The sequence below is a fragment of the Camellia sinensis genome, chromosome 14 (genome assembly GCF_055761805.1).
Source record: "Camellia sinensis isolate YWXY chromosome 14, ASM5576180v1, whole genome shotgun sequence".
NCBI classification, from domain to species: Eukaryota; Viridiplantae; Streptophyta; class Magnoliopsida; order Ericales; family Theaceae; genus Camellia; species Camellia sinensis.
The window spans coordinates 99,989,265-100,061,076 of record NC_138974.1 but is presented as its reverse complement, the minus strand read 5'-3'; the positions used below and the strand labels follow the sequence as shown (position 1 = coordinate 100,061,076).

Genomic DNA, 71,812 nt, shown 5'->3' with positions numbered 1-71,812 from the left:
ATGGTTAAGCTACAATTACTCATAAAATCCTCTTTCTTAGACGATATGCATGGTTAGTTTGAGTTAAACCTGGCCACTTAAGCTAATGAAACAATTATTGGCCAAAGCTAATTAGTTCGTAGGACAAAATCGAGAAGGATGGAGAAAGTTTTGGAGAAACATTCTTCTTGACAGGTAGATGAGAAGTTGGAGAAAAGAAAGAGAAATAGGAAGAAAATCAAAGGGATTTCAAATTCTTCCTTGCGGACTTGCGAATTGAACACGTAGGTGATTTGGAAATCCTTAAATGAGGTTCTTAACTTAAACTAACATCGTTAAACTAAAATTACTTAGAAAATTCTTTTTCTTACAAGCTAAGCAAGGATAGTTTCAGTTAAACCTGGCCGCTTAAGCTAATAAAACAATTAGTGGGCTAAGCTAATTAGTTCGTAGAACAAAACAGAGGAAGACGGAGAAGCATAGAGGGAAACGTTCTTCTTGAGATGTTGAAGAGAAAGTTAGAGAAAAAGAAAGAGAAATAGGAAGAAAATCAAAGAGAATTCAAATTCATCCATTTGGACTCGAGAACTGAACACGTAGGCGATTTAGAAAACCCTAAATAGGGTGCTTAAGTTAAACTAACATAGTTAAGCTACAATTACTCATAAAATTCTCTTTCTTGGAGGCTAAGCAAGGTTAGTTTGAGTTAAACTTGTCCCCTTAAGCTAATGAAACAATTAGTGGCTTATTAGTTCCTAGAACAAAATAGAGAATGATGGAGAAGCACGGAGATAGTTAGAGACAAACGTTCTTTTTTTTGGGTGAATAAGTCATAAATAAAACAGAAGAATAAACGAGATTACAAGGGGCATGCCCCACGCCCTACAAAGCTATACACGAGACAAAGAAAAGCCTGAATAACCAGACGCAAGATGTTCAAACACTACATCAAAGAGAAATATAGCTATTGAACATCAGCGGAAGAACTAACTAAAATCAATAATGAAACAAAGTAATAGCAATGAGCCACCCATCCAAAAATGTCGAACGCCAATAATGAAAGTAGCAACCAAAGTAAGCCATCCAGAAATCACCGAAATCTGAATCGGCATAGTCTTGAAGCGTAACCCACACGGAGTGTAACAGTATTCCTAAAGTGCGCTGGAGGAGAAACCCGCAATCTGATGTATGCATCCAGCAAATAGCTATGAGCAACAAAACACAGTCCCTAGTACATCCCACTAGAGTAGGCAAAATATGTATGTAGTTATGGTAGGTGTAGAACGCAAAGAAAATAAAGGACAGCTTTTGAACATTCTGAATTCTTCTTGAGAGGCGGTAGAGAAAGGTTAGAGAAAAGAAAGAGAAACAGGAAGAAAATCAAAGAGAATTGAAATTCATCCTTTTCGATTTGAGAATTGAACACGTAGGAGATTTAGAAAACCTTAAATGACGTGTTTAAGTTAAACTAATATCATTAAGCTACAATTACTCATAAAATTCTCTTTCTTACAGGCTTGTTTGAGTTAAACCGGGCCATTTAAGCTAATGAAAGAATTATTGGCCCAAGCTAATTAGTTCGTAGGATAAAAATAGAGAAGGATGGAGAAGGCCGGAGAAACTTGGGGAGAAACATTCTTCTTGACTGGTAGATGAGAAGTCGGAGAAAAGAAAAAGGAAAATAGAAAGAAATTCAAAGGGATTTCAAATTCTTCCTTTTGGAATTGAGAATTGAACACTTAGGTGATTTAGAAATCCTTAAACAAGGTTCTTAAGTTAAACTAATATCGTTAAGCTGCAATTGCTCTTAAAATTCTCTTTTTTAGGGGCTAAGTTAGGTTAGTTTGAGCTAAACTTGGCCATTTAAGCTAATCAAACGATTAGTGGCCTAAGCTAATTAGTTCCTAGAACAAGATAGAGAAAGATGCGGAAGGACGGGAAAAGTTATGGAGAAACATTCTTAAGTGGATAGAGCATCTTGTTGCCGCTGACAGGCGTTGATGAGCCGGATTAATGTTAAGTGGATACTAGAGTCAAACATGGCCACTTAAGCTGATGAAATAATTAGTGGCCTAAGCTAATTAGTTCGTAGAACAAAATAGAGAAGGCCGGAGAAAGTTAGACAGAAACATTCTTATTGAGAGCCTAGAAGAGTGAGTTAGAGAAAATAAAGAGAAATAGGAAGAAAGTCAAAGGGCATTCAAATTCATCGTTTTGGACTTGAGAATTGAACACTTACGTGATTTTGAAAACATTAAATGAGGTGCCTGAGCTCAACTAATATCGTTATGCTACAATCACTCAGAAAATTCTCTTTCCTAGAGGCTAAGCAAGGTGAGTTTGAGTTAAACTTGGCCACATAAGCTAATGAAAGAATTAGTGGCCTGCGCTAATTAGTTCCAAGAACCAAATGGAAAAGGATGGAGAAGGACGGAGAAAGAGAGAAACATTTTGCTTTAGAGCTAGAAGAGAAAGCTGGAGAAAAGAAAGGGATTTTAGAAAGATAATCAAAGGGCATTCAAATTCATCGTTTTGGACTTGAGAATTGAACCCTTCAGCGATTTTGAAAACCTTAAATGAGGTGCCTAAGTTAAACTAATATCGTTATGCTACAATTACTCAGAAAATTCTCTTTCTTAGAGGCTAAGCAAGGTTAATTTGAGTTAACACATGGCCACTTAAGCTAATGAAACAATTAGTGGCCTATGCTAATTAGTTCGTAGAATAAAACAGAAAAGATGAAGAAGCACGGAGAAACTTTGGGAGAAACGTTCTTCTTGAGATGTAGAAGAGAAAGTTGGAGAAAAGGAAGAGAAATATAGGAAGAAAATCGGAGAGAAATCAAATCCATCCATTTGGACTTGAGAATCGAACACGTAGGAGACTTAGAAAACCTTAAATAGGGTGCTCAAATTAAACTAGTATGGTTAAGCTACAATTACTCATAAAATCCTCTTTCTTAGACGATATGCATGGTTAGTTTGAGTTAAACCTGGCCACTTAAGCTAATGAAACAATTATTGGCCAAAGCTAATTAGTTCGTAGGACAAAATCGAGAAGGATGGAGAAAGTTTTGGAGAAACATTCTTCTTGACAGGTAGATGAGAAGTTGGAGAAAAGAAAGAGAAATAGGAAGAAAATCAAAGGGATTTCAAATTCTTCCTTGCGGACTTGCGAATTGAACACGTAGGTGATTTGGAAATCCTTAAATGAGGTTCTTAACTTAAACTAACATCGTTAAACTAAAATTACTTAGAAAATTCTTTTTCTTACAAGCTAAGCAAGGATAGTTTCAGTTAAACCTGGCCACTTAAGCTAATAAAACAATTAGTGGGCTAAGCTAATTAGTTCGTAGAACAAAACAGAGGAAGACGGAGAAGCATAGAGGGAAACGTTCTTCTTGAGATGTTGAAGAGAAAGTTAGAGAAAAAGAAAGAGAAATAGGAAGAAAATCAAAGAGAATTCAAATTCATCCATTTGGACTCGAGAACTGAACACGTAGGCGATTTAGAAAACCCTAAATAGGGTGCTTAAGTTAAACTAACATAGTTAAGCTACAATTACTCATAAAATTCTCTTTCTTGGAGGCTAAGCAAGGTTAGTTTGAGTTAAACTTGTCCCCTTAAGCTAATGAAACAATTAGTGGCTTATTAGTTCCTAGAACAAAATAGAGAATGATGGAGAAGCACGGAGATAGTTAGAGACAAACGTTCTTTTTTTTGGGTGAATAAGTCATAAATAAAACAGAAGAATAAACGAGATTACAAGGGGCATGCCCCACGCCCTACAAAGCTATACACGAGACAAAGAAAAGCCTGAATAACCAGACGCAAGATGTTCAAACACTACATCAAAGAGAAATATAGCTATTGAACATCAGCGGAAGAACTAACTAAAATCAATAATGAAACAAAGTAATAGCAATGAGCCACCCATCCAAAAATGTCGAACGCCAATAATGAAAGTAGCAACCAAAGTAAGCCATCCAGAAATCACCGAAATCTGAATCGGCATAGTCTTGAAGCGTAACCCACACGGAGTGTAACAGTATTCCTAAAGTGCGCTGGAGGAGAAACCCGCAATCTGATGTATGCATCCAGCAAATAGCTATGAGCAACAAAACACAGTCCCTAGTACATCCCACTAGAGTAGGCAAAATATGTATGTAGTTATGGTAGGTGTAGAACGCAAAGAAAATAAAGGACAGCTTTTGAACATTCTGAATTCTTCTTGAGAGGCGGTAGAGAAAGGTTAGAGAAAAGAAAGAGAAACAGGAAGAAAATCAAAGAGAATTGTAATTCATCCTTTTCGATTTGAGAATTGAACACGTAGGAGATTTAGAAAACCTTAAATGACGTGTTTAAGTTAAACTAATATCATTAAGCTACAATTACTCATAAAATTCTCTTTCTTACAGGCTTGTTTGAGTTAAACCGGGCCATTTAAGCTAATGAAAGAATTATTGGCCCAAGCTAATTAGTTCGTAGGATAAAAATAGAGAAGGATGGAGAAGGCCGGAGAAACATTCTTCTTGACTGGTAGATGAGAAGTCGGAGAAAAGAAAAAGGAAAATAGAAAGAAATTCAAAGGGATTTCAAATTCTTCCTTTTGGAATTGAGAATTGAACACTTAGGTGATTTAGAAATCCTTAAACAAGGTTCTTAAGTTAAACTAATATCGTTAAGCTGCAATTGCTCTTAAAATTCTCTTTTTTAGGGGCTAAGTTAGGTTAGTTTGAGCTAAACTTGGCCATTTAAGCTAATCAAACGATTAGTGGCCTAAGCTAATTAGTTCCTAGAACAAGATAGAGAAAGATGCGGAAGGACGGGAAAAGTTATGGAGAAACATTCTTAAGTGGATAGAGCATCTTGTTGCCGCTGACAGGCGTTGATGAGCCGGATTAATGTTAAGTGGATACTAGAGTCAAACATGGCCACTTAAGCTGATGAAATAATTAGTGGCCTAAGCTAATTAGTTCGTAGAACAAAATAGAGAAGGCCGGAGAAAGTTAGACAGAAACATTCTTATTGAGAGCCTAGAAGAGAGAGTTAGAGAAAATAAAGAGAAATAGGAAGAAAGTCAAAGGGCATTCAAATTCATCGTTTTGGACTTGAGAATTGAACACTTACGTGATTTTGAAAACATTAAATGAGGTGCCTGAGCTCAACTAATATCGTTATGCTACAATCACTCAGAAAATTCTCTTTCCTAGAGGCTAAGCAAGGTGAGTTTGAGTTAAACTTGGCCACATAAGCTAATGAAAGAATTAGTGGCCTGCGCTAATTAGTTCCAAGAACCAAATGGAAAAGGATGGAGAAGGACGGAGAAAGAGAGAAACATTTTGCTTTAGAGCTAGAAGAGAAAGCTGGAGAAAAGAAAGGGATTTTAGAAAGATAATCAAAGGGCATTCAAATTCATCGTTTTGGACTTGAGAATTGAACCCTTCAGCGATTTTGAAAACCTTAAATGAGGTGCCTAAGTTAAACTAATATCGTTATGCTACAATTACTCAGAAAATTCTCTTTCTTAGAGGCTAAGCAAGGTTAATTTGAGTTAACACATGGCCACTTAAGCTAATGAAACAATTAGTGGCCTATGCTAATTAGTTCGTAGAATAAAACAGAAAAGATGAGGAAGCACGGAGAAACTTTGGGAGAAACGTTCTTCTTGAGATGTAGAAGAGAAAGTTGGAGAAAAGGAAGAGAAATATAGGAAGAAAATCGGAGAGAAATCAAATCCATCCATTTGGACTTGAGAATCGAACACGTAGGAGACTTAGAAAACCTTAAATAGGGTGCTCAAATTAAACTAGTATGGTTAAGCTACAATTACTCATAAAATCCTCTTTCTTAGACGATATGCATGGTTAGTTTGAGTTAAACCTGGCCACTTAAGCTAATGAAACAATTATTGGCCAAAGCTAATTAGTTCGTAGGACAAAATCGAGAAGGATGGAGAAAGTTTTGGAGAAACATTCTTCTTGACAGGTAGATGAGAAGTTGGAGAAAAGAAAGAGAAATAGGAAGAAAATCAAAGGGATTTCAAATTCTTCCTTGCGGACTTGCGAATTGAACACGTAGGTGATTTGGAAATCCTTAAATGAGGTTCTTAACTTAAACTAACATCGTTAAACTAAAATTACTTAGAAAATTCTTTTTCTTACAAGCTAAGCAAGGATAGTTTCAGTTAAACCTGGCCGCTTAAGCTAATAAAACAATTAGTGGGCTAAGCTAATTAGTTCGTAGAACAAAACAGAGGAAGACGGAGAAGCATAGAGGGAAACGTTCTTCTTGAGATGTTGAAGAGAAAGTTAGAGAAAAAGAAAGAGAAATAGGAAGAAAATCAAAGAGAATTCAAATTCATCCATTTGGACTCGAGAACTGAACACGTAGGCGATTTAGAAAACCCTAAATAGGGTGCTTAAGTTAAACTAACATAGTTAAGCTACAATTACTCATAAAATTCTCTTTCTTGGAGGCTAAGCAAGGTTAGTTTGAGTTAAACTTGTCCCCTTAAGCTAATGAAACAATTAGTGGCTTATTAGTTCCTAGAACAAAATAGAGAATGATGGAGAAGCACGGAGATAGTTAGAGACAAACGTTCTTTTTTTTGGGTGAATAAGTCATAAATAAAACAGAAGAATAAACGAGATTACAAGGGGCATGCCCCACGCCCTACAAAGCTATACACGAGACAAAGAAAAGCCTGAATAACCAGACGCAAGATGTTCAAACACTACATCAAAGAGAAATATAGCTATTGAACATCAGCGGAAGAACTAACTAAAATCAATAATGAAACAAAGTAATAGCAATGAGCCACCCATCCAAAAATGTCGAACGCCAATAATGAAAGTAGCAACCAAAGTAAGCCATCCAGAAATCACCGAAATCTGAATCGGCATAGTCTTGAAGCGTAACCCACACGGAGTGTAACAGTATTCCTAAAGTGCGCTGGAGGAGAAACCCGCAATCTGATGTATGCATCCAGCAAATAGCTATGAGCAACAAAACACAGTCCCTAGTACATCCCACTAGAGTAGGCAAAATATGTATGTAGTTATGGTAGGTGTAGAACGCAAAGAAAATAAAGGACAGCTTTTGAACATTCTGAATTCTTCTTGAGAGGCGGTAGAGAAAGGTTAGAGAAAAGAAAGAGAAACAGGAAGAAAATCAAAGAGAATTGAAATTCATCCTTTTCGATTTGAGAATTGAACACGTAGGAGATTTAGAAAACCTTAAATGACGTGTTTAAGTTAAACTAATATCATTAAGCTACAATTACTCATAAAATTCTCTTTCTTACAGGCTTGTTTGAGTTAAACCGGGCCATTTAAGCTAATGAAAGAATTATTGGCCCAAGCTAATTAGTTCGTAGGATAAAAATAGAGAAGGATGGAGAAGGCCGGAGAAACATTCTTCTTGACTGGTAGATGAGAAGTCGGAGAAAAGAAAAAGGAAAATAGAAAGAAATTCAAAGGGATTTCAAATTCTTCCTTTTGGAATTGAGAATTGAACACTTAGGTGATTTAGAAATCCTTAAACAAGGTTCTTAAGTTAAACTAATATCGTTAAGCTGCAATTGCTCTTAAAATTCTCTTTTTTAGGGGCTAAGTTAGGTTAGTTTGAGCTAAACTTGGCCATTTAAGCTAATCAAACGATTAGTGGCCTAAGCTAATTAGTTCCTAGAACAAGATAGAGAAAGATGCGGAAGGACGGGAAAAGTTATGGAGAAACATTCTTAAGTGGATAGAGCATCTTGTTGCCGCTGACAGGCGTTGATGAGCCGGATTAATGTTAAGTGGATACTAGAGTCAAACATGGCCACTTAAGCTGATGAAATAATTAGTGGCCTAAGCTAATTAGTTCGTAGAACAAAATAGAGAAGGCCGGAGAAAGTTAGACAGAAACATTCTTATTGAGAGCCTAGAAGAGAGAGTTAGAGAAAATAAAGAGAAATAGGAAGAAAGTCAAAGGGCATTCAAATTCATCGTTTTGGACTTGAGAATTGAACACTTACGTGATTTTGAAAACATTAAATGAGGTGCCTGAGCTCAACTAATATCGTTATGCTACAATCACTCAGAAAATTCTCTTTCCTAGAGGCTAAGCAAGGTGAGTTTGAGTTAAACTTGGCCACATAAGCTAATGAAAGAATTAGTGGCCTGCGCTAATTAGTTCCAAGAACCAAATGGAAAAGGATGGAGAAGGACGGAGAAAGAGAGAAACATTTTGCTTTAGAGCTAGAAGAGAAAGCTGGAGAAAAGAAAGGGATTTTAGAAAGATAATCAAAGGGCATTCAAATTCATCGTTTTGGGCTTGAGAATTGAACCCTTCAGCGATTTTGAAAACCTTAAATGAGGTGCCTAAGTTAAACTAATATCGTTATGCTACAATTACTCAGAAAATTCTCTTTCTTAGAGGCTAAGCAAGGTTAATTTGAGTTAACACATGGCCACTTAAGCTAATGAAACAATTAGTGGCCTATGCTAATTAGTTCGTAGAATAAAACAGAAAAGATGAGGAAGCACGGAGAAACTTTGGGAGAAACGTTCTTCTTGAGATGTAGAAGAGAAAGTTGGAGAAAAGGAAGAGAAATATAGGAAGAAAATCGGAGAGAAATCAAATCCATCCATTTGAACTTGAGAATCGAACACGTAGGAGACTTAGAAAACCTTAAATAGGGTGCTCAAATTAAACTAGTATGGTTAAGCTACAATTACTCATAAAATCCTCTTTCTTAGACGATATGCATGGTTAGTTTGAGTTAAACCTGGCCACTTAAGCTAATGAAACAATTATTGGCCAAAGCTAATTAGTTCGTAGGACAAAATCGAGAAGGATGGAGAAAGTTTTGGAGAAACATTCTTCTTGACAGGTAGATGAGAAGTTGGAGAAAAGAAAGAGAAATAGGAAGAAAATCAAAGGGATTTCAAATTCTTCCTTGCGGACTTGCGAATTGAACACGTAGGTGATTTGGAAATCCTTAAATGAGGTTCTTAACTTAAACTAACATCGTTAAACTAAAATTACTTAGAAAATTCTTTTTCTTACAAGCTAAGCAAGGATAGTTTCAGTTAAACCTGGCCGCTTAAGCTAATAAAACAATTAGTGGGCTAAGCTAATTAGTTCGTAGAACAAAACAGAGGAAGACGGAGAAGCATAGAGGGAAACGTTCTTCTTGAGATGTTGAAGAGAAAGTTAGAGAAAAAGAAAGAGAAATAGGAAGAAAATCAAAGAGAATTCAAATTCATCCATTTGGACTCGAGAACTGAACACGTAGGCGATTTAGAAAACCCTAAATAGGGTGCTTAAGTTAAACTAACATAGTTAAGCTACAATTACTCATAAAATTCTCTTTCTTGGAGGCTAAGCAAGGTTAGTTTGAGTTAAACTTGTCCCCTTAAGCTAATGAAACAATTAGTGGCTTATTAGTTCCTAGAACAAAATAGAGAATGATGGAGAAGCACGGAGATAGTTAGAGACAAACGTTCTTTTTTTTGGGTGAATAAGTCATAAATAAAACAGAAGAATAAACGAGATTACAAGGGGCATGCCCCACGCCCTACAAAGCTATACACGAGACAAAGAAAAGCCTGAATAACCAGACGCAAGATGTTCAAACACTACATCAAAGAGAAATATAGCTATTGAACATCAGCGGAAGAACTAACTAAAATCAATAATGAAACAAAGTAATAGCAATGAGCCACCCATCCAAAAATGTCGAACGCCAATAATGAAAGTAGCAACCAAAGTAAGCCATCCAGAAATCACCGAAATCTGAATCGGCATAGTCTTGAAGCGTAACCCACACGGAGTGTAACAGTATTCCTAAAGTGCGCTGGAGGAGAAACCCGCAATCTGATGTATGCATCCAGCAAATAGCTATGAGCAACAAAACACAGTCCCTAGTACATCCCACTAGAGTAGGCAAAATATGTATGTAGTTATGGTTGGTGTAGAACGCAAAGAAAATAAAGGACAGCTTTTGAACATTCTGAATTCTTCTTGAGAGGCGGTAGAGAAAGGTTAGAGAAAAGAAAGAGAAACAGGAAGAAAATCAAAGAGAATTGAAATTCATCCTTTTCGATTTGAGAATTGAACACGTAGGAGATTTAGAAAACCTTAAATGACGTGTTTAAGTTAAACTAATATCATTAAGCTACAATTACTCATAAAATTCTCTTTCTTACAGGCTTGTTTGAGTTAAACCGGGCCATTTAAGCTAATGAAAGAATTATTGGCCCAAGCTAATTAGTTCGTAGGATAAAAATAGAGAAGGATGGAGAAGGCCGGAGAAACTTGGGGAGAAACATTCTTCTTGACTGGTAGATGAGAGAAGTCGGAGAAAAGAAAAAGGAAAATAGAAAGAAATTCAAAGGGATTTCAAATTCTTCCTTTTGGAATTGAGAATTGAACACTTAGGTGATTTAGAAATCCTTAAACAAGGTTCTTAAGTTAAACTAATATCGTTAAGCTGCAATTGCTCTTAAAATTCTCTTTTTTAGGGGCTAAGTTAGGTTAGTTTGAGCTAAACTTGGCCATTTAAGCTAATCAAACGATTAGTGGCCTAAGCTAATTAGTTCCTAGAACAAGATAGAGAAAGATGCGGAAGGACGGGAAAAGTTATGGAGAAACATTCTTAAGTGGATAGAGCATCTTGTTGCCGCTGACAGGCGTTGATGAGCCGGATTAATGTTAAGTGGATACTAGAGTCAAACATGGCCACTTAAGCTGATGAAATAATTAGTGGCCTAAGCTAATTAGTTCGTAGAACAAAATAGAGAAGGCCGGAGAAAGTTAGACAGAAACATTCTTATTGAGAGCCTAGAAGAGAGAGTTAGAGAAAATAAAGAGAAATAGGAAGAAAGTCAAAGGGCATTCAAATTCATCGTTTTGGACTTGAGAATTGAACACTTACGTGATTTTGAAAACATTAAATGAGGTGCCTGAGCTCAACTAATATCGTTATGCTACAATCACTCAGAAAATTCTCTTTCCTAGAGGCTAAGCAAGGTGAGTTTGAGTTAAACTTGGCCACATAAGCTAATGAAAGAATTAGTGGCCTGCGCTAATTAGTTCCAAGAACCAAATGGAAAAGGATGGAGAAGGACGGAGAAAGAGAGAAACATTTTGCTTTAGAGCTAGAAGAGAAAGCTGGAGAAAAGAAAGGGATTTTAGAAAGATAATCAAAGGGCATTCAAATTCATCGTTTTGGGCTTGAGAATTGAACCCTTCAGCGATTTTGAAAACCTTAAATGAGGTGCCTAAGTTAAACTAATATCGTTATGCTACAATTACTCAGAAAATTCTCTTTCTTAGAGGCTAAGCAAGGTTAATTTGAGTTAACACATGGCCACTTAAGCTAATGAAACAATTAGTGGCCTATGCTAATTAGTTCGTAGAATAAAACAGAAAAGATGAGGAAGCACGGAGAAACTTTGGGAGAAACGTTCTTCTTGAGATGTAGAAGAGAAAGTTGGAGAAAAGGAAGAGAAATATAGGAAGAAAATCGGAGAGAAATCAAATCCATCCATTTGAACTTGAGAATCGAACACGTAGGAGACTTAGAAAACCTTAAATAGGGTGCTCAAATTAAACTAGTATGGTTAAGCTACAATTACTCATAAAATCCTCTTTCTTAGACGATATGCATGGTTAGTTTGAGTTAAACCTGGCCACTTAAGCTAATGAAACAATTATTGGCCAAAGCTAATTAGTTCGTAGGACAAAATCGAGAAGGATGGAGAAAGTTTTGGAGAAACATTCTTCTTGACAGGTAGATGAGAAGTTGGAGAAAAGAAAGAGAAATAGGAAGAAAATCAAAGGGATTTCAAATTCTTCCTTGCGGACTTGCGAATTGAACACGTAGGTGATTTGGAAATCCTTAAATGAGGTTCTTAACTTAAACTAACATCGTTAAACTAAAATTACTTAGAAAATTCTTTTTCTTACAAGCTAAGCAAGGATAGTTTCAGTTAAACCTGGCCGCTTAAGCTAATAAAACAATTAGTGGGCTAAGCTAATTAGTTCGTAGAACAAAACAGAGGAAGACGGAGAAGCATAGAGGGAAACGTTCTTCTTGAGATGTTGAAGAGAAAGTTAGAGAAAAAGAAAGAGAAATAGGAAGAAAATCAAAGAGAATTCAAATTCATCCATTTGGACTCGAGAACTGAACACGTAGGCGATTTAGAAAACCCTAAATAGGGTGCTTAAGTTAAACTAACATAGTTAAGCTACAATTACTCATAAAATTCTCTTTCTTGGAGGCTAAGCAAGGTTAGTTTGAGTTAAACTTGTCCCCTTAAGCTAATGAAACAATTAGTGGCTTATTAGTTCCTAGAACAAAATAGAGAATGATGGAGAAGCACGGAGATAGTTAGAGACAAACGTTCTTTTTTTTGGGTGAATAAGTCATAAATAAAACAGAAGAATAAACGAGATTACAAGGGGCATGCCCCACGCCCTACAAAGCTATACACGAGACAAAGAAAAGCCTGAATAACCAGACGCAAGATGTTCAAACACTACATCAAAGAGAAATATAGCTATTGAACATCAGCGGAAGAACTAACTAAAATCAATAATGAAACAAAGTAATAGCAATGAGCCACCCATCCAAAAATGTCGAACGCCAATAATGAAAGTAGCAACCAAAGTAAGCCATCCAGAAATCACCGAAATCTGAATCGGCATAGTCTTGAAGCGTAACCCACACGGAGTGTAACAGTATTCCTAAAGTGCGCTGGAGGAGAAACCTGCAATCTGATGTATGCATCCAGCAAATAGCTATGAGCAACAAAACACAGTCCCTAGTACATCCCACTAGAGTAGGCAAAATATGTATGTAGTTATGGTAGGTGTAGAACGCAAAGAAAATAAAGGACAGCTTTTGAACATTCTGAATTCTTCTTGAGAGGCGGTAGAGAAAGGTTAGAGAAAAGAAAGAGAAACAGGAAGAAAATCAAAGAGAATTGAAATTCATCCTTTTCGATTTGAGAATTGAACACGTAGGAGATTTAGAAAACCTTAAATGACGTGTTTAAGTTAAACTAATATCATTAAGCTACAATTACTCATAAAATTCTCTTTCTTACAGGCTTGTTTGAGTTAAACCGGGCCATTTAAGCTAATGAAAGAATTATTGGCCCAAGCTAATTAGTTCGTAGGATAAAAATAGAGAAGGATGGAGAAGGCCGGAGAAACTTGGGGAGAAACATTCTTCTTGACTGGTAGATGAGAAGTCGGAGAAAAGAAAAAGGAAAATAGAAAGAAATTCAAAGGGATTTCAAATTCTTCCTTTTGGAATTGAGAATTGAACACTTAGGTGATTTAGAAATCCTTAAACAAGGTTCTTAAGTTAAACTAATATCGTTAAGCTGCAATTGCTCTTAAAATTCTCTTTTTTAGGGGCTAAGTTAGGTTAGTTTGAGCTAAACTTGGCCATTTAAGCTAATCAAACGATTAGTGGCCTAAGCTAATTAGTTCCTAGAACAAGATAGAGAAAGATGCGGAAGGACGGGAAAAGTTATGGAGAAACATTCTTAAGTGGATAGAGCATCTTGTTGCCGCTGACAGGCGTTGATGAGCCGGATTAATGTTAAGTGGATACTAGAGTCAAACATGGCCACTTAAGCTGATGAAATAATTAGTGGCCTAAGCTAATTAGTTCGTAGAACAAAATAGAGAAGGCCGGAGAAAGTTAGACAGAAACATTCTTATTGAGAGCCTAGAAGAGAGAGTTAGAGAAAATAAAGAGAAATAGGAAGAAAGTCAAAGGGCATTCAAATTCATCGTTTTGGACTTGAGAATTGAACACTTACGTGATTTTGAAAACATTAAATGAGGTGCCTGAGCTCAACTAATATCGTTATGCTACAATCACTCAGAAAATTCTCTTTCCTAGAGGCTAAGCAAGGTGAGTTTGAGTTAAACTTGGCCACATAAGCTAATGAAAGAATTAGTGGCCTGCGCTAATTAGTTCCAAGAACCAAATGGAAAAGGATGGAGAAGGACGGAGAAAGAGAGAAACATTTTGCTTTAGAGCTAGAAGAGAAAGCTGGAGAAAAGAAAGGGATTTTAGAAAGATAATCAAAGGGCATTCAAATTCATCGTTTTGGACTTGAGAATTGAACCCTTCAGCGATTTTGAAAACCTTAAATGAGGTGCCTAAGTTAAACTAATATCGTTATGCTACAATTACTCAGAAAATTCTCTTTCTTAGAGGCTAAGCAAGGTTAATTTGAGTTAACACATGGCCACTTAAGCTAATGAAACAATTAGTGGCCTATGCTAATTAGTTCGTAGAATAAAACAGAAAAGATGAGGAAGCACGGAGAAACTTTGGGAGAAACGTTCTTCTTGAGATGTAGAAGAGAAAGTTGGAGAAAAGGAAGAGAAATATAGGAAGAAAATCGGAGAGAAATCAAATCCATCCATTTGGACTTGAGAATCGAACACGTAGGAGACTTAGAAAACCTTAAATAGGGTGCTCAAATTAAAGTAGTATGGTTAAGCTACAATTACTCATAAAATCCTCTTTCTTAGACGATATGCATGGTTAGTTTGAGTTAAACCTGGCCACTTAAGCTAATGAAACAATTATTGGCCAAAGCTAATTAGTTCGTAGGACAAAATCGAGAAGGATGGAGAAAGTTTTGGAGAAACATTCTTCTTGACAGGTAGATGAGAAGTTGGAGAAAAGAAAGAGAAATAGGAAGAAAATCAAAGGGATTTCAAATTCTTCCTTGCGGACTTGCGAATTGAACACGTAGGTGATTTGGAAATCCTTAAATGAGGTTCTTAACTTAAACTAACATCGTTAAACTAAAATTACTTAGAAAATTCTTTTTCTTACAAGCTAAGCAAGGATAGTTTCAGTTAAACCTGGCCGCTTAAGCTAATAAAACAATTAGTGGGCTAAGCTAATTAGTTCGTAGAACAAAACAGAGGAAGACGGAGAAGCATAGAGGGAAACGTTCTTCTTGAGATGTTGAAGAGAAAGTTAGAGAAAAAGAAAGAGAAATAGGAAGAAAATCAAAGAGAATTCAAATTCATCCATTTGGACTCGAGAACTGAACACGTAGGCGATTTAGAAAACCCTAAATAGGGTGCTTAAGTTAAACTAACATAGTTAAGCTACAATTACTCATAAAATTCTCTTTCTTGGAGGCTAAGCAAGGTTAGTTTGAGTTAAACTTGTCCCCTTAAGCTAATGAAACAATTAGTGGCTTATTAGTTCCTAGAACAAAATAGAGAATGATGGAGAAGCACGGAGATAGTTAGAGACAAACGTTCTTTTTTTTGGGTGAATAAGTCATAAATAAAACAGAAGAATAAACGAGATTACAAGGGGCATGCCCCACGCCCTACAAAGCTATACACGAGACAAAGAAAAGCCTGAATAACCAGACGCAAGATGTTCAAACACTACATCAAAGAGAAATATAGCTATTGAACATCAGCGGAAGAACTAACTAAAATCAATAATGAAACAAAGTAATAGCAATGAGCCACCCATCCAAAAATGTCGAACGCCAATAATGAAAGTAGCAACCAAAGTAAGCCATCCAGAAATCACCGAAATCTGAATCGGCATAGTCTTGAAGCGTAACCCACACGGAGTGTAACAGTATTCCTAAAGTGCGCTGGAGGAGAAACCCGCAATCTGATGTATGCATCCAGCAAATAGCTATGAGCAACAAAACACAGTCCCTAGTACATCCCACTAGAGTAGGCAAAATATGTATGTAGTTATGGTAGGTGTAGAACGCAAAGAAAATAAAGGACAGCTTTTGAACATTCTGAATTCTTCTTGAGAGGCGGTAGAGAAAGGTTAGAGAAAAGAAAGAGAAACAGGAAGAAAATCAAAGAGAATTGAAATTCATCCTTTTCGATTTGAGAATTGAACACGTAGGAGATTTAGAAAACCTTAAATGACGTGTTTAAGTTAAACTAATATCATTAAGCTACAATTACTCATAAAATTCTCTTTCTTACAGGCTTGTTTGAGTTAAACCGGGCCATTTAAGCTAATGAAAGAATTATTGGCCCAAGCTAATTAGTTCGTAGGATAAAAATAGAGAAGGATGGAGAAGGCCGGAGAAACATTCTTCTTGACTGGTAGATGAGAAGTCGGAGAAAAGAAAAAGGAAAATAGAAAGAAATTCAAAGGGATTTCAAATTCTTCCTTTTGGAATTGAGAATTGAACACTTAGGTGATTTAGAAATCCTTAAACAAGGTTCTTAAGTTAAACTAATATCGTTAAGCTGCAATTGCTCTTAAAATTCTCTTTTTTAGGGGCTAAGTTAGGTTAGTTTGAGCTAAACTTGGCCATTTAAGCTAATCAAACGATTAGTGGCCTAAGCTAATTAGTTCCTAGAACAAGATAGAGAAAGATGCGGAAGGACGGGAAAAGTTATGGAGAAACATTCTTAAGTGGATAGAGCATCTTGTTGCCGCTGACAGGCGTTGATGAGCCGGATTAATGTTAAGTGGATACTAGAGTCAAACATGGCCACTTAAGCTGATGAAATAATTAGTGGCCTAAGCTAATTAGTTCGTAGAACAAAATAGAGAAGGCCGGAGAAAGTTAGACAGAAACATTCTTATTGAGAGCCTAGAAGAGAGAGTTAGAGAAAATAAAGAGAAATAGGAAGAAAGTCAAAGGGCATTCAAATTCATCGTTTTGGACTTGAGAATTGAACACTTACGTGATTTTGAAAACATTAAATGAGGTGCCTGAGCTCAACTAATATCGTTATGCTACAATCACTCAGAAAATTCTCTTTCCTAGAGGCTAAGCAAGGTGAGTTTGAGTTAAACTTGGCCACATAAGCTAATGAAAGAATTAGTGGCCTGCGCTAATTAGTTCCAAGAACCAAATGGAAAAGGATGGAGAAGGACGGAGAAAGAGAGAAACATTTTGCTTTAGAGCTAGAAGAGAAAGCTGGAGAAAAGAAAGGGATTTTAGAAAGATAATCAAAGGGCATTCAAATTCATCGTTTTGGACTTGAGAATTGAACCCTTCAGCGATTTTGAAAACCTTAAATGAGGTGCCTAAGTTAAACTAATATCGTTATGCTACAATTACTCAGAAAATTCTCTTTCTTAGAGGCTAAGCAAGGTTAATTTGAGTTAACACATGGCCACTTAAGCTAATGAAACAATTAGTGGCCTATGCTAATTAGTTCGTAGAATAAAACAGAAAAGATGAGGAAGCACGGAGAAACTTTGGGAGAAACGTTCTTCTTGAGATGTAGAAGAGAAAGTTGGAGAAAAGGAAGAGAAATATAGGAAGAAAATCGGAGAGAAATCAAATCCATCCATTTGGACTTGAGAATCGAACACGTAGGAGACTTAGAAAACCTTAAATAGGGTGCTCAAATTAAAGTAGTATGGTTAAGCTACAATTACTCATAAAATCCTCTTTCTTAGACGATATGCATGGTTAGTTTGAGTTAGGGGAAGAAAGCAGAGCTTCTCTCTCTAGATTCTAGAGAGAGAAAGCTCCCCCCGGTGGTTGTGGTTTCCTGGTGCTGTTCTGGCCAGTTGTTTAGCTCCTTATACTCAACTTTTTGAGTGTGAGTGAGCATGGTTCAAGGTGTGTTATCCCCGGCTGTGAGGTGCGCAGTTTTCTTGCTCTGCACTTTTGTATCAATGTTCGGTTTTTCATGGAAGTTTTAACATTTCTGGATTCCTAGATCGGCTATTTTCGTGGCTGGTTTGGGGTGTTTCCTTAAGCCTGGTGTTATACTTGGGTGACTTGTGGGTGTCCATGTCATTGCATTATGTTCTGGGTTAGGTCACCACCAATGTGGTCGTCTATGGTTCGGCTAGGTGGGTTGGCTAACAGTTCAGCAAGGCTGGGTCTCTACTTGATTCACCGGTGTTATCCATGGTTTTGGGTCGCTGGAGATTTTGGGGTTTCCATGTCCGAGTGATGCTCTGTTTTTTCAATAAGCTCAGGTGACCTCTGTCCATATGCTGGTTTCTGTTTCAGTCCATGTTTAGGCTGGACTGTCTCTCCGGTGGGTGACAGGTCATATTGAGATTTGTTTATATGCTTTACGTGATGTTTGTAGGTGGTTTGGGCTCTTCTCCGGCGTTGGTATGGGCTCTGTTCCAGCTCTGGTTGGTTCGGTTTGCTAGTATCGTTGCTACAGAGAAATGTTCCAGCCTCGTGGCTTTGGATTTATCACCTTTGGCGGTGAGTGTGTTCCTGGCCCGTGGTCATGCATCTCGGCCATGGTCTAGTGGTTTCTGGCGCCATTTTTTTTTGGGGTGTCACCAGCGCTGGGTGTCTATCCAAGTGTGCTGGGTCTGTTTCAGAGATGGCCTGGTTGTTCTTCACCAGGCAACGGGTTTTCCGGTGGATCTGTGGTGTGTTTCTTCTCCGGCGATAACTGTTTTCTTTTCTGAGGAGGTGATGCTACAGGTCTGGTTGTTGTTGATTCTTGTTTCCCAGCTACATCTGTTGTCCAGTTCCGGTTTAGCCGCCGTCATTGGGGCTGCGGTGTAAGCTGGGCGTGATTTATTTTTTGTTTTATATGTTTGGATGCTCCGGCAATGGCTCTCGCCGGTCGTCTTTGATTTGGAGCGTGGCTGCACGATTTTTGGATGTACCGCGTCGTAGCAGAGTGCTTCCCAAATTCAAATCTTTTAGGTGTGCAGCATGGGTCTCTTTTCCCACCTACGCTAGCTGGCTTGACGGCTTGGTACATGGGGAAGGGTAATGCACGTGGGTGGTTCATCAGCCCCACTGTTTTTGGTAGCGTGTTTGGGACGCTGGGTTATTGGTTGTCAACTTCTATATATATATATATATAAATAGTTGATTTGATTATTTATATATATATATATTTGGTAGTGGTTTATTTTTGTAAATTTGCTTAGTGGTGGTCTTCATTTTCAGGTGGGGCCCCCGTCTTTTGTTGTTCAGCCAGGGGCTTTTTTTTGGGCTGAAGTGATTAGTTCTTGTATTTGCCCATATATTTTTCAATTTCCATCTACTATCTGGATGGTAGGGGTTATTTGGAAATATATGGGCAATTGCTTTATTTACTGAGTACCCCTGTTGTTTTGGGTTGTGTTTAGTAGTTTTTGTTTTGTTTTATTTATTTTTTAATAGTTCTCCCCCTCCATTGGGAGGGCAGTGTGAGATTCTTTGTATTACCTGGGGTATGCCCCTTGTAAATGTGTAAATTTTTGTCTTTAATTTATGACTTACCCACCCAAAAAAAAAAAAAAAAAAAAAAACCTGGCCACTTAAGCTAATGAAACAATTATTGGCCAAAGCTAATTAGTTCGTAGGACAAAATCGAGAAGGATGGAGAAAGTTTTGGAGAAACATTCTTCTTGACAGGTAGATGAGAAGTTGGAGAAAAGAAAGAGAAATAGGAAGAAAATCAAAGGGATTTCAAATTCTTCCTTGCGGACTTGCAAATTGAACACGTAGGTGATTTGGAAATCCTTAAATGAGGTTCTTAACTTAAACTAACATCGTTAAACTAAAATTACTTAGAAAATTCTTTTTCTTACAAGCTAAGCAAGGATAGTTTCAGTTAAACCTGGCCGCTTAAGCTAATAAAACAATTAGTGGGCTAAGCTAATTAGTTCGTAGAACAAAACAGAGGAAGACGGAGAAGCATAGAGGGAAACGTTCTTCTTGAGATGTTGAAGAGAAAGTTAGAGAAAAAGAAAGAGAAATAGGAAGAAAATCAAAGAGAATTCAAATTCATCCATTTGGACTCGAGAACTGAACACGTAGGCGATTTAGAAAACCCTAAATAGGGTGCTTAAGTTAAACTAACATAGTTAAGCTACAATTACTCATAAAATTCTCTTTCTTGGAGGCTAAGCAAGGTTAGTTTGAGTTAAACTTGTCCCCTTAAGCTAATGAAACAATTAGTGGCTTATTAGTTCCTAGAACAAAATAGAGAATGATGGAGAAGCACGGAGATAGTTAGAGACAAACGTTCTTTTTTTTGGGTGAATAAGTCATAAATAAAACAGAAGAATAAACGAGATTACAAGGGGCATGCCCCACGCCCTACAAAGCTATACACGAGACAAAGAAAAGCCTGAATAACCAGACGCAAGATGTTCAAACACTACATCAAAGAGAAATATAGCTATTGAACATCAGCAGAAGAACTAACTAAAATCAATAATGAAACAAAGTAATAGCAATGAGCCACCCATCCAAAAATGTCGAACGCCAATAATGAAAGTAGCAACCAAAGTAAGCCATCCAGAAATCACCGAAATCTGAATCGGCATAGTCTTGAAGCGTAACCCACACGGAGTGTAACAGTATTCCTAAAGGTCATGTTTGATTCACAATACTAATAGTGAGGTATTAATAATCCAATCAAATTAGTGTGGTATTAACTATCCCACCCCTACCCCATTACTAATAATCCTACAAATTTGTTGGATTAATTATCCATTGGATTAATAGTCCTAAACCAAAATGTCAAAACAAACATAGGATGATTGGGCCCACGGATTAATAATCCTAATCCCATGCTTTAATCCTTCCAATCAAACATGCTCAAAGTGCGCTGGAGGAGAAACCCGCAATCTGATGTATGCATCCAGCAAATAGCTATGAGCAACAAAACACAGTCCCTAGTACATCCCACTAGAGTAGGCAAAATATGTATGTAGTTATGGTAGGTGTAGAACGCAAAGAAAATAAAGGACAGCTTTTGAACATTCTGAATTCTTCTTGAGAGGCGGTAGAGAAAGGTTAGAGAAAAGAAAGAGAAACAGGAAGAAAATCAAAGAGAATTGAAATTCATCCTTTTCGATTTGAGAATTGAACACGTAGGAGATTTAGAAAACCTTAAATGACGTGTTTAAGTTAAACTAATATCATTAAGCTACAATTACTCATAAAATTCTCTTTCTTACAGGCTAAGCATGGTTTTGTTTGAGTTAAACCGGGCCATTTAAGCTAATGAAAGAATTATTGGCCCAAGCTAATTAGTTCGTAGGATAAAAATAGAGAAGGATGGAGAAGGCCGGAGAAACTTGGGGAGAAACATTCTTCTTGACTGGTAGATGAGAAGTCGGAGAAAAGAAAAAGGAAAATAGAAAGAAATTCAAAGGGATTTCAAATTCTTCCTTTTGGAATTGAGAATTGAACACTTAGGTGATTTAGAAATCCTTAAACAAGGTTCTTAAGTTAAACTAATATCGCTAAGCTGCAATTGCTCTTAAAATTCTCTTTTTTAGGGGCTAAGTTAGGTTAGTTTGAGCTAAACTTGGCCATTTAAGCTAATCAAACGATTAGTGGCCTAAGCTAATTAGTTCCTAGAACAAGATAGAGAAAGATGCGGAAGGACGGGAAAAGTTATGGAGAAACATTCTTAAGTGGATAGAGCATCTTGTTGCCGCTGACAGGCGTTGATGATCCGGATTAATGTTAAGTGGATACTAGAGTCAAACATGGCCACTTAAGCTGATGAAATAATTAGTGGCCTAAGCTAATTAGTTCGTAGAACAAAATAGAGAAGGCCGGAGAAAGTTAGACAGAAACATTCTTATTGAGAGCCTAGAAGAGAGAGTTAGAGAAAATAAAGAGAAATAGGAAGAAAGTCAAAGGGCATTCAAATTCATCGTTTTGGACTTGAGAATTGAACACTTACGTGATTTTGAAAACATTAAATGAGGTGCCTGAGCTCAACTAATATCGTTATGCTACAATCACTCAGAAAATTCTCTTTCCTAGAGGCTAAGCAAGGTGAGTTTGAGTTAAACTTGGCCACATAAGCTAATGAAAGAATTAGTGGCCTGCGCTAATTAGTTCCAAGAACCAAATGGAAAAGGATGGAGAAGGACGGAGAAAGAGAGAAACATTTTGCTTTAGAGCTAGAAGAGAAAGCTGGAGAAAAGAAAGGGATTTTAGAAAGATAATCAAAGGGCATTCAAATTCATCGTTTTGGACTTGAGAATTGAACCCTTCAGCGATTTTGAAAACCTTAAATGAGGTGCCTAAGTTAAACTAATATCGTTATGCTACAATTAAATCCATCAAATTAACCCTAAGCAAGGTTAATTTGAGTTAACACATGGCCACTTAAGCTAATGAAACAATTAGTGGCCTTTGCTAATTAGTTCGTAGAATAAAACAGAAAAGATGAGGAAGCACGGAGAAACTTTGGGAGAAACGTTCTTCTTGAGATGTAGAAGAGAAAGTTGGAGAAAAGGAAGAGAAATATAGGAAGAAAATCGGAGAGAAATCAAATCCATCCATTTGGACTTGAGAATCGAACACGTAGGAGACTTAGAAAACCTTAAATAGGGTGCTCAAATTAAAGTAGTATGGTTAAGCTCCAATTACTCATAAAATCCTCTTTCTTAGACGATATGCATGGTTAGTTTGAGTTAAACCTGGCCACTTAAGCTAATGAAACAATTATTGGCCAAAGCTAATTAGTTCGTAGGACAAAATCGAGAAGGATGGAGAAAGTTTTGGAGAAACATTCTTCTTGACAGGTAGATGAGAAGTTGGAGAAAAGAAAGAGAAATAGGAAGAAAATCAAAGGGATTTCAAATTCTTCCTTGCGGACTTGCGAATTGAACACGTAGGTGATTTGGAAATCCTTAAATGAGGTTCTTAACTTAAACTAACATCGTTAAACTAAAATTACTTAGAAAATTCTTTTTCTTACAAGCTAAGCAAGGATAGTTTCAGTTAAACCTGGCCGCTTAAGCTAATAAAACAATTAGTGGGCTAAGCTAATTAGTTCGTAGAACAAAACAGAGGAAGACGGAGAAGCATAGAGGGAAACGTTCTTCTTGAGATGTTGAAGAGAAAGTTAGAGAAAAAGAAAGAGAAATAGGAAGAAAATCAAAGAGAATTCAAATTCATCCATTTGGACTCGAGAACTGAACACGTAGGCGATTTAGAAAACCCTAAATAGGGTGCTTAAGTTAAACTAACATAGTTAAGCTACAATTACTCATAAAATTCTCTTTCTTGGAGGCTAAGCAAGGTTAGTTTGAGTTAAACTTGTCCCCTTAAGCTAATGAAACAATTAGTGGCTTATTAGTTCCTAGAACAAAATAGAGAATGATGGAGAAGCACGGAGATAGTTAGAGACAAACGTTCTTTTTTTTGGGTGAATAAGTCATAAATAAAACAGAAGAATAAACGAGATTACAAGGGGCATGCCCCACGCCCTACAAAGCTATACACGAGACAAAGAAAAGCCTGAATAACCAGACGCAAGATGTTCAAACACTACATCAAAGAGAAATATAGCTATTGAACATCAGCGGAAGAACTAACTAAAATCAATAATGAAACAAAGTAATAGCAATGAGCCACCCATCCAAAAATGTCGAACGCCAATAATGAAAGTAGCAACCAAAGTAAGCCATCCAGAAATCACCGAAATCTGAATCGGCATAGTCTTGAAGCGTAACCCACACGGAGTGTAACAGTATTCCTAAAGTGCGCTGGAGGAGAAACCCGCAATCTGATGTATGCATCCAGCAAATAGCTATGAGCAACAAAACACAGTCCCTAGTACATCCCACTAGAGTAGGCAAAATATGTATGTAGTTATGGTAGGTGTAGAACGCAAAGAAAATAAAGGACAGCTTTTGAACATTCTGAATTCTTCTTGAGAGGCGGTAGAGAAAGGTTAGAGAAAAGAAAGAGAAACAGGAAGAAAATCAAAGAGAATTGAAATTCATCCTTTTCGATTTGAGAATTGAACACGTAGGAGATTTAGAAAACCTTAAATGACGTGTTTAAGTTAAACTAATATCATTAAGCTACAATTACTCATAAAATTCTCTTTCTTACAGGCTAAGCATGGTTTTGTTTGAGTTAAACCGGGCCATTTAAGCTAATGAAAGAATTATTGGCCCAAGCTAATTAGTTCGTAGGATAAAAATAGAGAAGGATGGAGAAGGCCGGAGAAACTTGGGGAGAAACATTCTTCTTGACTGGTAGATGAGAAGTCGGAGAAAAGAAAAAGGAAAATAGAAAGAAATTCAAAGGGATTTCAAATTCTTCCTTTTGGAATTGAGAATTGAACACTTAGGTGATTTAGAAATCCTTAAACAAGGTTCTTAAGTTAAACTAATATCGCTAAGCTGCAATTGCTCTTAAAATTCTCTTTTTTAGGGGCTAAGTTAGGTTAGTTTGAGCTAAACTTGGCCATTTAAGCTAATCAAACGATTAGTGGCCTAAGCTAATTAGTTCCTAGAACAAGATAGAGAAAGATGCGGAAGGACGGGAAAAGTTATGGAGAAACATTCTTAAGTGGATAGAGCATCTTGTTGCCGCTGACAGGCGTTGATGAGCCGGATTAATGTTAAGTGGATACTAGAGTCAAACATGGCCACTTAAGCTGATGAAATAATTAGTGGCCTAAGCTAATTAGTTCGTAGAACAAAATAGAGAAGGCCGGAGAAAGTTAGACAGAAACATTCTTATTGAGAGCCTAGAAGAGAGAGTTAGAGAAAATAAAGAGAAATAGGAAGAAAGTCAAAGGGCATTCAAATTCATCGTTTTGGACTTGAGAATTGAACACTTACGTGATTTTGAAAACATTAAATGAGGTGCCTGAGCTCAACTAATATCGTTATGCTACAATCACTCAGAAAATTCTCTTTCCTAGAGGCTAAGCAAGGTGAGTTTGAGTTAAACTTGGCCACATAAGCTAATGAAAGAATTAGTAGCCTGCGCTAATTAGTTCCAAGAACCAAATGGAAAAGGATGGAGAAGGACGGAGAAAGAGAGAAACATTTTGCTTTAGAGCTAGAAGAGAAAGCTGGAGAAAAGAAAGGGATTTTAGAAAGATAATCAAAGGGCATTCAAATTCATCGTTTTGGACTTGAGAATTGAACCCTTCAGCGATTTTGAAAACCTTAAATGAGGTGCCTAAGTTAAACTAATATCGTTATGCTACAATTAAATCCATCAAATTAACCCTAAGCAAGGTTAATTTGAGTTAACACATGGCCACTTAAGCTAATGAAACAATTAGTGGCCTTTGCTAATTAGTTCGTAGAATAAAACAGAAAAGATGAGGAAGCACGGAGAAACTTTGGGAGAAACGTTCTTCTTGAGATGTAGAAGAGAAAGTTGGAGAAAAGGAAGAGAAATATAGGAAGAAAATCGGAGAGAAATCAAATCCATCCATTTGGACTTGAGAATCGAACACGTAGGAGACTTAGAAAACCTTAAATAGGGTGCTCAAATTAAAGTAGTATGGTTAAGCTCCAATTACTCATAAAATCCTCTTTCTTAGACGATATGCATGGTTAGTTTGAGTTAAACCTGGCCACTTAAGCTAATGAAACAATTATTGGCCAAAGCTAATTAGTTCGTAGGACAAAATCGAGAAGGATGGAGAAAGTTTTGGAGAAACATTCTTCTTGACAGGTAGATGAGAAGTTGGAGAAAAGAAAGAGAAATAGGAAGAAAATCAAAGGGATTTCAAATTCTTCCTTGCGGACTTGCGAATTGAACACGTAGGTGATTTGGAAATCCTTAAATGAGGTTCTTAACTTAAACTAACATCGTTAAACTAAAATTACTTAGAAAATTCTTTTTCTTACAAGCTAAGCAAGGATAGTTTCAGTTAAACCTGGCCGCTTAAGCTAATAAAACAATTAGTGGGCTAAGCTAATTAGTTCGTAGAACAAAACAGAGGAAGACGGAGAAGCATAGAGGGAAACGTTCTTCTTGAGATGTTGAAGAGAAAGTTAGAGAAAAAGAAAGAGAAATAGGAAGAAAATCAAAGAGAATTCAAATTCATCCATTTGGACTCGAGAACTGAACACGTAGGCGATTTAGAAAACCCTAAATAGGGTGCTTAAGTTAAACTAACATAGTTAAGCTACAATTACTCATAAAATTCTCTTTCTTGGAGGCTAAGCAAGGTTAGTTTGAGTTAAACTTGTCCCCTTAAGCTAATGAAACAATTAGTGGCTTATTAGTTCCTAGAACAAAATAGAGAATGATGGAGAAGCACGGAGATAGTTAGAGACAAACGTTCTTTTTTTTGGGTGAATAAGTCATAAATAAAACAGAAGAATAAACGAGATTACAAGGGGCATGCCCCACGCCCTACAAAGCTATACACGAGACAAAGAAAAGCCTGAATAACCAGACGCAAGATGTTCAAACACTACATCAAAGAGAAATATAGCTATTGAACATCAGCGGAAGAACTAACTAAAATCAATAATGAAACAAAGTAATAGCAATGAGCCACCCATCCAAAAATGTCGAACGCCAATAATGAAAGTAGCAACCAAAGTAAGCCATCCAGAAATCACCGAAATCTGAATCGGCATAGTCTTGAAGCGTAACCCACACGGAGTGTAACAGTATTCCTAAAGTGCGCTGGAGGAGAAACCCGCAATCTGATGTATGCATCCAGCAAATAGCTATGAGCAACAAAACACAGTCCCTAGTACATCCCACTAGAGTAGGCAAAATATGTATGTAGTTATGGTAGGTGTAGAACGCAAAGAAAATAAAGGACAGCTTTTGAACATTCTGAATTCTTCTTGAGAGGCGGTAGAGAAAGGTTAGAGAAAAGAAAGAGAAACAGGAAGAAAATCAAAGAGAATTGAAATTCATCCTTTTCGATTTGAGAATTGAACACGTAGGAGATTTAGAAAACCTTAAATGACGTGTTTAAGTTAAACTAATATCATTAAGCTACAATTACTCATAAAATTCTCTTTCTTACAGGCTAAGCATGGTTTTGTTTGAGTTAAACCGGGCCATTTAAGCTAATGAAAGAATTATTGGCCCAAGCTAATTAGTTCGTAGGATAAAAATAGAGAAGGATGGAGAAGGCCAGAGAAACTTGGGGAGAAACATTCTTCTTGACTGGTAGATGAGAAGTCGGAGAAAAGAAAAAGGAAAATAGAAAGAAATTCAAAGGGATTTCAAATTCTTCCTTTTGGAATTGAGAATTGAACACTTGGGTGATTTAGAAATCCTTAAACAAGGTTCTTAAGTTAAACTAATATCGCTAAGCTGCAATTGCTCTTAAAATTCTCTTTTTTAGGGGCTAAGTTAGGTTAGTTTGAGCTAAACTTGGCCATTTAAGCTAATCAAACGATTAGTGGCCTAAGCTAATTAGTTCCTAGAACAAGATAGAGAAAGATGCGGAAGGACGGGAAAAGTTATGGAGAAACATTCTTAAGTGGATAGAGCATCTTGTTGCCGCTGACAGGCGTTGATGAGCCGGATTAATGTTAAGTGGATACTAGAGTCAAACATGGCCACTTAAGCTGATGAAATAATTAGTGGCCTAAGCTAATTAGTTCGTAGAACAAAATAGAGAAGGCCGGAGAAAGTTAGACAGAAACATTCTTATTGAGAGCCTAGAAGAGAGAGTTAGAGAAAATAAAGAGAAATAGGAAGAAAGTCAAAGGGCATTCAAATTCATCGTTTTGGACTTGAGAATTGAACACTTACGTGATTTTGAAAACATTAAATGAGGTGCCTGAGCTCAACTAATATCGTTATGCTACAATCACTCAGAAAATTCTCTTTCCTAGAGGCTAAGCAAGGTGAGTTTGAGTTAAACTTGGCCACATAAGCTAATGAAAGAATTAGTGGCCTGCGCTAATTAGTTCCAAGAACCAAATGGAAAAGGATGGAGAAGGACGGAGAAAGAGAGAAACATTTTGCTTTAGAGCTAGAAGAGAAAGCTGGAGAAAAGAAAGGGATTTTAGAAAGATAATCAAAGGGCATTCAAATTCATCGTTTTGGACTTGAGAATTGAACCCTTCAGCGATTTTGAAAACCTTAAATGAGGTGCCTAAGTTAAACTAATATCGTTATGCTACAATTAAATCCATCAAATTAACCCTAAGCAAGGTTAATTTGAGTTAACACATGGCATCTTAAGCTAATGAAACAATTAGTGGCCTTTGCTAATTAGTTCGTAGAATAAAACAGAAAAGATGAGGAAGCACGGAGAAACTTTGGGAGAAACGTTCTTCTTGAGATGTAGAAGAGAAAGTTGGAGAAAAGGAAGAGAAATATAGGAAGAAAATCGGAGAGAAATCAAATCCATCCATTTGGACTTGAGAATCGAACACGTAGGAGACTTAGAAAACCTTAAATAGGGTGCTCAAATTAAAGTAGTATGGTTAAGCTACAATTACTCATAAAATCCTCTTTCTTAGACGATATGCATGGTTAGTTTGAGTTAAACCTGGCCACTTAAGCTAATGAAACAATTATTGGCCAAAGCTAATTAGTTCGTAGGACAAAATCGAGAAGGATGGAGAAAGTTTTGGAGAAACATTCTTCTTGACAGGTAGATGAGAAGTTGGAGAAAAGAAAGAGAAATAGGAAGAAAATCAAAGGGATTTCAAATTCTTCCTTGCGGACTTGCGAATTGAACACGTAGGTGATTTGGAAATCCTTAAATGAGGTTCTTAACTTAAACTAACATCGTTAAACTAAAATTACTTAGAAAATTCTTTTTCTTACAAGCTAAGCAAGGATAGTTTCAGTTAAACCTGGCCGCTTAAGCTAATAAAACAATTAGTGGGCTAAGCTAATTAGTTCGTAGAACAAAACAGAGGAAGACGGAGAAGCATAGAGGGAAACGTTCTTCTTGAGATGTTGAAGAGAAAGTTAGAGAAAAAGAAAGAGAAATAGGAAGAAAATCAAAGAGAATTCAAATTCATCCATTTGGACTCGAGAACTGAACACGTAGGCGATTTAGAAAACCCTAAATAGGGTGCTTAAGTTAAACTAACATAGTTAAGCTACAATTACTCATAAAATTCTCTTTCTTGGAGGCTAAGCAAGGTTAGTTTGAGTTAAACTTGTCCCCTTAAGCTAATGAAACAATTAGTGGCTTATTAGTTCCTAGAACAAAATAGAGAATGATGGAGAAGCACGGAGATAGTTAGAGACAAATGTTCTTTTTTTTGGGTGAATAAGTCATAAATAAAACAGAAGAATAAACGAGATTACAAGGGGCATGCCCCACGCCCTACAAAGCTATACACGAGACAAAGAAAAGCCTGAATAACCAGACGCAAGATGTTCAAACACTACATCAAAGAGAAATATAGCTATTGAACATCAGCGGAAGAACTAACTAAAATCAATAATGAAACAAAGTAATAGCAATGAGCCACCCATCCAAAAATGTCGAACGCCAATAATGAAAGTAGCAACCAAAGTAAGCCATCCAGAAATCACCGAAATCTGAATCGGCATAGTCTTGAAGCGTAACCCACACGGAGTGTAACAGTATTCCTAAAGTGCGCTGGAGGAGAAACCCGCAATCTGATGTATGCATCCAGCAAATAGCTATGAGCAACAAAACACAGTCCCTAGTACATCCCACTAGAGTAGGCAAAATATGTATGTAGTTATGGTAGGTGTAGAACGCAAAGAAAATAAAGGACAGCTTTTGAACATTCTGAATTCTTCTTGAGAGGCGGTAGAGAAAGGTTAGAGAAAAGAAAGAGAAACAGGAAGAAAATCAAAGAGAATTGAAATTCATCCTTTTCGATTTGAGAATTGAACACGTAGGAGATTTAGAAAACCTTAAATGACGTGTTTAAGTTAAACTAATATCATTAAGCTACAATTACTCATAAAATTCTCTTTCTTACAGGCTAAGCATGGTTTTGTTTGAGTTAAACCGGGCCATTTAAGCTAATGAAAGAATTATTGGCCCAAGCTAATTAGTTCGTAGGATAAAAATAGAGAAGGATGGAGAAGGCCGGAGAAACTTGGGGAGAAACATTCTTCTTGACTGGTAGATGAGAAGTCGGAGAAAAGAAAAAGGAAAATAGAAAGAAATTCAAAGGGATTTCAAATTCTTCCTTTTGGAATTGAGAATTGAACACTTAGGTGATTTAGAAATCCTTAAACAAGGTTCTTAAGTTAAACTAATATCGCTAAGCTGCAATTGCTCTTAAAATTCTCTTTTTTAGGGTCTAAGTTAGGTTAGTTTGAGCTAAACTTGGCCATTTAAGCTAATCAAACGATTAGTGGCCTAAGCTAATTAGTTCCTAGAACAAGATAGAGAAAGATGCGGAAGGACGGGAAAAGTTATGGAGAAACATTCTTAAGTGGATAGAGCATCTTGTTGCCGCTGACAGGCGTTGATGAGCCGGATTAATGTTAAGTGGATACTAGAGTCAAACATGGCCACTTAAGCTGATGAAATAATTAGTGGCCTAAGCTAATTAGTTCGTAGAACAAAATAGAGAAGGCCGGAGAAAGTTAGACAGAAACATTCTTATTGAGAGCCTAGAAGAGAGAGTTAGAGAAAATAAAGAGAAATAGGAAGAAAGTCAAAGGGCATTCAAATTCATCGTTTTGGACTTGAGAATTGAACACTTACGTGATTTTGAAAACATTAAATGAGGTGCCTGAGCTCAACTAATATCGTTATGCTACAATCACTCAGAAAATTCTCTTTCCTAGAGGCTAAGCAAGGTGAGTTTGAGTTAAACTTGGCCACATAAGCTAATGAAAGAATTAGTGGCCTGCGCTAATTAGTTCCAAGAACCAAATGGAAAAGGATGGAGAAGGACGGAGAAAGAGAGAAACATTTTGCTTTAGAGCTAGAAGAGAAAGCTGGAGAAAAGAAAGGGATTTTAGAAAGATAATCAAAGGGCATTCAAATTCATCGTTTTGGACTTGAGAATTGAACCCTTCAGCGATTTTGAAAACCTTAAATGAGGTGCCTAAGTTAAACTAATATCGTTATGCTACAATTACTCAGAAAATTCTCTTTCTTAGAGGCTAAGCAAGGTTAATTTGAGTTAACACATGGCCACTTAAGCTAATGAAACAATTAGTGGCCTATGCTAATTAGTTCGTAGAATAAAACAGAAAAGATGAGGAAGCACGGAGAAACTTTGGGAGAAACGTTCTTCTTGAGATGTAGAAGAGAAAGTTGGAGAAAAGGAAGAGAAATATAGGAAGAAAATCGGAGAGAAATCAAATCCATCCATTTGGACTTGAGAATCGAACACGTAGGAGACTTAGAAAACCTTAAATAGGGTGCTCAAATTAAAGTAGTATGGTTAAGCTACAATTACTCATAAAATCCTCTTTCTTAGACGATATGCATGGTTAGTTTGAGTTAAACCTGGCCACTTAAGCTAATGAAACAATTATTGGCCAAAGCTAATTAGTTCGTAGGACAAAATCGAGAAGGATGGAGAAAGTTTTGGAGAAACATTCTTCTTGACAGGTAGATGAGAAGTTGGAGAAAAGAAAGAGAAATAGGAAGAAAATCAAAGGGATTTCAAATTCTTCCTTGCGGACTTGCGAATTGAACACGTAGGTGATTTGGAAATCCTTAAATGAGGTTCTTAACTTAAACTAACATCGTTAAACTAAAATTACTTAGAAAATTCTTTTTCTTACAAGCTAAGCAAGGATAGTTTCAGTTAAACCTGGCCGCTTAAGCTAATAAAACAATTAGTGGGCTAAGCTAATTAGTTCGTAGAACAAAACAGAGGAAGACGGAGAAGCATAGAGGGAAACGTTCTTCTTGAGATGTTGAAGAGAAAGTTAGAGAAAAAGAAAGAGAAATAGGAAGAAAATCAAAGAGAATTCAAATTCATCCATTTGGACTCGAGAACTGAACACGTAGGCGATTTAGAAAACCCTAAATAGGGTGCTTAAGTTAAACTAACATAGTTAAGCTACAATTACTCATAAAATTCTCTTTCTTGGAGGCTAAGCAAGGTTAGTTTGAGTTATACTTGTCCCCTTAAGCTAATGAAACAATTAGTGGCTTATTAGTTCCTAGAACAAAATAGAGAATGATGGAGAAGCACGGAGATAGTTAGAGACAAACGTTCTTTTTTTTGGGTGAATAAGTCATAAATAAAACAGAAGAATAAACGAGATTACAAGGGGCATCCCCACGCCCTACAAAGCTATACACGAGACAAAGAAAAGCCTGAATAACCAGACGCAAGATGTTCAAACACTACATCAAAGAGAAATATAGCTATTGAACATCAGCGGAAGAACTAACTAAAATCAATAATGAAACAAAGTAATAGCAATGAGCCACCCATCCAAAAATGTCGAACGCCAATAATGAAAGTAGCAACCAAAGTAAGCCATCCAGAAATCACCGAAATCTGAATCGGCATAGTCTTGAAGTACCACACGGAGTGTAACAGTATTCCTAAAGTGCGCTGGAGGAGAAACCCGCAATCTGATGTATGCATCCAGCAAATAGCTATGAGCAACAAAACACAGTCCCTAGTACATCCCACTAGAGTAGGCAAAATATGTATGTAGTTATGGTAGGTGTAGAACGCAAAGAAAATAAAGGACAGCTTTTGAACATTCTGAATTCTTCTTGAGAGGCGGTAGAGAAAGGTTAGAGAAAAGAAAGAGAAACAGGAAGAAAATCAAAGAGAATTGAAATTCATCCTTTTCGATTTGAGAATTGAACACGTAGGAGATTTAGAAAACCTTAAATGACGTGTTTAAGTTAAACTAATATCATTAAGCTACAATTACTCATAAAATTCTCTTTCTTACAGGCTAAGCATGGTTTTGTTTGAGTTAAACCGGGCCATTTAAGCTAATGAAAGAATTATTGGCCCAAGCTAATTAGTTCGTAGGATAAAAATAGAGAAGGATGGAGAAGGCCGGAGAAACTTGGGGAGAAACATTCTTCTTGACTGGTAGATGAGAAGTCGGAGAAAAGAAAAAGGAAAATAGAAAGAAATTCAAAGGGATTTCAAATTCTTCCTTTTGGAATTGAGAATTGAACACTTAGGTGATTTAGAAATCCTTAAACTAGTGCTTCTCCATCCTTCTCTCATTCGTTAATGGGTTAGTGAGAGAAGCTCTGACATCTCTCTAGAAAACTTTGTTTTCTAGGGTTCAATATCTCATTGATTGCCGATGTCTGGAGTTAATGCTACCATTACTGAGCGTATCGAGGGAGTAAATGCTACGGTCGAGAGAGTAAAGTCATCAGGTGGTGACTTAGGGTTCACCAAAAATAGTTTTGCGATTCAGACTGGAAGATCGATGGCCTCTGAAGCAGATGCTACAAACCCTAATGGCGAGAGTCTCTCTATAGCTAATCCTTCCATCATGGAGGGTAACCGAGGTGTGGATATCCAGATCGTGGATCCTTGTGGTGTGGAGTTCCAATCGCAGGTTGCCGATTATGAGGCAGAGTGTTTGGGAATCGAGGTTGTTTCGGTAACAGAGGGTTTTGATTCAGATCCTCCAAGAGACTCAAGCAACGTTCTGGGCAAGAGATCTGTGTCAACATCGGAGAAACTTAAAGGTCCGATGTTTCCAGCTACGATTGACGAGCCATCGACGCCGACTGAGAATGCTATCAGTACGAGTTGGTCTGATATGGTGGAGGAAGAGTACAATAGCTTCCTAAATCTACCAGATAGTGTAGTTCTAGCGCGTAATAGAGGGGAACACAAGAATATCGTTGAAGCCTCAGTTCCAGTTAGGGCTTCTGATTCTGATATACAGATTCCGATTAGGGATGCTCCATCCTTCCAACGAGGAGGCGTCAGGGGGGGTGGAAGTTACCGTGGGGGAAGAGGAGGTCGAGGAGATGTAGGTGGTAGGAGATCTAACGAGTCTGAGGGCCAAGAACATCGCTCGTGGGCAAACATCACTGCTGCATCAACCCGGTCAAACATCAAACTCAGGTATATCCCTCCTTCTTCTTTTGAGGATAGTGTTGTGGTAAATATGCCCCCAAGGACTGATCCGCTAGAGAAATGGGACTCCTGCCTAGTGGGCTATTTTGTGGATAAGGGAGTGGGATACAATTATTTGCGTAACAGTGCTTTTGGGATGTGGAAAACTCAGGGGCTCAAGGAGGTTCTTACTAATGGGGATGGGTTTATGTTCTTTATATTTGACACCCCTGATAGTTGCAGAGAAGTTCTTGAAGGAGGTCCATGGTACATAGGAGGTTATCTACTTATTCTAAAACAATGGAAAAGGATGATGAAGCTATCTAAAGATAAATCCACAAAAATTCCAGTATGGGTGAAGTTCTTTAACATCCCCTTGGAATATTGGGATCCTGATGGATTAAGTAGGGTTGCAAGTGCAATTGGACATCCCCTCTTTATGGACCAGCTTACGGCTCGGGGTAGTAGGGTGGCTTTTGCTAGAATCTGTGTGGAAATTGAGGCTACCTCAAAACTGCCCACTTATTTTCAAATTAGACATGATGATGAAGCTGTTCTAATCCGAGTTGAATATCAGGGGCTGCCGTCAAGGTGTCAACATTGCCAAATATTTGGACATAGTACTCAAAAGTGTGTGTCTCAACAGGTGGCTAAGTTGATTTCTATGCAGAAGACATCTGAGGAAAATGTAAGTGCTCAAGACGAAGGTTGGACCACTGTCGCAGCTAAGGGGAAGAGGAAGGTGGGTGATCCTGTGCTGGAAACTATCCCAGAAGTGGTGGAACTCCCAGCTCCAGCTTCTACAGCAGACCCAGTTCCAGCTCCAGCTCCTGAAACTGCTCCCATTGAGGTGGACTCATCTGATCAATCCTTTGACACTCAGGAGACTTCTGTGACCAAGAGCTTATCCGGGGAGGAGCAAAGCTCTGAAAGCAGTGATGTGGATAGGTTCCAAAAGAAGGTGTTCGAGATTGCAAAGCTGGTGGTCCCCAATGCTGCTGAAATGCTGGACACTGCGATTAAAGAAGTTAAGGCTGAAAAGGCGATCCATAGTTCTGCTACCCCATCCCAGCAGGTGAAGAACAGACCCTCTGGCAAAGGCAGCAGCAGCCAGAGGAAGAAAAAGAGGTAATCAAAGTTTCAGTTGGTTGTGGGTTTGTCTTTTTTTGTGGGTTTTGTCTTTACCTCCGTTTTGTGTCCCTATGAATGTAAAAATTGCTTCATGGAATGTTAGAGGTTTGAATGATCCCTCTAAACATAAAGAAGTTAAAAAGTTTGTGCTTAAAGAGAATATTCATGTCATGGGGGTTTTGGAAACCAAAATAAAACAGTCTAAAGAGAGTAGTATCTGCGTTAAATGTTTTGATCAATGGTCTATGCTCTCTAACTCACAACCAACTGAAACTGGTAGAGTCTGGGTGTGCTGGAACAATGTTTTTTGTGATGTTCAAATGATTTCTATGTCTAATCAGCATATTTTGTGTAAAATTATTGAATTGGCTTCCAATGAAATCTTTTATGCAACTTTTGTTTATGCTGAAAATAAGCACACATTGAGAAAGGTTTTTTTTGAATCTATGCTTGATATCTCCCGTGTTAAATCCAAAGTTCCTTGTGTTTTTCTGGGTGATTTTAATGCTATTAGACACCAGCAGGAAAAAATTGGGGGGACTTCAAATTGGACTAATGATAATGAGGAATTTAATTCTTATATTAATGCTTCTGAGCTGGCTGATTTGTCTTACGGTGGTTGCCAATTTACCTGGGCTAACAATAGGAGGGAGGGGACCTATATAGCTACCAAAATTGATAGAGTTCTGGTTAACGAGGCTTGGTTGGACAAATTTCCTGAGGCTACTGCCCAGTTTCTCCCCTCTGGTATTTCTGACCACTCCCCTGCAGTGGTCAATATCAGTGCCACCAAGTGCTCTTTCAAAAAACCTTTCAAATACTTTGATTTCTGGTCTCAACATCCAGATTTTCTGGGTACTGTTTCTAACACCTGGGGGCAGTACATTCAAGGGGTTCCTATGTTCAGGGTCTGTCAAAAACTCAGAAAGCTTAAAGCTAGTCTCAAGCTTCTGAATAAGAAAGACTTTAGTGACATATCTACTCGTGTCCAAATTGCAAAAACTAATCTGGATCTTATTCAATATAAACTTGACAAAGACCCTTTGAATAGTGTTTTGCAAGCCCAAGAGAGAGAGGATCTGAATAAGTATATTGAGCTTAGCAAAGTTGAAGAGAGCCTTGCTCTTCAAAAATCCAGAGTGCAGTGGCTTGGTCTTGGGGATAGAAATAGCAAATTCTTCTTTAGGTCTGTGAAAAGTAATATCAATAGAGGGAAGATTTTGAGTGTTGTCATGAGTGATGGTTCTAGGTCTACTCATAGTACTGATGTTCACACCTCCTTTATTAATTTTTATACCAACTTGTTTGGTACCCCTTCTGTGGATCAGTACCAGGGCCTTGAGAGGATTCAATCTTTGGTGGATAAGAAAGTCTCTCTCTCTCAATCTGTTTCAATGTCCAAGCCTGTGTCTGAAAATGAAATCAAGGAGGTTTTTTGGTCCTTAAAGTCCAATAAAGCCCCTGGCCCGGATGGGTATTCCGCTGGTTTTTTTAAGAGCTCTTGGGATATTGTTGGTAAGGATGTCATTCTAGCTATTAAGTCTTTCTTTGACTCTGGTAAACTTCTTTCTGAGGTTAACAGTACCATTATAGCTCTTATTCCTAAGGTTCCTAATCCTACTCATGTTGGTGACTATAGACCCATCTCTTGTTGTAATACCATCTACAAATGCATTGCCAAGATCATAGCTAATAGAATCAAATTGGCCCTCCCTGATTTGATTGATCCTGTGCAGTCTGCGTTTGTTCAAGGTAGAAGGATCTCGGACAACATTTTCTTGTCCCAAGAGATTATGAGAGGTTACCATAGGAGTTCCCACTCCCCTAAGTGTGCCATGAAAGTTGATATCATGAAAGCTTATGATACTGTGAGATGGGACTTTATCATTGATATCCTCAAAGCTATGGCTTTCCCTCCTTGTATGATTACCTGGATAAAGGCTTGCATTACGAGTCCTTCTTTCTCGATTTGTATTAATGGGAGCCTTCAGGGGTATTTTAAAGGGGCGAGGGGTTTAAGACAAGGGGACCCTATGTCCCCGTATCTCTTTGTGTTGGCCATGGAAATTCTTGCCAGAATTCTTGCTGAGAAATCTAGGAGCCCTTTGTTCAAATTCCACTGGAGGTGTGAGAAAACTAAAATTGTTAACCTTTGCTTTGCTGATGATTTGATGATTTTCAGTAAAGGTGACCCTGGTACTGTTTCTCTTATCATGCAGGGATTGGATGAATTTAGGAATCTGTCTGGTCTTACCCCTAATTCTAGTAAGAGTAACATTTTTTTCTCGGGGTGTAGTAGTGAGCTTAAAGAGAATATTCTTCGGATAGCCAATTTTACTGAGGGCTCCCTCCCAGTGAAATACCTTGGTGTGCCTCTTATCACTACCAAGCTTAAAGCATCTGATTGTCATACTCTGGTTGAGAGAATTACTATGAGGATTAAAAGTTGGACCAATAAACTGCTTTCTTATGCTGGTAGAGCTCAACTCATCCAGTCTATTCTATTTTCTATGCAAGTGTACTGGTCCTCTCTTTTTATCCTCCCTAAGAAAATCATTGGTGACATTGAGAGCCTCCTTAGATCTTTTCTTTGGTCTGGGGTTGAGTTGAAGAAACATAGTGCTAAGATTGCTTGGAGATATATCTGCAGGAAAAAAAATGAGGGTGGCCTTGGTTTCAAAGACTTAGCTACCTGGAACAAGGCTGCTATAGCCAAACATGTTTGGTACTTGTTTTCTGGGGGTGATTGTTCCATGTGGTGCCAATGGGTCAAGGCTTACTTGCTTAAAGGGAGGAGCTTTTGGGCTGTTAGAACTCCTAGTGATCCCTCATGGGTTTGGAGGAAAATCCTGTCTCTTAGGCATTTAATCTATCCTCACATCAAGTTTAAAATTGGTAATGGGGAAAATGTGTTCCTGTGGTATGACAATTGGCATCCGCTTGGTTCGTTGTGGCATAGGTTTGGTCCTAGAATTCTTTATGACACTAATCTTCCTGACAGCACCAAGGTTAGCTCTATAGTCTCTAATGGTTCTTGGAAGTGGCCTGTTTCTAATTCTTGGGAGATAAAGGAGTGGATCTCTTCTACCCCTTTATCCTTCCTACCTTCCCTTGGCTCTTTTGATACTCCGTTTTGGAATTTGGCTGCTGATGGTGACTTCTCTATCCAGTCAGCTTGGGATTGTTGGAGGGACAAGGGCCCCAAAGTCACTTGGTCCAAACTTATCTGGGGCCCCCCTTCAATCCCTAGGGTTAGTTTTATTGTTTGGTTAGCCATCAATGAGAGACTTAACACTGGTGATAGACTCAAAACCTGTGGTCTTGTTACTAATCCTTGCTGCCCTTTCTGTCAAGAGCCTGAGGAGACACATTCTCATCTCTTCTTTAGATGCATATTTTCTTCTAGGATTTGGGGTGGTATCCTTGCCAAGAGTAAATCTAACTGGCCTTCTTTGCCTTGGTTGGAAACTGTTGATTTTGCTGTTAGATCTATCAGTGGCACCTCCTTGAAAATGGTGATTCTTAAGCTATCATTTCTGTGCACTGTCTACCACATCTGGATAGAGAGGAATAGTAGGATCTTCAATAAGGTCCAAAAGCCCGAAGAGGTTGTTACTAACTCTATTATCCAAATGGTTAGGGGTAGGCTTCTTTCTTTGGAAAATGTTAAAATTTCTGCAGGTGATAATTGGCTTTTGGAGGAATGGAGTCTTCCTCTCAAACTCTTGCAGCAGCACCATACTATTGCAGCTGGCCGGAGAATGAGTGATGTGAGGTTACATACATTGAGGGTTGAGTGATGGTGAGCAACTACTGTGGGGTTTACTAACTGGGTGCTCCTTTGCAGGTTATCATGAATCCTAAATCTTCTCCTACATTGATGGGTCCGTATGGAGGGTTGAGTGCTGTGAGCCACATATATATTTCCAGACATTGTGGGTCGAGTGATGAGAGACAATACACATACTTTATGCTAACTTTTATTATATCTTATATATGGTTTGTGCAGGTTCTTGGAGCTTTCAAGTATAATGCCCTTCTGATCCTTTCGAGGTATCATGTGAGTTGTGGGCCTAGTGTTGTGAGATCATATATGGAGTGGAGAGACATACTGTGTTGTGGGTCGAGTGAGGAGAGCTCCTATATTGTGTGTCTGTTATTTCTTCTCCTTTATGATTTACGACAGGTTCACTTGTTGGTGAGGAGGTGTGGTGCTGCGTACAGTGCAGTTGCAGGGAAGTGCTGCTGGCACCCTTGGTTTTTGGCGTGGAAGGGTGCTGGATACATGCTGCACAGAATCGGGTGGCAGTATGAAGGTTGTGTCTGTACCATGGTGATGGCTGCTGCTAGCGCCTTGCTGTGCTACAGGAGGGGGAAAATCAGTTGTTCTTCATTGCTTTTTTTGCATAATTTTGCAGTGTGTTTAGCTTATTCCTACGGGCTGTGTAGGAGTATTTTTGTGCTTCTTTGTATTCCTAATAGCTGTCCTAGTAACCATGTTTCGGCTTGCACACATTTTAACAGTTTAGTTTTGTTGTTGTTTCTCATTCCTAGCCCTACGGGATGTGTAGGGAATGTTGTTGTGTTGTTTTTTGTTTTGGCTCGTGCCTTTTGTGGATACAGTTGTCCAGATTCTCTTACTTGGTGCTACAGTAGCAGGAGGTTCTCTTCAAGACCATAGCCTCCTGGATCTATGCTTCAGTTTGCTCTCTTCGCCTAGGTTGTTATAATTGTTTATATTTCTTGTTCTCTCTTCCTATTGCTAGATTATAGGAATGGTGAACAGGTTGTTGGCTTTTGTTTTGTCCTCTGTATAGCTGTGTTAGGTCCTGGGGTATGCCCCTTGTAGCTGTGTAAATTTTCTTGTTTTATTTTATCTCTTATTCACCCAAAAAAAAAAAATCCTTAAACAAGGTTCTTAAGTTAAACTAATATCGCTAAGCTGCAATTGCTCTTAAAATTCTCTTTTTTAGGGGCTAAGTTAGGTTAGTTTGAGCTAAACTTGGCCATTTAAGCTAATCAAACGATTAGTGGCCTAAGCTAATTAGTTCCTAGAACAAGATAGAGAAAGATGCGGAAGGACGGGAAAAGTTATGGAGAAACATTCTTAAGTGGATAGAGCATCTTGTTGCCGCTGACAGGCGTTGATGAGCCGGATTAATGTTAAGTGGATACTAGAGTCAAACATGGCCACTTAAGCTGATGAAATAATTAGTGGCCTAAGCTAATTAGTTCGTAGAACAAAATAGAGAAGGCCGGAGAAAGTTAGACAGAAACATTCTTATTGAGAGCCTAGAAGAGAGAGTTAGAGAAAATAAAGAGAAATAGGAAGAAAGTCAAAGGGCATTCAAATTCATCGTTTTGGACTTGAGAATTGAACACTTACGTGATTTTGAAAACATTAAATGAGGTGCCTGAGCTCAACTAATATCGTTATGCTACAATCACTCAGAAAATTCTCTTTCCTAGAGGCTAAGCAAGGTGAGTTTGAGTTAAACTTGGCCACATAAGCTAATGAAAGAATTAGTGGCCTGCGCTAATTAGTTCCAAGAACCAAATGGAAAAGGATGGAGAAGGACGGAGAAAGAGAGAAACATTTTGATTTAGAGCTAGAAGAGAAAGCTGGAGAAAAGAAAGGGATTTTAGAAAGATAATCAAAGGGCATTCAAATTCATCGTTTTGGACTTGAGAATTGAACCCTTCAGCGATTTTGAAAACCTTAAATGAGGTGCCTAAGTTAAACTAATATCGTTATGCTACAATTACTCAGAAAATTCTCTTTCTTAGAGGCTAAGCAAGGTTAATTTGAGTTAACACATGGCCACTTAAGCTAATGAAACAATTAGTGGCCTATGCTAATTAGTTCGTAGAATAAAACAGAAAAGATGAGGAAGCACGGAGAAACTTTGGGAGAAACGTTCTTCTTGAGATGTAGAAGAGAAAGTTGGAGAAAAGGAAGAGAAATATAGGAAGAAAATCGGAGAGAAATCAAATCCATCCATTTGGACTTGAGAATCGAACACGTAGGAGACTTAGAAAACCTTAAATAGGGTGCTCAAATTAAACTAGTATGGTTAAGCTACAATTACTCATAAAATCCTCTTTCTTAGACGATATGCATGGTTAGTTTGAGTTAAACCTGGCCACTTAAGCTAATGAAACAATTATTGGCCAAAGCTAATTAGTTCGTAGGACAAAATCGAGAAGGATGGAGAAAGTTTTGGAGAAACATTCTTCTTGACAGGTAGATGAGAAGTTGGAGAAAAGAAAGAGAAATAGGAAGAAAATCAAAGGGATTTCAAATTCTTCCTTGCGGACTTGCGAATTGAACACGTAGGTGATTTGGAAATCCTTAAATGAGGTTCTTAACTTAAACTAACATCGTTAAACTAAAATTACTTAGAAAATTCTTTTTCTTACAAGCTAAGCAAGGATAGTTTCAGTTAAACCTGGCCGCTTAAGCTAATAAAACAATTAGTGGGCTAAGCTAATTAGTTCGTAGAACAAAACAGAGGAAGACGGAGAAGCATAGAGGGAAACGTTCTTCTTGAGATGTTGAAGAGAAAGTTAGAGAAAAAGAAAGAGAAATAGGAAGAAAATCAAAGAGAATTCAAATTCATCCATTTGGACTCGAGAACTGAACACGTAGGCGATTTAGAAAACCCTAAATAGGGTGCTTAAGTTAAACTAACATAGTTAAGCTACAATTACTCATAAAATTCTCTTTCTTGGAGGCTAAGCAAGGTTAGTTTGAGTTAAACTTGTCCCCTTAAGCTAATGAAACAATTAGTGGCTTATTAGTTCCTAGAACAAAATAGAGAATGATGGAGAAGCACGGAGATAGTTAGAGACAAACGTTCTTTTTTTTGGGTGAATAAGTCATAAATAAAACAGAAGAATAAACGAGATTACAAGGGGCATGCCCCACGCCCTACAAAGCTATACACGAGACAAAGAAAAGCCTGAATAACCAGACGCAAGATGTTCAAACACTACATCAAAGAGAAATATAGCTATTGAACATCAGCGGAAGAACTAACTAAAATCAATAATGAAACAAAGTAATAGCAATGAGCCACCCATCCAAAAATGTCGAACGCCAATAATGAAAGTAGCAACCAAAGTAAGCCATCCAGAAATCACCGAAATCTGAATCGGCATAGTCTTGAAGCGTAACCCACACGGAGTGTAACAGTATTCCTAAAGTGCGCTGGAGGAGAAACCCGCAATCTGATGTATGCATCCAGCAAATAGCTATGAGCAACAAAACACAGTCCCTAGTACATCCCACTAGAGTAGGCAAAATATGTATGTAGTTATGGTAGGTGTAGAACGCAAAGAAAATAAAGGACAGCTTTTGAACATTCTGAATTCTTCTTGAGAGGCGGTAGAGAAAGGTTAGAGAAAAGAAAGAGAAACAGGAAGAAAATCAAAGAGAATTGAAATTCATCCTTTTCGATTTGAGAATTGAACACGTAGGAGATTTAGAAAACCTTAAATGACGTGTTTAAGTTAAACTAATATCATTAAGCTACAATTACTCATAAAATTCTCTTTCTTACAGGCTAAGCATGGTTTTGTTTGAGTTAAACCGGGCCATTTAAGCTAATGAAAGAATTATTGGCCCAAGCTAATTAGTTCGTAGGATAAAAATAGAGAAGGATGGAGAAGGCCGGAGAAACTTGGGGAGAAACATTCTTCTTGACTGGTAGATGAGAAGTCGGAGAAAAGAAAAAGGAAAATAGAAAGAAATTGTAACGCCCTCAAAATTAACCCATTATATATATATCATTGACATTCATTATTTAAAGAAGACAATCTATTAATTCATTCATCAGAGTATTACCAAATAATGCATTACATGTATCATCGAATAAATTGCCCTACAGGCTTACATCTTTCCAAGCCAACACTTGGATACAAAAATATGAGTTCTAACTCAAAACAAGAAAAGCCCTAGGCTTGAATGTTTACATGTACTAATAATTAAAGACAGTTAACTAAAAGTAGTCTTCTTCAATCCAAAAGCCAAATCCTCCCAAGCTAATTCCTTGGAGGCAGTTTATCACCTGAACCTGAAAATGATGTTCCCATAAAGGGTGAGCCACAGCCCAGCAGAAATATACTAAACCACATATAAGCAATGAATAAAGCAATAGCATTCAACAGATGGTTAACCAAGATAATCAATTATTTTATTTTGCTGTCTTATGACACTATTGTCTAAGATACGTTTTACTATCCAATTTTATCAACATGGCTCAGAACCTGGCCAAACTTACAACAGTGAATCACACATATCATGTTCACATCCTTCCAATATCAACAAACAAATGAGACTCAAGCTCAAATCAAACACTTCATACTTCCAGATTGATACACATTTTAGTGCTGTATCAATAAAACACTTCTATATAAATAAGCACACATAAAAGTGATGCTAATGGAGTCCATCCCCTATCTCCTCCCAAACAAAATCCGGTTTAGAGGTCCATCCCATATCTTCCCCTAAACCGTGGAGTACATCCCCTATCTCCTCCCACACACAAACAAGGTATGCAAATGCAATGCTCAATCAATACACGTATTTTCTGTATCAATGCCACAGTCAATATTAATGACTTAACCAATGTGATTAGTTCCAGTTATTCCTAATCCACATGCAATGTCTACAACAATCATGACTATCCTCCACCGATAGCCCAAAACAGTTATTTCTAAACTGAAAATAACTATGTCCACAATTCAATAGACAAATGGTTCAAATTATCCAATTATGCCATTTAATCAATGAATTCCCCAGTTTCATGAATTTAACCACCTTTTCCCAATTCCATGAAGTACTTATACAAATCAATTCAATAATTCAATTAGGATTTTTCCCAAAATTTACCAAAGCAGTCCCAACATATTAAAGTACCAAAACTTAGAACATAACCTATAAAATGGAGTAGGAAATCCCTACCTCAGAGAAAACAACCCAAAAGGTGAAGACAGAGATGAGTGCCCAAAGACCAAAATGCTCCAAATTGCCAAATGCTCAGATTAAATGAAAGCTCTTGACTCCCTCTATCTTTTTAATAAAGCAACTAGGGTTGAAACACTCTCTAAACAGATCAAACCTAAGAGAGAAGGTGAGTAGGGAGAGAGAGAGGTCGAACCTGGGGTTTTGAATCAAAAGAATATGAAAAAGACTGATCAAATCCCGCTGCTGTGTATTTAAACTGGACAGGCTCGCTCGAGCGAAGACTTGGTCGCTCGAGCGACCAGACACAGAGAAACTACGCTCGAGCCAAGGAAGCCTTGCTCGAGCCAACAACCCAAAAGCTCGCTCGAGCGAAAGAAAGCTCGATCGAGCGAAGAACTCAAACCCACAGGTCTGAAACCAGACTCACGCTCGAGCGAAGGAACTATTGCTCGAGCGAAGAACAAACTAACTCGCTCGAGCGAAGAAAATCTCGCTCGAGTCAAGAATGCAAAGCTACAGGTCCAACCCAGACGCAAACTCTCGCTCGAGCTACCAAACCCCCGGCTCGAGCGAAGAACCAAAACAACATCTCGCTCGAGCGACAAACTCCTCGCTCGAGCGAATAACCAAAATTCTGGACAACAACACTTGGTTCCTAGACCCAACCAACCTGAACAAACCTGCCCAACACATCCTATAATTCCAAAAGAGAAAAAAAAGAATAACAACAACAACCATTATACAATGACAGAATCTACGGAACAATCCGGATACAATAATTAAATGGAAAAAGACCGGGGTCGCTATAGAAATTCAAAGGGATTTCAAATTCTTCCTTTTGGAATTGAGAATTGAACACTTAGGTGATTTAGAAATCCTTAAACAAGGTTCTTAAGTTAAACTAATATCGCTAAGCTGCAATTGCTCTTAAAATTCTCTTTTTTAGGGGCTAAGTTAGGTTAGTTTGAGCTAAACTTGGCCATTTAAGCTAATCAAACGATTAGTGGCCTAAGCTAATTAGTTCCTAGAACAAGATAGAGAAAGATGCGGAAGGACGGGAAAAGTTATGGAGAAACATTCTTAAGTGGATAGAGCATCTTGTTGCCGCTGACAGGCGTTGATGAGCCGGATTAATGTTAAGTGGATACTAGAGTCAAACATGGCCACTTAAGCTGATGAAATAATTAGTGGCCTAAGCTAATTAGTTCGTAGAACAAAATAGAGAAGGCCGGAGAAAGTTAGACAGAAACATTCTTATTGAGAGCCTAGAAGAGAGAGTTAGAGAAAATAAAGAGAAATAGGAAGAAAGTCAAAGGGCATTCAAATTCATCGTTTTGGACTTGAGAATTGAACACTTACGTGATTTTGAAAACATTAAATGAGGTGCCTGAGCTCAACTAATATCGTTATGCTACAATCACTCAGAAAATTCTCTTTCCTAGAGGCTAAGCAAGGTGAGTTTGAGTTAAACTTGGCCACATAAGCTAATGAAAGAATTAGTCGCCTGCGCTAATTAGTTCCAAGAACCAAATGGAAAAGGATGGAGAAGGACGGAGAAAGAGAGAAACATTTTGCTTTAGAGCTAGAAGAGAAAGCTGGAGAAAAGAAAGGGATTTTAGAAAGATAATCAAAGGGCATTCAAATTCATCGTTTTGGACTTGAGAATTGAACCCTTCAGCGATTTTGAAAACCTTAAATGAGGTGCCTAAGTTAAACTAATATCGTTATGCTACAATTACTCAGAAAATTCTCTTTCTTAGAGGCTAAGCAAGGTTAATTTGAGTTAACACATGGCCACTTAAGCTAATGAAACAATTAGTGGCCTATGCTAATTAGTTCGTAGAATAAAACAGAAAAGATGAGGAAGCACGGAGAAACTTTGGGAGAAACGTTCTTCTTGAGATGTAGAAGAGAAAGTTGGAGAAAAGGAAGAGAAATATAGGAAGAAAATCGGAGAGAAATCAAATCCATCCATTTGGACTTGAGAATCGAACACGTAGGAGACTTAGAAAACCTTAAATAGGGTGCTCAAATTAAAGTAGTATGGTTAAGCTACAATTACTCATAAAATCCTCTTTCTTAGACGATATGCATGGTTAGTTTGAGTTAAACCTGGCCACTTAAGCTAATGAAACAATTATTGGCCAAAGCTAATTAGTTCGTAGGACAAAATCGAGAAGGATGGAGAAAGTTTTGGAGAAACATTCTTCTTGACAGGTAGATGAGAAGTTGGAGAAAAGAAAGAGAAATAGGAAGAAAATCAAAGGGATTTCAAATTCTTCCTTGCGGACTTACGAATTGAACACGTAGGTGATTTGGAAATCCTTAAATGAGGTTCTTAACTTAAACTAACATCGTTAAACTAAAATTACTTAGAAAATTCTTTTTCTTACAAGCTAAGCAAGGATAGTTTCAGTTAAACCTGGCCGCTTAAGCTAATAAAACAATTAGTGGGCTAAGCTAATTAGTTCGTAGAACAAAACAGAGGAAGACGGAGAAGCATAGAGGGAAACGTTCTTCTTGAGATGTTGAAGAGAAAGTTAGAGAAAAAGAAAGAGAAATAGGAAGAAAATCAAAGAGAATTCAAATTCATCCATTTGGACTCGAGAACTGAACACGTAGGCGATTTAGAAAACCCTAAATAGGGTGCTTAAGTTAAACTAACATAGTTAAGCTACAATTACTCATAAAATTCTCTTTCTTGGAGGCTAAGCAAGGTTAGTTTGAGTTATACTTGTCCCCTTAAGCTAATGAAACAATTAGTGGCTTATTAGTTCCTAGAACAAAATAGAGAATGATGGAGAAGCACGGAGATAGTTAGAGACAAACGTTCTTTTTTTTGGGTGAATAAGTCATAAATAAAACAGAAGAATAAACGAGATTACAAGGGGCATCCCCACGCCCTACAAAGCTATACACGAGACAAAGAAAAGCCTGAATAACCAGACGCAAGATGTTCAAACACTACATCAAAGAGAAATATAGCTATTGAACATCAGCGGAAGAACTAACTAAAATCAATAATGAAACAAAGTAATAGCAATGAGCCACCCATCCAAAAATGTCGAACGCCAATAATGAAAGTAGCAACCAAAGTAAGCCATCCAGAAATCACCGAAATCTGAATCGGCATAGTCTTGAAGTACCACACGGAGTGTAACAGTATTCCTAAAGTGCGCTGGAGGAGAAACCCGCAATCTGATGTATGCATCCAGCAAATAGCTATGAGCAACAAAACACAGTCCCTAGTACATCCCACTAGAGTAGGCAAAATATGTATGTAGTTATGGTAGGTGTAGAACGCAAAGAAAATAAAGGACAGCTTTTGAACATTCTGAATTCTTCTTGAGAGGCGGTAGAGAAAGGTTAGAGAAAAGAAAGAGAAACAGGAAGAAAATCAAAGAGAATTGAAATTCATCCTTTTCGATTTGAGAATTGAACACGTAGGAGATTTAGAAAACCTTAAATGACGTGTTTAAGTTAAACTAATATCATTAAGCTACAATTACTCATAAAATTCTCTTTCTTACAGGCTAAGCATGGTTTTGTTTGAGTTAAACCGGGCCATTTAAGCTAATGAAAGAATTATTGGCCCAAGCTAATTAGTTCGTAGGATAAAAATAGAGAAGGATGGAGAAGGCCGGAGAAACTTGGGGAGAAACATTCTTCTTGACTGGTAGATGAGAAGTCGGAGAAAAGAAAAAGGAAAATAGAAAGAAATTCAAAGGGATTTCAAATTCTTCCTTTTGGAATTGAGAATTGAACACTTAGGTGATTTAGAAATCCTTAAACTAGTGCTTCTCCATCCTTCTCTCATTCGTTAATGGGTTAGTGAGAGAAGCTCTGACATCTCTCTAGAAAACTTTGTTTTCTAGGGTTCAATATCTCATTGATTGCCGATGTCTGGAGTTAATGCTACCATTACTGAGCGTATCGAGGGAGTAAATGCTACGGTCGAGAGAGTAAAGTCATCAGGTGGTGACTTAGGGTTCACCAAAAATAGTTTTGCGATTCAGACTGGAAGATCGATGGCCTCTGAAGCAGATGCTACAAACCCTAATGGCGAGAGTCTCTCTATAGCTAATCCTTCCATCATGGAGGGTAACCGAGGTGTGGATATCCAGATCGTGGATCCTTGTGGTGTGGAGTTCCAATCGCAGGTTGCCGATTATGAGGCAGAGTGTTTGGGAATCGAGGTTGTTTCGGTAACAGAGGGTTTTGATTCAGATCCTCCAAGAGACTCAAGCAACGTTCTGGGCAAGAGATCTGAGTCAACATCGGAGAAACTTAAAGGTCCGATGTTTCCAGCTACGATTGACGAGCCATCGACGCCGACTGAGAATGCTATCAGTACGAGTTGGTCTGATATGGTGGAGGAAGAGTACAATAGCTTCCTAAATCTACCAGATAGTGTAGTTCTAGCGCGTAATAGAGGGGAACACAAGAATATCGTTGAAGCCTCAGTTCCAGTTAGGGCTTCTGATTCTGATATACAGATTCCGAATAGGGATGCTCCATCCTTCCAACGAGGAGGCGTCAGGGGGGGTGGAAGTTACCGTGGGGGAAGAGGAGGTCGAGGGGATGTAGGTGGTAGGAGATCTAACGAGTCTGAGGGCCAAGAACATCGCTCGTGGGCAAACATCACTGCTGCATCAACCCGGTCAAACATCAAACTCAGGTATATCCCTCCTTCTTCTTTTGAGGATAGTGTTGTGGTAAATATGCCCCCAAGGACTGATCCGCTAGAGAAATGGGACTCCTGCCTAGTGGGCTATTTTGTGGATAAGGGAGTGGGATACAATTATTTGCGTAACAGTGCTTTTGGGATGTGGAAAACTCAGGGGCTCAAGGAGGTTCTTACTAATGGGGATGGGTTTATGTTCTTTATATTTGACACCCCTGATAGTTGCAGAGAAGTTCTTGAAGGAGGTCCATGGTACATAGGAGGTTATCTACTTATTCTAAAACAATGGAAAAGGATGATGAAGCTATCTAAAGATAAATCCACAAAAATTCCAGTATGGGTGAAGTTCTTTAACATCCCCTTGGAATATTGGGATCCTGATGGATTAAGTAGGGTTGCAAGTGCAATTGGACATCCCCTCTTTATGGACCAGCTTACGGCTCGGGGTAGTAGGGTGGCTTTTGCTAGAATCTGTGTGGAAATTGAGGCTACCTCAAAACTGCCCACTTATTTTCAAATTAGACATGATGATGAAGCTGTTCTAATCCGAGTTGAATATCAGGGGCTGCCGTCAAGGTGTCAACATTGCCAAATATTTGGACATAGTACTCAAAAGTGTGTGTCTCAACAGGTGGCTAAGTTGATTTCTATGCAGAAGACATCTGAGGAAAATGTAAGTGCTCAAGACGAAGGTTGGACCACTGTCGCAGCTAAGGGGAAGAGGAAGGTGGGTGATCCTGTGCTGGAAACTATCCCAGAAGTGGTGGAACTCCCAGCTCCAGCTTCTACAGCAGACCCAGTTCCAGCTCCAGCTCCTGAAACTGCTCCCATTGAGGTGGACTCATCTGATCAATCCTTTGACACTCAGGAGACTTCTGTGACCAAGAGCTTATCCGGGGAGGAGCAAAGCTCTGAAAGCAGTGATGTGGATAGGTTCCAAAAGAAGGTGTTCGAGATTGCAAAGCTGGTGGTCCCCAATGCTGCTGAAATGCTGGACACTGCGATTAAAGAAGTTAAGGCTGAAAAGGCGATCCATAGTTCTGCTACCCCATCCCAGCAGGTGAAGAACAGACCCTCTGGCAAAGGCAGCAGCAGCCAGAGGAAGAAAAAGAGGTAATCAAAGTTTCAGTTGGTTGTGGGTTTGTCTTTTTTTGTGGGTTTTGTCTTTAGCTCCGTTTTGTGTCCCTATGAATGTAAAAATTGCTTCATGGAATGTTAGAGGTTTGAATGATCCCTCTAAACATAAAGAAGTTAAAAAGTTTGTGCTTAAAGAGAATATTCATGTCATGGGGGTTTTGGAAACCAAAATAAAACAGTCTAAAGAGAGTAGTATCTGCGTTAAATGTTTTGATCAATGGTCTATGCTCTCTAACTCACAACCAACTGAAACTGGTAGAGTCTGGGTGTGCTGGAACAATGTTTTTTGTGATGTTCAAATGATTTCTATGTCTAATCAGCATATTTTGTGTAAAATTATTGAATTGGCTTCCAATGAAATCTTTTATGCAACTTTTGTTTATGCTAAAAATAAGCACACATTGAGAAAGGTTTTTTTTGAATCTATGCTTGATATCTCCCGTGTTAAATCCAAAGTTCCTTGTGTTTTTCTGGGTGATTTTAATGCTATTAGACACCAGCAGGAAAAAATTGGGGGGACTTCAAATTGGACTAATGATAATGAGGAATTTAATTCTTATATTAATGCTTCTGAGCTGGCTGATTTGTCTTACGGTGGTTGCCAATTTACCTGGGCTAACAATAGGAGGGAGGGGACCTATATAGCTACCAAAATTGATAGAGTTCTGGTTAACGAGGCTTGGTTGGACAAATTTCCTGAGGCTACTGCCCAGTTTCTCCCCTCTGGTATTTCTAACCACTCCCCTGCAGTGGTCAATATCAGTGCCACCAAGTGCTCTTTCAAAAAACCTTTCAAATACTTTGATTTCTGGTCTCAACATCCAGATTTTCTGGGTACTGTTTCTAACACCTGGGGGCAGTACATTCAAGGGGTTCCTATGTTCAGGGTCTGTCAAAAACTCAGAAAGCTTAAAGCTAGTCTCAAGCTTCTGAATAAGAAAGACTTTAGTGACATATCTACTCGTGTCCAAATTGCAAAAACTAATCTGGATCTTATTCAATATAAACTTGACAAAGACCCTTTGAATAGTGTTTTGCAAGCCCAAGAGAGAGAGGATCTGAATAAGTATATTGAGCTTAGCAAAGTTGAAGAGAGCCTTGCTCTTCAAAAATCCAGAGTGCAGTGGCTTGGTCTTGGGGATAGAAATAGCAAATTCTTCTTTAGGTCTGTGAAAAGTAATATCAATAGAGGGAAGATTTTGAGTGTTGTCATGAGTGATGGTTCTAGGTCTACTCATAGTACTGATGTTCACACCTCCTTTATTAATTTTTATACCAACTTGTTTGGTACCCCTTCTGTGGATCAGTACCAGGGCCTTGAGAGGATTCAATCTTTGGTGGATAAGAAAGTCTCTCTCTCTCAATCTGTTTCAATGTCCAAGCCTGTGTCTGAAAATGAAATCAAGGAGGTTTTTTGGTCCTTAAAGTCCAATAAAGCCCCTGGCCCGGATGGGTATTCCGCTGGTTTTTTTAAGAGCTCTTGGGATATTGTTGGTAAGGATGTCATTCTAGCTATTAAGTCTTTCTTTGACTCTGGTAAACTTCTTTCTGAGGTTAACAGTACCATTATAGCTCTTATTCCTAAGGTTCCTAATCCTACTCATGTTGGTGACTATAGACCCATCTCTTGTTGTAATACCATCTACAAATGCATTGCCAAGATCATAGCTAATAGAATCAAATTGGCCCTCCCTGATTTGATTGATCCTGTGCAGTCTGCGTTTGTTCAAGGTAGAAGGATCTCGGACAACATTTTCTTGTCCCAAGAGATTATGAGAGGTTACCATAGGAGTTCCCACTCCCCTAAGTGTGCCATGAAAGTTGATATCATGAAAGCTTATGATACTGTGAGATGGGACTTTATCATTGATATCCTCAAAGCTATGGCTTTCCCTCCTTGTATGATTACCTGGATAAAGGCTTGCATTACGAGTCCTTCTTTCTCGATTTGTATTAATGGGAGCCTTCAGGGGTATTTTAAAGGGGCGAGGGGTTTAAGACAAGGGGACCCTATGTCCCCGTATCTCTTTGTGTTGGCCATGGAAATTCTTGCCAGAATTCTTGCTGAGAAATCTAGGAGCCCTTTGTTCAAATTCCACTGGAGGTGTGAGAAAACTAAAATTGTTAACCTTTGCTTTGCTGATGATTTGATGATTTTCAGTAAAGGTGACCCTGGTACTGTTTCTCTTATCATGCAGGGATTGGATGAATTTAGGAATCTGTCTGGTCTTACCCCTAATTCTAGTAAGAGTAACATTTTTTTCTCGGGGTGTAGTAGTGAGCTTAAAGAGAATATTCTTCGGATAGCCAATTTTACTGAGGGCTCCCTCCCAGTGAAATACCTTGGTGTGCCTCTTATCACTACCAAGCTTAAAGCATCTGATTGTCATACTCTGGTTGAGAGAATTACTATGAGGATTAAAAGTTGGACCAATAAACTGCTTTCTTATGCTGGTAGAGCTCAACTCATCCAGTCTATTCTATTTTCTATGCAAGTGTACTGGTCCTCTCTTTTTATCCTCCCTAAGAAAATCATTGGTGACATTGAGAGCCTCCTTAGATCTTTTCTTTGGTCTGGGGTTGAGTTGAAGAAACATAGTGCTAAGATTGCTTGGAGATATATCTGTAGGAAAAAAAATGAGGGTGGCCTTGGTTTCAAAGACTTAGCTACCTGGAACAAGGCTGCTATAGCCAAACATGTTTGGTACTTGTTTTCTGGGGGTGATTGTTCCATGTGGTGCCAATGGGTCAAGGCTTACTTGCTTAAAGGGAGGAGCTTTTGGGCTGTTAGAACTCCTAGTGATCCCTCATGGGTTTGGAGGAAAATCCTGTCTCTTAGGCATTTAATCTATCCTCACATCAAGTTTAAAATTGGTAATGGGGAAAATGTGTTCCTGTGGTATGACAATTGGCATCCGCTTGGTTCGTTGTGGCATAGGTTTGGTCCTAGAATTCTTTATGACACTAATCTTCCTGACAGCACCAAGGTTAGCTCTATAGTCTCTAATGGTTCTTGGAAGTGGCCTGTTTCTAATTCTTGGGAGATAAAGGAGTGGATCTCTTCTACCCCTTTATCCTTCCTACCTTCCCTTGGCTCTTTTGATACTCCGTTTTGGAATTTGGCTGCTGATGGTGACTTCTCTATCCAGTCAGCTTGGGATTGTTGGAGGGACAAGGGCCCCAAAGTCACTTGGTCCAAACTTATCTGGGGCCCCCCTTCAATCCCTAGGGTTAGTTTTATTGTTTGGTTAGCCATCAATGAGAGACTTAACACTGGTGATAGACTCAAAACCTGTGGTCTTGTTACTAATCCTTGCTGCCCTTTCTGTCAAGAGCCTGAGGAGACACATTCTCATCTCTTCTTTAGATGCATATTTTCTTCTAGGATTTGGGGTGGTATCCTTGCCAAGAGTAAATCTAACTGGCCTTCTTTGCCTTGGTTGGAAACTGTTGATTTTGCTGTTAGATCTATCAGTGGCACCTCCTTGAAAATGGTGATTCTTAAGCTATCATTTCTGTGCACTGTCTACCACATCTGGATAGAGAGGAATAGTAGGATCTTCAATAAGGTCCAAAAGCCCGAAGAGGTTGTTACTAACTCTATTATCCAAATGGTTAGGGGTAGGCTTCTTTCTTTGGAAAATGTTAAAATTTCTGCAGGTGATAATTGGCTTTTGGAGGAATGGAGTCTTCCTCTCAAACTCTTGCAGCAGCACCATACTATTGCAGCTGGCCGGAGAATGAGTGATGTGAGGTTACATACATTGAGGGTTGAGTGATGGTGAGCAACTACTGTGGGGTTTACTAACTGGGTGCTCCTTTGCAGGTTATCATGAATCCTAAATCTTCTCCTACATTGATGGGTCCGTATGGAGGGTTGAGTGCTGTGAGCCACATATATATTTCCAGACATTGTGGGTCGAGTGATGAGAGACAATACACATACTTTATGCTAACTTTTATTATATCTTATATATGGTTTGTGCAGGTTCTTGGAGCTTTCAAGTATAATGCCCTTCTGATCCTTTCGAGGTATCATGTGAGTTGTGGGCCTAGTGTTGTGAGATCATATATGGAGTGGAGAGACATACTGTGTTGTGGGTCGAGTGAGGAGAGCTCCTATATTGTGTGTCTGTTATTTCTTCTCCTTTATGATTTACGACAGGTTCACTTGTTGGTGAGGAGGTGTGGTGCTGCGTACAGTGCAGTTGCAGGGAAGTGCTGCTGGCACCCTTGGTTTTTGGCGTGGAAGGGTGCTGGATACATGCTGCACAGAATCGGGTGGCAGTATGAAGGTTGTGTCTGTACCATGGTGATGGCTGCTGCTAGCGCCTTGCTGTGCTACAGGAGGGGGAAAATCAGTTGTTCTTCATTGCTTTTTTTGCATAATTTTGCAGTGTGTTTAGCTTATTCCTACGGGCTGTGTAGGAGTATTTTTGTGCTTCTTTGTATTCCTAATAGCTGTCCTAGTAACCATGTTTCGGCTTGCACACATTTTAACAGTTTAGTTTTGTTGTTGTTTCTCATTCCTAGCCCTACGGGATGTGTAGGGAATGTTGTTGTGTTGTTTTTTGTTTTGGCTCGTGCCTTTTGTGGATACAGTTGTCCAGATTCTCTTACTTGGTGCTACAGTAGCAGGAGGTTCTCTTCAAGACCATAGCCTCCTGGATCTATGCTTCAGTTTGCTCTCTTCGCCTAGGTTGTTATAATTGTTTATATTTCTTGTTCTCTCTTCCTATTGCTAGATTATAGGAATGGTGAACAGGTTGTTGGCTTTTGTTTTGTCCTCTGTATAGCTGTGTTAGGTCCTGGGGTATGCCCCTTGTAGCTGTGTAAATTTTCTTGTTTTATTTTATCTCTTATTCACCCAAAAAAAAAAAATCCTTAAACAAGGTTCTTAAGTTAAACTAATATCGCTAAGCTGCAATTGCTCTTAAAATTCTCTTTTTTAGGGGCTAAGTTAGGTTAGTTTGAGCTAAACTTGGCCATTTAAGCTAATCAAACGATTAGTGGCCTAAGCTAATTAGTTCCTAGAACAAGATAGAGAAAGATGCGGAAGGACGGGAAAAGTTATGGAGAAACATTCTTAAGTGGATAGAGCATCTTGTTGCCGCTGACAGGCGTTGATGAGCCGGATTAATGTTAAGTGGATACTAGAGTCAAACATGGCCACTTAAGCTGATGAAATAATTAGTGGCCTAAGCTAATTAGTTCGTAGAACAAAATAGAGAAGGCCGGAGAAAGTTAGACAGAAACATTCTTATTGAGAGCCTAGAAGAGAGAGTTAGAGAAAATAAAGAGAAATAGGAAGAAAGTCAAAGGGCATTCAAATTCATCGTTTTGGACTTGAGAATTGAACACTTACGTGATTTTGAAAACATTAAATGAGGTGCCTGAGCTCAACTAATATCGTTATGCTACAATCACTCAGAAAATTCTCTTTCCTAGAGGCTAAGCAAGGTGAGTTTGAGTTAAACTTGGCCACATAAGCTAATGAAAGAATTAGTGGCCTGCGCTAATTAGTTCCAAGAACCAAATGGAAAAGGATGGAGAAGGACGGAGAAAGAGAGAAACATTTTGATTTAGAGCTAGAAGAGAAAGCTGGAGAAAAGAAAGGGATTTTAGAAAGATAATCAAAGGGCATTCAAATTAATCGTTTTGGACTTGAGAATTGAACCCTTCAGCGATTTTGAAAACCTTAAATGAGGTGCCTAAGTTAAACTAATATCGTTATGCTACAATTACTCAGAAAATTCTCTTTCTTAGAGGCTAAGCAAGGTTAATTTGAGTTAACACATGGCCACTTAAGCTAATGAAACAATTAGTGGCCTATGCTAATTAGTTCGTAGAATAAAACAGAAAAGATGAGGAAGCACGGAGAAACTTTGGGAGAAACGTTCTTCTTGAGATGTAGAAGAGAAAGTTGGAGAAAAGGAAGAGAAATATAGGAAGAAAATCGGAGAGAAATCAAATCCATCCATTTGGACTTGAGAATCGAACACGTAGGAGACTTAGAAAACCTTAAATAGGGTGCTCAAATTAAACTAGTATGGTTAAGCTACAATTACTCATAAAATCCTCTTTCTTAGACGATATGCATGGTTAGTTTGAGTTAAACCTGGCCACTTAAGCTAATGAAACAATTATTGGCCAAAGCTAATTAGTTCGTAGGACAAAATCGAGAAGGATGGAGAAAGTTTTGGAGAAACATTCTTCTTGACAGGTAGATGAGAAGTTGGAGAAAAGAAAGAGAAATAGGAAGAAAATCAAAGGGATTTCAAATTCTTCCTTGCGGACTTGCGAATTGAACACGTAGGTGATTTGGAAATCCTTAAATGAGGTTCTTAACTTAAACTAACATCGTTAAACTAAAATTACTTAGAAAATTCTTTTTCTTACAAGCTAAGCAAGGATAGTTTCAGTTAAACCTGGCCGCTTAAGCTAATAAAACAATTAGTGGGCTAAGCTAATTAGTTCGTAGAACAAAACAGAGGAAGACGGAGAAGCATAGAGGGAAACGTTCTTCTTGAGATGTTGAAGAGAAAGTTAGAGAAAAAGAAAGAGAAATAGGAAGAAAATCAAAGAGAATTCAAATTCATCCATTTGGACTCGAGAACTGAACACGTAGGCGATTTAGAAAACCCTAAATAGGGTGCTTAAGTTAAACTAACATAGTTAAGCTACAATTACTCATAAAATTCTCTTTCTTGGAGGCTAAGCAAGGTTAGTTTGAGTTAAACTTGTCCCCTTAAGCTAATGAAACAATTAGTGGCTTATTAGTTCCTAGAACAAAATAGAGAATGATGGAGAAGCACGGAGATAGTTAGAGACAAACGTTCTTTTTTTTGGGTGAATAAGTCATAAATAAAACAGAAGAATAAACGAGATTACAAGGGGCATGCCCCACGCCCTACAAAGCTATACACGAGACAAAGAAAAGCCTGAATAACCAGACGCAAGATGTTCAAACACTACATCAAAGAGAAATATAGCTATTGAACATCAGCGGAAGAACTAACTAAAATCAATAATGAAACAAAGTAATAGCAATGAGCCACCCATCCAAAAATGTCGAACGCCAATAATGAAAGTAGCAACCAAAGTAAGCCATCCAGAAATCACCGAAATCTGAATCGGCATAGTCTTGAAGCGTAACCCACACGGAGTGTAACAGTATTCCTAAAGTGCGCTGGAGGAGAAACCCGCAATCTGATGTATGCATCCAGCAAATAGCTATGAGCAACAAAACACAGTCCCTAGTACATCCCACTAGAGTAGGCAAAATATGTATGTAGTTATGGTAGGTGTAGAACGCAAAGAAAATAAAGGACAGCTTTTGAACATTCTGAATTCTTCTTGAGAGGCGGTAGAGAAAGGTTAGAGAAAAGAAAGAGAAACAGGAAGAAAATCAAAGAGAATTGAAATTCATCCTTTTCGATTTGAGAATTGAACACGTAGGAGATTTAGAAAACCTTAAATGACGTGTTTAAGTTAAACTAATATCATTAAGCTACAATTTTTTTTTGGGTGAATAAGTCATAAATTAAAAACACAGAAAATTACAAATATACAAGGGGCATGCCCCAGGCCCTAACCAAAGAAACAAAGAAAACAAATGAACATAACCAACCTAGATCAACACGCTAAGGATACAAAAGAACCAAAAATAAACATGCCTAATGAACAGTCCACACACACCGACACAGACCCGAACATACAAAAATGTTCATATGTCCCATAATAAACATATGGGAAATATGAACACAATCAGCCAGGTTTGGGACCATACAGACCAGCTTAAACATGCACATCCCGCAGTTAAAGCATAAGACCAAAAAATACAGCATGCAATCATCAGACTTTGATAACCAAATAATAAAATAAATAATAAACAAAAAGTTCATCACGTTCTGGGCATTTCCAGCAGCCATAGTTAGCAAAAAAACTGAAGTCCATCTCTTGGCTGTCCCATTTAGCAGAGAACTTAGAATGCTATTCACAGATAATGCTCCTGTGCAAAAGAGGAACATGTCGAAAGAAGACCAAGGATAGCTCACAAGCGTACCATAACCCACAGTACGAAACCCAAAAAGCAGCAAAACAGAAATACCGTGCACATCCCGCACGGATAGGCCAAAAAGAATTAAACATAGCAAACCATCTATAATGTCCAAACCTAAGAAGACAAAATAAACGAAAAGAAAGACAATCTTCCCACCAGAGGCGCTACAAGCAGCCATAACCACACACCAAGAAACTTTTAAAACCGAGGCAATTGTACCAGCAGACCAGCAATACCCATAGAGACACAGCTGACCTCCCATGCCACCCATGCCTTGCTTACACTCTGTAGTAAACCCTGCATTGTGTAACTTGAAGACATTACAACCAAATGAAGAAAGAAAACCATGCTTCAGGAACATAATAATAGAGCTCACAATATAGGACCTCACAACACTCAACCCACAATATAGGAACTCACACCACTCAATAACAGCATCCTTAGCCTGCATATAAAAAATTACTATATATATAAACATTAGTACAAAACAATTTGGGAACTGGATTCACTCAACCCACAATAAGCTACTGAAAGTGTTTGTTTCTCACAACACTCAACTCTCAAGAGAAATCCGTAAGCACAGCAACTGCAAATATGAGCAAACAGTTAGTAAACAAATTTTGCTCCCCTTCACTCAACCCTCATGTAGAGGAACTCACATCACTCAGCAGCCCTCCCATTCCTGACAGAGGAAAGGGGCTTCAAGACATTTTCAGGCAAATTCCAATGAGTTAGAAACCATTTATCCCCTGGAGATCTGGGAAAGGTATTAACAGAAAGTAATCTCCCCCTAACCATGTGAATAATAGATTTGATCACAACCTGTACAGGTTTAGAGACATTACTGAATTTCCTGTTATTCCTCTCAAGCCAAAGATTGTAAACAGTGCACATCAAAGCCAACTTAAGGACATGAGCTCTGAGAGATTTACCCTTAGTTTCTCCTGTAGCATGAGTAATGATCCCAGGCCAATGAAGATCTGGCCAGTTAAGATTGCATTTACCCTGAATAGCTTGCCAAACATTTGACGAGAATATGCAATCAAAAAAGAGATGAGAATGACTTTCATTGGGATCCTGGCAAAAGGAACAGGTTGTGATAACCCCAAAAGCGGACACTCTATCACCAGTATTAAGCCTCTCCTGGATAGCAAGCCAGACAATAAAGCTAACCTTAGGAATTTTATGGGAGCCCCAGACAAAATCATGCCAAGCTACCTTGGCAAACTTACTTCTCCAGTGATGCCAGGTAGACTTGATGGTGAATTCCCCATCAGAAGTGAGGGTCCAACTAAGAAGGTCATTTTTAGAGGAATCAGGTCTACAACTCTCAGGGGTAGACGAGATCCACTCTTGAATCTCCCATGAATTAGGGAAAGGCCAATGCCAAGAGTTACCACGAACAATTTGACTAACTTTGGTCTCACTATTAAAGCCAGAATCATACTGAATTCTATCCCCATATCTATCCCAAAGGGGCCCAAGAGGATGCCAATTATCATACCAAAGGAATGTGGAGTCACCCTTACCTATCTTGTGGAGAATAAGAGGGGAGACAATATTCCTAAGAGACAATAGCTTCCTCCAAACCCAAGAAGGGTCACTAGGAGTTTTGACGTGCCAGAAACTTCTACCCTTTAGTAAGTACGATTTTATCCATTGGCACCACATAGATTGTTCCCCCCCGGAAAATAGAAACCAAATGTGTTTGGCAATAGCAGCCCTATTCCAAATCTCAATGGATTTAAAACCCAGACCGCCCTCATTTTTAGGAGCACACACCTTGTCCCACGCAACTTTAGCACTATGCTTTTTGAGCTCAGTACCAGACCAAAGAAACGCCCGAAGGATACTCTCAATCTCCTTAACCACCTTCTTAGGAAGGATGAAAAGAGAAGACCAATACACTTGCATAGAAAAGAGAATGGTCTGAATGAGCTGGCCTCTTCCAGCATATGACAGAATCCTGTTAGTCCAGCTCTTAACCCTTTTAGTGATTCTATCAGTGAGTTGGTTACAGTCAACCGCTCTTAACTTGAGTTAAACCGGGCCATTTAAGCTAATGAAAGAATTATTGGCCCAAGCTAATTAGTTCGTAGGATAAAAATAGAGAAGGATGGAGAAGGCCGGAGAAACTTGGGGAGAAACATTCTTCTTGACTGGTAGATGAGAAGTCGGAGAAAAGAAAAAGGAAAATAGAAAGAAATTCAAAGGGATTTCAAATTCTTCCTTTTGGAATTGAGAATTGAACACTTAGGTGATTTAGAAATCCTTAAACAAGGTTCTTAAGTTAAACTAATATCGTTAAGCTGCAATTGCTCTTAAAATTCTCTTTTTTAGGGGCTAAGTTAGGTTAGTTTGAGCTAAACTTGGCCATTTAAGCTAATCAAACGATTAGTGGCCTAAGCTAATTAGTTCCTAGAACAAGATAGAGAAAGATGCGGAAGGACGGGAAAAGTTATGGAGAAACATTCTTAAGTGGATAGAGCATCTTGTTGCCGCTGACAGGCGTTGATGAGCCGGATTAATGTTAAGTGGATACTAGAGTCAAACATGGCCACTTAAGCTGATGAAATAATTAGTGGCCTAAGCTAATTAGTTCGTAGAACAAAATAGAGAAGGCCGGAGAAAGTTAGACAGAAACATTCTTATTGAGAGCCTAGAAGAGAGAGTTAGAGAAAATAAAGAGAAATAGGAAGAAAGTCAAAGGGCATTCAAATTCATCGTTTTGGACTTGAGAATTGAACACTTACGTGATTTTGAAAACATTAAATGAGGTGCCTGAGCTCAACTAATATCGTTATGCTACAATCACTCAGAAAATTCTCTTTCCTAGAGGCTAAGCAAGGTGAGTTTGAGTTAAACTTGGCCACATAAGCTAATGAAAGAATTAGTGGCCTGCGCTAATTAGTTCCAAGAACCAAATGGAAAAGGATGGAGAAGGACGGAGAAAGAGAGAAACATTTTGCTTTAGAGCTAGAAGAGAAAGCTGGAGAAAAGAAAGGGATTTTAGAAAGATAATCAAAGGGCATTCAAATTAATCGTTTTGGACTTGAGAATTGAACCCTTCAGCGATTTTGAAAACCTTAAATGAGGTGCCTAAGTTAAACTAATATCGTTATGCTACAATTACTCAGAAAATTCTCTTTCTTAGAGGCTAAGCAAGGTTAATTTGAGTTAACACATGGCCACTTAAGCTAATGAAACAATTAGTGGCCTATGCTAATTAGTTCGTAGAATAAAACAGAAAAGATGAGGAAGCACGGAGAAACTTTGGGAGAAACGTTCTTCTTGAGATGTAGAAGAGAAAGTTGGAGAAAAGGAAGAGAAATATAGGAAGAAAATCGGAGAGAAATCAAATCCATCCATTTGGACTTGAGAATCGAACACGTAGGAGACTTAGAAAACCTTAAATAGGGTGCTCAAATTAAACTAGTATGGTTAAGCTACAATTACTCATAAAATCCTCTTTCTTAGACGATATGCATGGTTAGTTTGAGTTAAACCTGGCCACTTAAGCTAATGAAACAATTATTGGCCAAAGCTAATTAGTTCGTAGGACAAAATCGAGAAGGATGGAGAAAGTTTTGGAGAAACATTCTTCTTGACAGGTAGATGAGAAGTTGGAGAAAAGAAAGAGAAATAGGAAGAAAATCAAAGGGATTTCAAATTCTTCCTTGCGGACTTGCGAATTGAACACGTAGGTGATTTGGAAATCCTTAAATGAGGTTCTTAACTTAAACTAACATCGTTAAACTAAAATTACTTAGAAAATTCTTTTTCTTACAAGCTAAGCAAGGATAGTTTCAGTTAAACCTGGCCGCTTAAGCTAATAAAACAATTAGTGGGCTAAGCTAATTAGTTCGTAGAACAAAACAGAGGAAGACGGAGAAGCATAGAGGGAAACGTTCTTCTTGAGATGTTGAAGAGAAAGTTAGAGAAAAAGAAAGAGAAATAGGAAGAAAATCAAAGAGAATTCAAATTCATCCATTTGGACTCGAGAACTGAACACGTAGGCGATTTAGAAAACCCTAAATAGGGTGCTTAAGTTAAACTAACATAGTTAAGCTACAATTACTCATAAAATTCTCTTTCTTGGAGGCTAAGCAAGGTTAGTTTGAGTTAAACTTGTCCCCTTAAGCTAATGAAACAATTAGTGGCTTATTAGTTCCTAGAACAAAATAGAGAATGATGGAGAAGCACGGAGATAGTTAGAGACAAACGTTCTTTTTTTTTGGGTGAATAAGTCATAAATAAAACAGAAGAATAAACGAGATTACAAGGGGCATGCCCCACGCCCTACAAAGCTATACACGAGACAAAGAAAAGCCTGAATAACCAGACGCAAGATGTTCAAACACTACATCAAAGAGAAATATAGCTATTGAACATCAGCGGAAGAACTAACTAAAATCAATAATGAAACAAAGTAATAGCAATGAGCCACCCATCCAAAAATGTCGAACGCCAATAATGAAAGTAGCAACCAAAGTAAGCCATCCAGAAATCACCGAAATCTGAATCGGCATAGTCTTGAAGCGTAACCCACACGGAGTGTAACAGTATTCCTAAAGTGCGCTGGAGGAGAAACCCGCAATCTGATGTATGCATCCAGCAAATAGCTATGAGCAACAAAACACAGTCCCTAGTACATCCCACTAGAGTAGGCAAAATATGTATGTAGTTATGGTAGGTGTAGAACGCAAAGAAAATAAAGGACAGCTTTTGAACATTCTGAATTCTTCTTGAGAGGCGGTAGAGAAAGGTTAGAGAAAAGAAAGAGAAACAGGAAGAAAATCAAAGAGAATTGAAATTCATCCTTTTCGATTTGAGAATTGAACACGTAGGAGATTTAGAAAACCTTAAATGACGTGTTTAAGTTAAACTAATATCATTAAGCTACAATTACTCATAAAATTCTCTTTCTTACAGGCTAAGCATGGTTTTGTTTGAGTTAAACCGGGCCATTTAAGCTAATGAAAGAATTATTGGCCCAAGCTAATTAGTTCGTAGGATAAAAATAGAGAAGGATGGAGAAGGCCGGAGAAACTTGGGGAGAAACATTCTTCTTGACTGGTAGATGAGAAGTCGGAGAAAAGAAAAAGGAAAATAGAAAGAAATTCAAAGGGATTTCAAATTCTTCCTTTTGGAATTGAGAATTGAACACTTAGGTGATTTAGAAATCCTTAAACAAGGTTCTTAAGTTAAACTAATATCGTTAAGCTGCAATTGCTCTTAAAATTCTCTTTTTTAGGGGCTAAGTTAGGTTAGTTTGAGCTAAACTTGGCCATTTAAGCTAATCAAACGATTAGTGGCCTAAGCTAATTAGTTCCTAGAACAAGATAGAGAAAGATGCGGAAGGACGGGAAAAGTTATGGAGAAACATTCTTAAGTGGATAGAGCATCTTGTTGCCGCTGACAGGCGTTGATGAGCCGGATTAATGTTAAGTGGATACTAGAGTCAAACATGGCCACTTAAGCTGATGAAATAATTAGTGGCCTAAGCTAATTAGTTCGTAGAACAAAATAGAGAAGGCCGGAGAAAGTTAGACAGAAACATTCTTATCGAGAGCCTAGAAGAGAGAGTTAGAGAAAATAAAGAGAAATAGGAAGAAAGTCAAAGGGCATTCAAATTCATCGTTTTGGACTTGAGAATTGAACACTTACGTGATTTTGAAAACATTAAATGAGGTGCCTGAGCTCAACTAATATCGTTATGCTACAATCACTCAGAAAATTCTCTTTCCTAGAGGCTAAGCAAGGTGAGTTTGAGTTAAACTTGGCCACATAAGCTAATGAAAGAATTAGTGGCCTGCGCTAATTAGTTCCAAGAACCAAATGGAAAAGGATGGAGAAGGACGGAGAAAGAGAGAAACATTTTGCTTTAGAGCTAGAAGAGAAAGCTGGAGAAAAGAAAGGGATTTTAGAAAGATAATCAAAGGGCATTCAAATTCATCGTTTTGGACTTGAGAATTGAACCCTTCAGCGATTTTGAAAACCTTAAATGAGGTGCCTAAGTTAAACTAATATCGTTATGCTACAATTACTCAGAAAATTCTCTTTCTTAGAGGCTAAGCAAGGTTAATTTGAGTTAACACATGGCCACTTAAGCTAATGAAACAATTAGTGGCCTATGCTAATTAGTTCGTAGAATAAAACAGAAAAGATGAGGAAGCACGGAGAAACTTTGGGAGAAACGTTCTTCTTGAGATGTAGAAGAGAAAGTTGGAGAAAAGGAAGAGAAATATAGGAAGAAAATCGGAGAGAAATCAAATCCATCCATTTGGACTTGAGAATCGAACACGTAGGAGACTTAGAAAACCTTAAATAGGGTGCTCAAATTAAACTAGTATGGTTAAGCTACAATTACTCATAAAATCCTCTTTCTTAGACGATATGCATGGTTAGTTTGAGTTAAACCTGGCCACTTAAGCTAATGAAACAATTATTGGCCAAAGCTAATTAGTTCGTAGGACAAAATCGAGAAGGATGGAGAAAGTTTTGGAGAAACATTCTTCTTGACAGGTAGATGAGAAGTTGGAGAAAAGAAAGAGAAATAGGAAGAAAATCAAAGGGATTTCAAATTCTTCCTTGCGGACTTGCGAATTGAACACGTAGGTGATTTGGAAATCCTTAAATGAGGTTCTTAACTTAAACTAACATCGTTAAACTAAAATTACTTAGAAAATTCTTTTTCTTACAAGCTAAGCAAGGATAGTTTCAGTTAAACCTGGCCGCTTAAGCTAATAAAACAATTAGTGGGCTAAGCTAATTAGTTCGTAGAACAAAACAGAGGAAGACGGAGAAGCATAGAGGGAAACGTTCTTCTTGAGATGTTGAAGAGAAAGTTAGAGAAAAAGAAAGAGAAATAGGAAGAAAATCAAAGAGAATTCAAATTCATCCATTTGGACTCGAGAACTGAACACGTAGGCGATTTAGAAAACCCTAAATAGGGTGCTTAAGTTAAACTAACATAGTTAAGCTACAATTACTCATAAAATTCTCTTTCTTGGAGGCTAAGCAAGGTTAGTTTGAGTTAAACTTGTCCCCTTAAGCTAATGAAACAATTAGTGGCTTATTAGTTCCTAGAACAAAATAGAGAATGATGGAGAAGCACGGAGATAGTTAGAGACAAACGTTCTTTTTTTTTGGGTGAATAAGTCATAAATAAAACAGAAGAATAAACGAGATTACAAGGGGCATGCCCCACGCCCTACAAAGCTATACACGAGACAAAGAAAAGCCTGAATAACCAGACGCAAGATGTTCAAACACTACATCAAAGAGAAATATAGCTATTGAACATCAGCGGAAGAACTAACTAAAATCAATAATGAAACAAAGTAATAGCAATGAGCCACCCATCCAAAAATGTCGAACGCCAATAATGAAAGTAGCAACCAAAGTAAGCCATCCAGAAATCACCGAAATCTGAATCGGCATAGTCTTGAAGCGTAACCCACACGGAGTGTAACAGTATTCCTAAAGTGCGCTGGAGGAGAAACCCGCAATCTGATGTATGCATCCAGCAAATAGCTATGAGCAACAAAACACAGTCCCTAGTACATCCCACTAGAGTAGGCAAAATATGTATGTAGTTATGGTAGGTGTAGAACGCAAAGAAAATAAAGGACAGCTTTTGAACATTCTGAATTCTTCTTGAGAGGCGGTAGAGAAAGGTTAGAGAAAAGAAAGAGAAACAGGAAGAAAATCAAAGAGAATTGAAATTCATCCTTTTCGATTTGAGAATTGAACACGTAGGAGATTTAGAAAACCTTAAATGACGTGTTTAAGTTAAACTAATATCATTAAGCTACAATTACTCATAAAATTCTCTTTCTTACAGGCTAAGCATGGTTTTGTTTGAGTTAAACCGGGCCATTTAAGCTAATGAAAGAATTATTGGCCCAAGCTAATTAGTTCGTAGGATAAAAATAGAGAAGGATGGAGAAGGCCGGAGAAACTTGGGGAGAAACATTCTTCTTGACTGGTAGATGAGAAGTCGGAGAAAAGAAAAAGGAAAATAGAAAGAAATTCAAAGGGATTTCAAATTCTTCCTTTTGGAATTGAGAATTGAACACTTAGGTGATTTAGAAATCCTTAAACAAGGTTCTTAAGTTAAACTAATATCGTTAAGCTGCAATTGCTCTTAAAATTCTCTTTTTTAGGGGCTAAGTTAGGTTAGTTTGAGCTAAACTTGGCCATTTAAGCTAATCAAACGATTAGTGGCCTAAGCTAATTAGTTCCTAGAACAAGATAGAGAAAGATGCGGAAGGACGGGAAAAGTTATGGAGAAACATTCTTAAGTGGATAGAGCATCTTGTTGCCGCTGACAGGCGTTGATGAGCCGGATTAATGTTAAGTGGATACTAGAGTCAAACATGGCCACTTAAGCTGATGAAATAATTAGTGGCCTAAGCTAATTAGTTCGTAGAACAAAATAGAGAAGGCCGGAGAAAGTTAGACAGAAACATTCTTATTGAGAGCCTAGAAGAGAGAGTTAGAGAAAATAAAGAGAAATAGGAAGAAAGTCAAAGGGCATTCAAATTCATCGTTTTGGACTTGAGAATTGAACACTTACGTGATTTTGAAAACATTAAATGAGGTGCCTGAGCTCAACTAATATCGTTATGCTACAATCACTCAGAAAATTCTCTTTCCTAGAGGCTAAGCAAGGTGAGTTTGAGTTAAACTTGGCCACATAAGCTAATGAAAGAATTAGTGGCCTGCGCTAATTAGTTCCAAGAACCAAATGGAAAAGGATGGAGAAGGACGGAGAAAGAGAGAAACATTTTGCTTTAGAGCTAGAAGAGAAAGCTGGAGAAAAGAAAGGGATTTTAGAAAGATAATCAAAGGGCATTCAAATTAATCGTTTTGGACTTGAGAATTGAACCCTTCAGCGATTTTGAAAACCTTAAATGAGGTGCCTAAGTTAAACTAATATCGTTATGCTACAATTACTCAGAAAATTCTCTTTCTTAGAGGCTAAGCAAGGTTAATTTGAGTTAACACATGGCCACTTAAGCTAATGAAACAATTAGTGGCCTATGCTAATTAGTTCGTAGAATAAAACAGAAAAGATGAGGAAGCACGGAGAAACTTTGGGAGAAACGTTCTTCTTGAGATGTAGAAGAGAAAGTTGGAGAAAAGGAAGAGAAATATAGGAAGAAAATCGGAGAGAAATCAAATCCATCCATTTGGACTTGAGAATCGAACACGTAGGAGACTTAGAAAACCTTAAATAGGGTGCTCAAATTAAACTAGTATGGTTAAGCTACAATTACTCATAAAATCCTCTTTCTTAGACGATATGCATGGTTAGTTTGAGTTAAACCTGGCCACTTAAGCTAATGAAACAATTATTGGCCAAAGCTAATTAGTTCGTAGGACAAAATCGAGAAGGATGGAGAAAGTTTTGGAGAAACATTCTTCTTGACAGGTAGATGAGAAGTTGGAGAAAAGAAAGAGAAATAGGAAGAAAATCAAAGGGATTTCAAATTCTTCCTTGCGGACTTGCGAATTGAACACGTAGGTGATTTGGAAATCCTTAAATGAGGTTCTTAACTTAAACTAACATCGTTAAACTAAAATTACTTAGAAAATTCTTTTTCTTACAAGCTAAGCAAGGATAGTTTCAGTTAAACCTGGCCGCTTAAGCTAATAAAACAATTAGTGGGCTAAGCTAATTAGTTCGTAGAACAAAACAGAGGAAGACGGAGAAGCATAGAGGGAAACGTTCTTCTTGAGATGTTGAAGAGAAAGTTAGAGAAAAAGAAAGAGAAATAGGAAGAAAATCAAAGAGAATTCAAATTCATCCATTTGGACTCGAGAACTGAACACGTAGGCGATTTAGAAAACCCTAAATAGGGTGCTTAAGTTAAACTAACATAGTTAAGCTACAATTACTCATAAAATTCTCTTTCTTGGAGGCTAAGCAAGGTTAGTTTGAGTTAAACTTGTCCCCTTAAGCTAATGAAACAATTAGTGGCTTATTAGTTCCTAGAACAAAATAGAGAATGATGGAGAAGCACGGAGATAGTTAGAGACAAACGTTCTTTTTTTTTGGGTGAATAAGTCATAAATAAAACAGAAGAATAAACGAGATTACAAGGGGCATGCCCCACGCCCTACAAAGCTATACACGAGACAAAGAAAAGCCTGAATAACCAGACGCAAGATGTTCAAACACTACATCAAAGAGAAATATAGCTATTGAACATCAGCGGAAGAACTAACTAAAATCAATAATGAAACAAAGTAATAGCAATGAGCCACCCATCCAAAAATGTCGAACGCCAATAATGAAAGTAGCAACCAAAGTAAGCCATCCAGAAATCACCGAAATCTGAATCGGCATAGTCTTGAAGCGTAACCCACACGGAGTGTAACAGTATTCCTAAAGTGCGCTGGAGGAGAAACCCGCAATCTGATGTATGCATCCAGCAAATAGCTATGAGCAACAAAACACAGTCCCTAGTACATCCCACTAGAGTAGGCAAAATATGTATGTAGTTATGGTAGGTGTAGAACGCAAAGAAAATAAAGGACAGCTTTCGAACATTCTGAATTCTTCTTGAGAGGCGGTAGAGAAAGGTTAGAGAAAAGAAAGAGAAACAGGAAGAAAATCAAAGAGAATTGAAATTCATCCTTTTCGATTTGAGAATTGAACACGTAGGAGATTTAGAAAACCTTAAATGACGTGTTTAAGTTAAACTAATATCATTAAGCTACAATTACTCATAAAATTCTCTTTCTTACAGGCTAAGCATGGTTTTGTTTGAGTTAAACCGGGCCATTTAAGCTAATGAAAGAATTATTGGCCCAAGCTAATTAGTTCGTAGGATAAAAATAGAGAAGGATGGAGAAGGCCGGAGAAACTTGGGGAGAAACATTCTTCTTGACTGGTAGATGAGAAGTCGGAGAAAAGAAAAAGGAAAATAGAAAGAAATTCAAAGGGATTTCAAATTCTTCCTTTTGGAATTGAGAATTGAACACTTAGGTGATTTAGAAATCCTTAAACAAGGTTCTTAAGTTAAACTAATATCGTTAAGCTGCAATTGCTCTTAAAATTCTCTTTTTTAGGGGCTAAGTTAGGTTAGTTTGAGCTAAACTTGGCCATTTAAGCTAATCAAACGATTAGTGGCCTAAGCTAATTAGTTCCTAGAACAAGATAGAGAAAGATGCGGAAGGACGGGAAAAGTTATGGAGAAACATTCTTAAGTGGATAGAGCATCTTGTTGCCGCTGACAGGCGTTGATGAGCCGGATTAATGTTAAGTGGATACTAGAGTCAAACATGGCCACTTAAGCTGATGAAATAATTAGTGGCCTAAGCTAATTAGTTCGTAGAACAAAATAGAGAAGGCCGGAGAAAGTTAGACAGAAACATTCTTATCGAGAGCCTAGAAGAGAGAGTTAGAGAAAATAAAGAGAAATAGGAAGAAAGTCAAAGGGCATTCAAATTCATCGTTTTGGACTTGAGAATTGAACACTTACGTGATTTTGAAAACATTAAATGAGGTGCCTGAGCTCAACTAATATCGTTATGCTACAATCACTCAGAAAATTCTCTTTCCTAGAGGCTAAGCAAGGTGAGTTTGAGTTAAACTTGGCCACATAAGCTAATGAAAGAATTAGTGGCCTGCGCTAATTAGTTCCAAGAACCAAATGGAAAAGGATGGAGAAGGACGGAGAAAGAGAGAAACATTTTGCTTTAGAGCTAGAAGAGAAAGCTGGAGAAAAGAAAGGGATTTTAGAAAGATAATCAAAGGGCATTCAAATTCATCGTTTTGGACTTGAGAATTGAACCCTTCAGCGATTTTGAAAACCTTAAATGAGGTGCCTAAGTTAAACTAATATCGTTATGCTACAATTACTCAGAAAATTCTCTTTCTTAGAGGCTAAGCAAGGTTAATTTGAGTTAACACATGGCCACTTAAGCTAATGAAACAATTAGTGGCCTATGCTAATTAGTTCGTAGAATAAAACAGAAAAGATGAGGAAGCACGGAGAAACTTTGGGAGAAACGTTCTTCTTGAGATGTAGAAGAGAAAGTTGGAGAAAAGGAAGAGAAATATAGGAAGAAAATCGGAGAGAAATCAAATCCATCCATTTGGACTTGAGAATCGAACACGTAGGAGACTTAGAAAACCTTAAATAGGGTGCTCAAATTAAACTAGTATGGTTAAGCTACAATTACTCATAAAATCCTCTTTCTTAGACGATATGCATGGTTAGTTTGAGTTAAACCTGGCCACTTAAGCTAATGAAACAATTATTGGCCAAAGCTAATTAGTTCGTAGGACAAAATCGAGAAGGATGGAGAAAGTTTTGGAGAAACATTCTTCTTGACAGGTAGATGAGAAGTTGGAGAAAAGAAAGAGAAATAGGAAGAAAATCAAAGGGATTTCAAATTCTTCCTTGCGGACTTGCGAATTGAACACGTAGGTGATTTGGAAATCCTTAAATGAGGTTCTTAACTTAAACTAACATCGTTAAACTAAAATTACTTAGAAAATTCTTTTTCTTACAAGCTAAGCAAGGATAGTTTCAGTTAAACCTGGCCGCTTAAGCTAATAAAACAATTAGTGGGCTAAGCTAATTAGTTCGTAGAACAAAACAGAGGAAGACGGAGAAGCATAGAGGGAAACGTTCTTCTTGAGATGTTGAAGAGAAAGTTAGAGAAAAAGAAAGAGAAATAGGAAGAAAATCAAAGAGAATTCAAATTCATCCATTTGGACTCGAGAACTGAACACGTAGGCGATTTAGAAAACCCTAAATAGGGTGCTTAAGTTAAACTAACATAGTTAAGCTACAATTACTCATAAAATTCTCTTTCTTGGAGGCTAAGCAAGGTTAGTTTGAGTTAAACTTGTCCCCTTAAGCTAATGAAACAATTAGTGGCTTATTAGTTCCTAGAACAAAATAGAGAATGATGGAGAAGCACGGAGATAGTTAGAGACAAACGTTCTTTTTTTTTGGGTGAATAAGTCATAAATAAAACAGAAGAATAAACGAGATTACAAGGGGCATGCCCCACGCCCTACAAAGCTATACACGAGACAAAGAAAAGCCTGAATAACCAGACGCAAGATGTTCAAACACTACATCAAAGAGAAATATAGCTATTGAACATCAGCGGAAGAACTAACTAAAATCAATAATGAAACAAAGTAATAGCAATGAGCCACCCATCCAAAAATGTCGAACGCCAATAATGAAAGTAGCAACCAAAGTAAGCCATCCAGAAATCACCGAAATCTGAATCGGCATAGTCTTGAAGCGTAACCCACACGGAGTGTAACAGTATTCCTAAAGTGCGCTGGAGGAGAAACCCGCAATCTGATGTATGCATCCAGCAAATAGCTATGAGCAACAAAACACAGTCCCTAGTACATCCCACTAGAGTAGGCAAAATATGTATGTAGTTATGGTAGGTGTAGAACGCAAAGAAAATAAAGGACAGCTTTTGAACATTCTGAATTCTTCTTGAGAGGCGGTAGAGAAAGGTTAGAGAAAAGAAAGAGAAACAGGAAGAAAATCAAAGAGAATTGAAATTCATCCTTTTCGATTTGAGAATTGAACACGTAGGAGATTTAGAAAACCTTAAATGACGTGTTTAAGTTAAACTAATATCATTAAGCTACAATTACTCATAAAATTCTCTTTCTTACAGGCTAAGCATGGTTTTGTTTGAGTTAAACCGGGCCATTTAAGCTAATGAAAGAATTATTGGCCCAAGCTAATTAGTTCGTAGGATAAAAATAGAGAAGGATGGAGAAGGCCGGAGAAACTTGGGGAGAAACATTCTTCTTGACTGGTAGATGAGAAGTCGGAGAAAAGAAAAAGGAAAATAGAAAGAAATTCAAAGGGATTTCAAATTCTTCCTTTTGGAATTGAGAATTGAACACTTAGGTGATTTAGAAATCCTTAAACAAGGTTCTTAAGTTAAACTAATATCGTTAAGCTGCAATTGCTCTTAAAATTCTCTTTTTTAGGGGCTAAGTTAGGTTAGTTTGAGCTAAACTTGGCCATTTAAGCTAATCAAACGATTAGTGGCCTAAGCTAATTAGTTCCTAGAACAAGATAGAGAAAGATGCGGAAGGACGGGAAAAGTTATGGAGAAACATTCTTAAGTGGATAGAGCATCTTGTTGCCGCTGACAGGCGTTG

General features: G+C 38.0%; 2 protein-coding genes across 2 annotated transcripts; both read left to right on the top strand.

Annotated features, from left to right (window-relative positions):
* Positions 1-32,890: 32,890 nt before the first annotated feature.
* LOC145807205 (uncharacterized) lies at positions 32,891-39,218 on the top strand. The gene is made up of 6 exons (XM_082905149.1): positions 32,891-34,788; positions 34,895-38,561; positions 38,639-38,698; positions 38,801-38,851; positions 38,978-39,124; positions 39,210-39,218. Exons 1-6 carry the CDS (start codon positions 32,891-32,893, stop codon positions 39,216-39,218), a joined length of 5,832 nt encoding a protein of 1,943 aa, XP_082761275.1.
* An 8,440-nt stretch (positions 39,219-47,658) lies between these two features.
* LOC145807204 (uncharacterized) lies at positions 47,659-53,986 on the top strand. Its single transcript, XM_082905148.1, has 6 exons — positions 47,659-49,556; positions 49,663-53,329; positions 53,407-53,466; positions 53,569-53,619; positions 53,746-53,892; positions 53,978-53,986. The coding sequence occupies exons 1-6, from the start codon at positions 47,659-47,661 to the stop codon at positions 53,984-53,986; spliced, it is 5,832 nt and encodes a 1,943-aa protein (XP_082761274.1).
* The last annotated feature ends 17,826 nt before the right edge of the window (positions 53,987-71,812 follow it).

Excerpts from the sequence above, each read along its gene's own strand:
- LOC145807204 (XM_082905148.1), top strand. The coding sequence starts at position 47,659 with ATGTCTGGAGTTAATGCTACCATTACTGAGCGTATCGAGGGAGTAAAT. Across the intron at positions 53,330-53,406 it reads CTGGCCGGAGAATGAGTGAT|GTTATCATGAATCCTAAATC; the intron begins GTGAGGTTACAT and ends GCTCCTTTGCAG. Across the intron at positions 53,620-53,745 it reads TGATCCTTTCGAGGTATCAT|GTTCACTTGTTGGTGAGGAG; the intron begins GTGAGTTGTGGG and ends GATTTACGACAG.
- LOC145807205 (XM_082905149.1), top strand. The coding sequence starts at position 32,891 with ATGTCTGGAGTTAATGCTACCATTACTGAGCGTATCGAGGGAGTAAAT. Across the intron at positions 34,789-34,894 it reads AGCCAGAGGAAGAAAAAGAG|AGGTTTGAATGATCCCTCTA; the intron begins GTAATCAAAGTT and ends ATGGAATGTTAG. Across the intron at positions 38,699-38,800 it reads CGTATGGAGGGTTGAGTGCT|GTTCTTGGAGCTTTCAAGTA; the intron begins GTGAGCCACATA and ends TGGTTTGTGCAG.